Genomic DNA, 69654 nt, shown 5'->3' with positions numbered 1-69654 from the left:
CTGATTTATTTAACGTCTTTTTGATTTCTTCTCTGTTTTGCACACTTCCTTTTGGTCTTTGTAAAAAATAAACTATCAAAACCAAGAATTATAACACAGTTATAACAAACTACCACCAACCCTAAAAACAAAAAGAGTATTCGATCTTTAAATTGAGTTCAATTTGTATATTACCATACAGCTTTTGATAAATTGTCAATATATAATACATTAATTGATAGAATAACAAATTACAGAAGGTACTACACAAGTTACACTGCCATACAGATACTAAACAAAAAAAAAAAGAAATCTGAATTACAACTAAGATGGAGAAACAATTATAACTTTATTTCTTTTTACATTAAAATCAATAAAGCAGTCATTATTGTACAAATTCTTACCCCCAGAGGAATGCAGGCAAAGACCTCCTGTTAAGTAATAACATCCATGAATACTTAGTTGCTTGTGATTAACCTTATTTGTTATCTCGTGGGAAAAGCAATGAGAAACAAAGGTCCTTAAAACTAAGGCAAGTCAGTAGTTTAACAATCACATGTATCCATCAAAAGGAAAGAATTTGAGAAGATATCTGTGCATCTTACTGAAACTGTTCCATCTATTTCTACACTGTCTTGAGATACTCGTCAAGTTCAGCCTGAGGTTCCTAAAGGTCCAATTATTTCTGGGATCTGAAATAAACTCAAAGAAATATCCAGTTGCACAGCAGACTGCAGACCTAGGAACCGAGGTATGTTAGCATTTCTAAGCAGCCATAACAAATTTGTCAAACAATAAATATTAACACTTTTCTGGTTTTGGAATTACTGGATTTCCTCCAGAGTTTTTATGGGTAACAATTATGGAAAAATAACTAAGAAAATCCACTGTTCTGAAAGTAAGAAAAAAAAATCTCAAAATAAAACTGATGAGGGAGTACACAGCCAGTTTTTATTTATACATCTAACATTTGGAGTGTGGGCTAACAGGGAGGAACTGTTCCTTCTTAAAGAACACCTCAAAAGGGCATAGAAATTTTTTCCCCATTTGGACAGCATATCCATCTCCATTTATTTTAACAGGAGGAAGCATCCTGGATTTCCAGAGTAAGGGAGGGAAAAAATAAAACTCCTAGAACCCAACATAAAGTCACGACACATCTTGTTTGGGACAACAGCTACTATCACACTTCTCCTCACTGCAGCTGTGTCTACTCAATCCTCTTGTCTCAACCCTGTCCTGGTATGGCCACAGTCTCTCCCTGCCTCAGAGCAGAGGCAGTGACCCACTGGTGCTGTTACTCAGACAAGGGACAGAAAATACCCATAGTTTCTTTAGTTCCAGGTTTGGTGGGATTTTTTTAATTATCACATCTATTGTGTATTTTCCTGGCCTCATTTTTTCTGTGTCTCTTGATCAATACAAAACAAGGCAAAAATAAGCATTCAGATGCAGTTTGCTTGAATTCTAGCAGAATGCAGGGCCCTGCTAAGTAATTGTAACAAATAATTTTATCTGCATGCCCTGTCCACAATAAACCTAGGAACCCATAGTTCTGGGTGATTGTTTTTTGTAAAGTAGCAAGGAGCTCTGAAGGCTGAATTACTGTATTGTTACTAATTGCATCTTTATCTCTTAACTGTTGTCTAGTAGTCTCTAATATAACAATATTTTTAAAAGCCATTTTTAATTCTATATTGTGCTAGTTAGCAGGTCCTCTTTTTTTTTCTATTTTTTTTCCCTTTGTATTCTACTATACAGCATTTTCCAAGAATGTAATAATACAAAAAATTCCCAAATAACACTGAGTCAGACTCCCCAGATTATACTCTTTGGTAAATTTAAAAAGTCCAACAGTCTTAAAAGCCTCATTGTTTGTTTTCTGGACAGAAGCATCCCACCTGTGAGGCTGACAGTGGTAAAAGCATGGTTAGTGCTTCTTTCCAAGCAGCCTCTCCAAGAAACACACCTTAAAGAGTACCCAGCATATAACTACATAAAACTATCCTCAGCACAGTGAATAAATTTCTTGCACAGAGCTTATATTTTATAGGTTTTGCCTTACATGTACTCAGAAGTCCTGCTTTGAAGTCACATATTCTGTAATGTTTCTTACCTTAAGACTTTACCATACCAGTTCCTTGTACTTTTCAGTTATGGAAGGTTTATCAACAGCCAGAAATCAACCTCTCCTCCAAAAAAAAACCCATCTAGAATAGAGAAGGGAAAAAATCAGACTAAACTCTTGCCACTTTATTTCACATTTTTTCTGAGTTTAGCATTTCATCACATAGTTCCCACTTAGTAATGTCAACATGCTGCACTACTCACATTACTCACATGCATTACTGCTTTCTGTGTAGACAAAACTTTGTTGCATTCTTTGACAGTGGGAGGGAAAAGCAGAAGTAGCCAAACAACTGAGGAGCATAAATCTGGCAGGGAGGGAGGGAAGGGTTTTGTAACTAGCATAATACAGCCTTTTTTTCCATTTAAAATTTAAACAAAGTGATAACTTTCTTATTGTTATCTTCAGCAATTGCACTGAGAAAAAATTACTAATTTTCTAAATTTGATCATATCTTAAAAGCAGTTTTTTTCCATGATCTTTATCAGTACTGGACTCATATTCATACCTAGTAACATATGAGCTATTGATTTTCATAAACACTTGCATACTTGCTGGGGGGGGGCAGGGGGGAGGTTTGTCTTTTCTAATTTTGGTTAATTTTTTTACAAGTAGAAGAGGAGTCTTTTTTTTTTTTTTGTTTCCATGTATTATTGTGAAGCAAAGACTGCTACCAGTTAATTAATACAAAAGCTTCTTTGTAAGGTCACACAGTACAGAGAGGTATCAGGACATTCTTTTAGAATATCCAGACCTATCTGCAGCTACCAAACTAAAATACAGCATGTAGCACATGGGAAGGTGAAATCAGGGAATGAGTGGATGGGGTGGGAAGTTAGAAGTGTATGTTTACACAATAAACCAGCAGAACATCACATATCAAAAATGCCCTTGCCAGTTCTGCAGTATTCACAGGGAGGGATCTCTGGCAGTGGGCTCAGAGTGTAACTCTGAAACCTGGGTCATCTCTTTGGTTTTGTAGAACAATATGTGTCTAAGACACATGGACTTTATAACAGGCTCCCAGACTATAACATATTTCAAGTTTTAATTAGTTTAATTTATTGAGGACAAAAGCCACCTTCACTAAAAGGTACGTAATTTAGATGGAAGATAGTGAACTATGTAAAAGCAAGTAAAAATATGTCCAGCAATAAGAGAATTTAAAGCACTGGTTGAAAGTAAAGTTGAGTGGGTGTTTTTCTAAAAACTATGTGGAAACCAACAATAGCAAGGTCCTAGTGGTATCCAACATTTTCACCCTGAAGTTGTGTAGGCATGAGCTTTGTTTTTCCTCTCAGTTTAACAAACACGTCAGCAGAAATTTTGTGAACAGTTCATTCCTTCCAAGGACAATTTTGCTACTGTAGATTGACCCTTTATGTACTGATCTATAGCCTCAAATGCAAAATTGCAGATTTCAGATTTATATTTATGTAGTCATTATCTGCCTCAGACAGGAGAAGAGAGAACGTGTTCCTGGAAACACTGTACAATACAACTTGAAGAGCCAGATACAGCCATATTGATTTATTTGTTGTTGAGCTGCTGGGTTTTTTTAACAGGATACCTTTAAAGAACCATTTGTACTCCTAGAAAATTCCAGTGAAAGGTATTATAATAACAATTTCCATGTGGAAAAATAAATCTTACTTATATAAGAAAAAATTCATTAATGATTATATTTTTGTTGCTTGCAACTCCATCTTAGAGATATTCTCAAAATGGAACCTCTTGCTGGTCTTTCCTAAACTGTATATCTGAACTGTGGCTCATTACATGAGCCAAACAGTAGTTACAGCAGGAAAAGATATGACTCTTAAATAGCAGTAATGTTTTGAAATCTACACAGTCCAGCAACACTGACCTTCAAAATCCAGCACAGCTCCATAACACAGGGACTTCTAAGAAACAACAAAATATTTCTGTAGAAACAACAAAATAGAAAGCAGAAATACAAACTCTTGTAATACATCAGGGACCTTCTTTTGGTCCTACACAGTGTTACTTTCCACTTTCCACTTAAATCACAAGAAGCCAGGTAGAATAAGCTATGGAGGACAACATTTAGCAGAAGGTGCCAGTATGCTACAGCATAAAATGTTCTGAGAGCCCAAGCCTAAGGTATACAGCAAAAAAAGCTGACACTACTGGCTACTACAACACTCCTTACATCTTTTTTCCACTTGTAAAAATACATCATCTTCCTCAAGTGAAGTTCCTAACACTTGGTTCTTTCAGATCCCTCAAGATTACTCCTGCAATAACACTGTATCTTAAATGGATGGGCAGTAGAGGGTTACAGCTATTTCACATAATTTGTCCAACATATTACTGATGTTTCCTTTATTCTCCCTTCACTTTCCTTTCCCAATTGGAAATTCAATTTCCAATTACATACACTGGTTGGATCCCAAACAAACTGTAAGGTGTTTGGGGCAAAGTTCTCTCTTTTTCAGGATTAGGCACACAACAATGGTAACACAGCAGATGATTTTATTTCTTTATTCTAGAATGTTTTAAAGAACATTTTTCTCAACAAAATGAGTGCTTGGTATTATTAACTGCAAGGAGAAAATCTTGCACAGTTTATTCCTTTTGTGATGTTGCTTGATGGAAGGAAAAGGAGGAGAGATCCACAGGAGAGAGCATAAACATCATTAACTCACTGCAAATGGTCACCTCTTCAAGTTAGCACAGCAACAGGCAACCTGACAAGAGCAAAGCATAAGTTTAGCACAATTTCCCCAACCACATGGAATCAAAGATCTTGCTTTGCATTTAGAAAAACAAACAAAACCCCTCCCAAACCACAACAAACACACAGAAATGTAAACATCGTGCAGGAGAACCAAACTACATTTCTTACAGATGTTCAACAGCTTTAAGTATCAATTAAGGTGACCTCTGCTTTCTGCTGAACAGTCCTATGAAAAGTGGTTTAGGTAACCACTAAAAAAGTGAAAGAGGACAAAGTAAAAACACACTAGCTTACCAAAACAATTACAATATATTTTTTCCCTTTTGTGGGAAACAACTGGCTCTAAACCCAAATTATTTGTAAAGAGGTGCTACCATTTCAGCCACGTATACAACATCTTCATACACAGTCTGAGAATCTGCACTGACAATACTGAATGTCAATGCTCTGATTCAAAGATATACTGCCAGCTATTACCAAAATTTCCTTTAAAAAGGGTATGCAAAAATATAAGTGGTTAAATAATGTCTGTAGACTGACTTTCTGAAATGACCTGTTGTCCTGAGTTGCCTATGTAACACAAGATGAAGTCAGGTACACTCAGCTTTTCCCACAGTGTGTGCCATCATAACAAACTGGAACCTCTTTACTGTTTGCAAACTGTACAGCTCACCAGATATTTAGATAAACTGAAGAGAAATTAAACAATGATACTGAAAGGGCTGAGCAGGAACAGCTGTCCCTCCTGTCAAGAAAAAGAGAAAATTTCTTTTTAAGGAAAAAAATATAATTATACAGTGTCAGTAAAATTCACATGTAGGAAGTCACTGAAACAAATCTATGAATATGTAAAGGCAAAACAGAAGTTTTCGTAACACATCCATAGGAAGAAGAATTTTTTTTACCAAGCTTTACACTTCAGAGTAAAAATCTTTAGAAGACCAAGAATAGGCTTCTTGCCAACACAGAATGGAGACTATGGCACCCGCTCCAAAATGATTTCCTCTGTAGAACTGTCAGGATCAAAGTACTGGGCAAGATGGATGTTAGCACTAACCCATTATGCTCGTTCCTGAACAAGCCTTCCTACGGTGCAACAAATAATTTATCTCAAAATACTATTTTTAACAGAGTGCCAAGTCCTAACATTCCACACTCCATTCAAGGTATCTACCACTAACACTGTACAACACAATCTGAGTCTCAAATTTTGGCTATATGATAGGATACCTGGTAACAGGCCCTTTACACAGGAAAAAATGTCTACAACTGCTGAAGTCCTTAAGCTTCTCAAAGGAACTGCAACATGACTTTCTTCATCTCCCAAGAATAAGTTACCAACAGCTCTGATGCAGAAGAATTCCATTCAGATCTGGAAAGGAGATAACTCTTGAAACCTTTAACTGGAAGACAGCCCTACAAAAAGAAAGAAAACAAAGAAAAAAAATCTCAGTTGGGGGATATCAACAGTAGAAAGGCAGCAAATTCTTTGCTATTTCATTTTAATAGCCAGTTATAGAACAATTTTTTTACTAATTTCTGCCTTAAAACATTAAGACTAGAATTCAAAAGTACTAATAAGTGCTAGATTGAGACTGAAGACCTGATTTTCTAGAGCTGTAGAAAATCCACCATTCCACTGGTTCAACTAAAATGTGAAGTCCTTGAAAAATTCAAGAATGTTGAATGAAACACAGCAACAACCATCAGTGTAAAAGAACTAATAAATCTCATCCTGTCCACTCTAAGCCTCCCACTTACCACCCAGCAGGCCTAGTTGTGTTTAATATAAAAGAAACACAGGACTTGATGGATGACACCTATATATTTTCCAGCAGAGGCGTGAATAGACTCCAAGCAGTGCAATTTCTCTGAAATTACCTTGATCCTAGGCATGCTTTTCCTAATGTGTTTATGACGACAAAGAGCTTACTTTTCTTTATGGAACAATTATAGACCTTCACATTAAAGCACAAGTGTCCAGGCTGGATATTGCCAAAAGGTTTCCATGGTCATCCTATTTTCTTTCGGTTTCACACAACACACATCATTATCTAAAATTTTTCTGGAGAAGCATCACAAATCTGTTGACCTGTTTCTAAAAATATTTAAAGACACTGATTTTAAATGGTGTAAGGCAACATTCCCAAGACACTAAACTGTCAAAACGCTCTTTCCAAAAAAAGTGAAAGCATGAAACTGTCACCATAAGATAAAAAGGACAAACATGTGATCTGCAACACTTTCCCTGACCTAGAATTTAATGAGTTAGAAATTTATAGTTGAGATGGGCATAACATACAAGGGGTGATGAAGAGCATCCAAAGAGCAACAAAGCTGGTGGAAGGTCTGGAGCATGAATTTTATGAGGAGGAGCTGAGTGTGCTGGGGTTGTTAAGCCTGGAAAGAAGGAGGCTGAGAGGAATATTCATGGCTGTCTACAAGAGCCTGAAAGGAGGCTGTAGCCAGGTGGGGATTGGTCTCTTCTCACAGGTAACAGCAAAGGAAGCAGCCTCCAGTTGCATCAGGAGAGGTTTAGATTGGATATTTGGAAAACTTTCTTCACAGAGAGAGTTGTCAAGCATTGCAACAGGCTGCTCAAGAAAGCAGTGGACTCACCACCCCTGGCAGTATATAAAAGAAGCATGGACGTGGCACTTGGGGATGTGGTTTAGTGACAGACTTGGCAGTGCTGGGTTAATGGTTGGACTCAATTTTAGAGGTCATTTCCATCTTAAATTATTCTCTAGTAATATAGGCATGTTAAAACCTCGTTTTAAGAATTTAGTTTCTTCTGAATAAAGAGTCTTTACTTTCCCCTAGCTCACCACTCAACAATTAATACCATCATTTACCCTCACCATAAGATAACAATATGCAGGAGTCCACACTCCAATCAAAGTCTGGTTTGCAATGAATTCTAAGAACCCACACAAACAAAAATTGCAAGAGGCCTCAGGAGCATCCTCAGAAGCTGTGCAGGTTTCAATAAAAGTTAATTAATGGATAGGGAAAGCTGTTTCCTTTTGAGCTTCTGTTTCTACTTTTTAGCAATTTCACTAAAAGGGAAGAAGCAACTGTTTCACCTTGCCTTCAAATTGTCCATTCCCTAATTCCCTTCCTCTCTGTTGCAATCCACTTTGTATAACCAAATACAAACCCTCCCCCTGAAACTATGACTTGGGAAACAAGTTTTAAGAAGAAAGGCATAATCTCCAAGAATGAAAAACTGACAGGCTCATAAAGAGAATCTTTAGACTGGCTCAATGTGCACCTTCTGAAGGCATTGGTTACTTTGCTGCCCTCTAGGGAACATGTCCGGAAATAAAAATTACAAATAGGGACACAGTGAAGGAAGGATATAAAGAAGAAAGGAGACAACATAAAGCAAGGAGAGATTGTGGATACGCCATCCCTGTGCAAGGCCAGGCTGTATGGGGCTCTGAAAAACCTGATCTAGTGAGTGGCATCCTTGCCCTTGGCAAGAGTTTGGAACTAATGATCTTCAAGGTCCCTTCCAACCCAACCCATGCTGTGATCCTATATGCTAACATTAATCTAAGATAATTTCTTATGCATAGTTTCTATAACAAATGCAGGACCAATCTCACAAACAACTATTTGATTGTCATGTCACTTGTAATCCAGAAGCACCCGTATACTGAACCTGACAGAACAACTGTGGAGAGAGGGATAAAAAAACAACCAAAAAATTAAAACGGAAGACAAGACAAGGATGAGACGAGAATCCACAAGAAGAAAGAGCCCAAAGCAAGCCAACTTCCAGACTGCATGGGGGGGAAAAAATCATTATATGGATCTGCTAATATCTAAGTGCTTGACTAAGTAAACTTATGCCCCCTTTATTGTAACCTCCAAAATGCAGCTTCATCAGCAGCCATGCAAATAACAGAAACAGAAAAGGTCAAGCTCTTCTGACAATTCTCCTCCAAACCGTGCTACAAGGAATCCTTCTTCCTTTCAGGTGGTTACTTTCATGACACCTGTAAGAACTTAACATTCCTGAAAGCTGTAACAGCTTACTAAAACTTCCAGCAGCTTTTATCAGTAGTTAAGAACTGTCAGACAAATACAGTCGTAGTGCCACATGTATGCCCAAATTTCACATCCATAGAAAATAAAGATAAAAGCCTCAAATAGACTGCCTTAGGAGAACTAAAACAACAAATCCCAATTTCCTGCAATTTTCATAACGATTTTGTGCTTTTCGTAAATTTCATGCCTTAAAAATACAAACACTGGTTCAAGATTTTCCTGTGGCTCTGGCATATCAGTGGTTTCTCATTGTGAGTTCTTTTGTGTATGTTAAACTGTGAGACTGCAAATCCTCAATTGTTAAGGCACTTGCAGGCAGTGAACCATCGCTGCTCCTACCTTGTCCTTGCTAATCTTTCTCTGGAGCTCTTGAAAAACAGCAAGCATAAAGGAGTCACAGCTTGTTTACTTGCATTTTTGATAGCCAGAAAGCCAAAAGCTGGCACAAAAACAGTTCTTCAAAGACACAAAATTCCCAAAGAAGGAAAAGTCTTGACAATATCTTCCTGACACATTCTAGGAAGCATACATACACCAAAGGTATCTAACTTGATCATAATGGGATTCTTTCAAGGCAAGTCTCAAGAAACAGCAAACACGACTAACTACATCATGTTACAATCCCACTATAAGGCGCTATGAACACTCAGTAGCCATAAGCATGGACACAAGTAGGCATCTCCCCTTTATCTCACCCTAAGAAAGCAGCTGCACTATTTCCACTAGCACTCCTCAATCAAACAATCAATCAATCAATTAACCAGCTAGCTTGGGGTAGACAGCCACCAGGGCAGTTTGGGAAGAATTGCTGAGATATGACAAATGGTAATGGATCATGTCAGACACACTTATCTGGAACGTGAGACTTTAATTTAACATACAGCAATTTAAATGTATACTTTTTCCCTGCATCTGGAAATCAGACTGACAAACTATCACTGCATTACTAAAAATACCTATAACACATATTAAAACATAGCCACAAGAACATTAAATGTATTTGCACAGAACAAGCCAAACTAATAATGCATCTCCAGATTAAGCAGCAAGGCTGCTGTCACATCGTAACTGAGTGTCGGCCTGGAGCCTGTCTCAGCCCTTTTATACCTCATAAAACGTGAATATTTGAGATAAACTGGATGGTAACACCGCAGCACTTGGTAACGCATCAGAATTCACTTCACAGGTAAAGAAATAGATCACTTTTTGAATTTAGAAAGAAATACCAGCACGGGTTCACACATCTTGTGATTTCAGCGATGTGACAGCGCTGGCTTTCCCCGCCGGGACCCGGCCCTGGCCCTGGCCCCGGGCCGGGCCCCGCTCCTGCGCCTCCCGTCCCCGCTCGGTCCCCGCGCGGCCGCGGCTCCTCCCGCCCCTCGCCCCGGCACCACCGGAGCCGCCACATCTCCCGCCGGGATCCCTGCGCCGCCGCCGCCGGGAAATAGTCCCCTCTCTGCTCTGGGCCCGCTGGCCGGGTGAGCCCCGCGGCCCGGCGGCGTTCCGGGAGCGAGAGCAATTCTTCCTTCCTTCCTTGGGCCGCGCCGCCGGCGCTCCAGCGGCATCGCCCGCCCCTCGGCGAGATCCGGCCGGGCCGGCGCGGAGGGATTCCCGGAGCCGGGGGAGGGGGTGGCGGCTCCGTATTAACTTCCCCCCCTCGGCAGCCAGCGCTGCCGCCGCTCTCCCCCGCTCCCAGCCACGGCATGCCGGGCATGATGGAGAAGGGCGCGGAGCTCTTGGGGGGTAAGAGCCGGGCAGCCCCCAACGGCGCCAAGAGCAGCAGCCCCTCCAATGGGCACTACTCGGAGCCGGAGAGCGGCGGCGGCGACAGTGGCGACGAGCACGGTGCGAGCCTGGGGCCGCCCCGCCGGCGGCGGCAGGGGGGTGGCGGAGGCGGCGGGAGGGGCGGCAAACCGAGCCGAGCCGCCTCCCCCTTCCCGGTGCCGGGGCTCCGCCGCTCCGTCCGTGCCGCGGCCGAGCCGCGGCCGCGCGTGTGCGGGGCGGGGGGCGGGAGCGCGCAGCGCGGCCCCGCGGCTGCCCCCGCGGTACTTAACGATGGGGAGGGAGTGTCTCCCGGGAGCCGCCGCCGTCCCCATTGTTCCGCTGGAATAAACTCCCCCTTCCGCCTCCTCCTGCCCCCTCCTCGGCGGTCGTCGGGGCTTAATCCGCGGCGGCGGCGGTGGGCGGGGGGGGGCGGGGGGAGGAGGTGGCTTATTCCGCACGGCCGCGGCGGGGGCTCCGCCAGCCCGCCCGCCCGCCGCACGGCGGGAGCCTGGGACGGCGCCCGGGGACGCTCCAGCCCTTAATTTCTCTTCCCCCCTTTGCCTTGCAGATGTAGGAATGAGGGTCGGAGCGGAATACCAGGCGCGCATTCCTGACTTCGAGCCCGGTAAATCGCTTTTCGGCTGTAACCTGACATCTCCCGAGGCGGGAGGGGTGGGCTCGCCCGGCGCTCTCCGGCGGCGGCGGCGGCCACGGGGCTGTATTTACGGTGCTTTTGAGCCTTTGTGTCGGCGACCCGGTGCCGGCGGCGGGAGGCTTGGCCGGGGCAGCATCTGCGCTCCGGGGGCGGGGGGCTTCGCGGTGGGGGATTCTCGCTTCGTTATCGGCCGCATTATGTGCATCCGGCGGGAGGCGGTGAAGCAGAAAAAGCTTGATTTTTTTTTTTCCCTCCTTGTCCTTAAACCTATAACCATAAAAAATATTTGACGAGGGGTGATGGATATTGTCGGGCAAGGGTGGGAAGTGATGCGCCCTGCCGGAAGCGGAGCAGACCTGGCTTCTGGGTGGAAGATGCGCTCGGTGGGAAACTCCTGCTCCTGGTTTTGTGTGCTGTAGTAGCCTCGCTGGCCCCGCCGTGGCAGGCTGAGCTGCTCTCCTCCGCCTTCCTCGCCCCCCCCAGCCCCGCCCCGAGGAATATGGGTACGCTCGCATAGCCTGGTACTCGGCTTGTGCAAGTTAATGGCTAGAATGCTGCTGTGCCTTACTACACTGAGCAGGGGGACCACAGGAGCGTGCAGCAGTTTTGCTGTAGCGGTCAAATGAAGCCTGCCTACTTTCCTGCTCTCCAGGCAGGCTCCATGGGTGTCGGATGATTTCTTACCGGAAGAGGATTGCTCTCGGGGTGCCTCCCAAGGCTGGAGCGAGCCCCTCTGGATGGGCGCAAGTCCCCACCGGCCAAAGAAAAGGCTGGGGGAAGGAAAGCGCGAGGGTGGGATTAGATGAATGCGGGATCTTGGCTTAAGGGAATGCCTTTCCCCTAGGAGGGAGAACGCAGTCTGTGTCTTTGTTAATAAGGCTAATTGTTTGCACCCTCTATTTTTACATTACCTACCTAAAAATATACACAGATAAAAATGATGGTTTCTAACCTCCAGCCTGGATTTGCTTTTCCTATAGGCCACTTAAATTGGAAAAACACCTAGTGTTTGTTTTTCTTTTGATTAAAAGAACTTCAGCCCTTGTAGGACAATTGAGGTTCTGTGGTTTCAATTTTGTAAACTGTATATGCAATAGTACCATTACATTAGTAACTACAGAACTAATTTTATGCTCTCCTATAAGCAAACTTTTTGGAGCTCCTAAGTGTTTCTGGGGATGGTATTCAATTAATGCCTCTTTCTCCAATAACTGGGGTTAACATATACTCACCCTATCAGTTTCTTTAATAATGGAGATGTTTCTTTAATAACTTCTGAGTTAGAGGCATAATGTTTTATTATGAGGTATTGTCCTTCTTGGTGTGTGTATTTTGTTTATTAGGGCAAGAAGGTTAGTGATTTATTTTGGAACACCTAAGTCTTACAAAATAAATTTAAAATTCCATCAAGTTCAAAAGTACAGCATTTACCAAGTTAACAGATTGTTTATCTGAGGAGATATCAGCGAGACCTCATTCTTTCATCTCTTTGGTTTTTTGGTTGAATTTTTTTTCTGGTGAGTTTTGAGGTATAATTTCTTAAAAACAGAAGTAATGAGAGACAAAAATCTGTACCCTTACAGGTACATTTAGGTGACTTTTTTGTAGCAAGTAAGGTAATAAGCTCCCCTTTAGTTCCAGGTTTGCATATATGGACATGGCACTGTATTTGATTATCTTTGATTATGTTTCTTCTTGGAATTGTTCTAATACTTTTTTTTTTTAGAGTTTATCAGATACCTTGGAGTGTGTGTTTATTTGCAGTACTCTTGAGTGCTGTTTTTTAAGCCCCTTGAAATAAATAGGTGGGAGAAGGGAATCAATGATGGATAAAAGTAGACATAACTCTAAGACACAAAAGTCAGCCCTGATAAACCTACAGAATACTAAAATGAGTGGAATAATACCAATCTTTGGGTTTCACTTAGACTGTCTTGAAAAATAGCCATAAGCAATGCTCTACAACAATACAGTGAGGAACAAAATATTCATGATTAATGTTGTGATGGCAGCAAACTTTTTAAAAAAATTTAGTTTATGTATAAAACAAGATTTTTTTTAAAGAAAAAGTGCCACTGTTTCTCAGTGTCTTGTGGAAGAAGTGGATTGTGGTTGGAAGCAGCAATTAGGCAAAGTTCACTTAAATATACTCTCTTACCCCCTCCACACCATATTACTTTTACAAGCAAACTTTCAGATGGAGCTTAAGAGAAGTGGTGTTATTAATTGTCACCAATATTACAGCAATGAGAGAGACTTTGTCACTTCAAGAAACAATTTCAATAAGTAAACTGGTTTTTTTTTGTTTTTTTTTTTTTTACTTTATCTAATTTGCTGAGTTAACATACCATCTCCTGCACTCAGATTTTTGTCTCCTCCTCCTGGTTTTCCTATGGGATTTTATATTCTTGGTGAAAGTTTTTCTGCTTGTGGTTTCTGACCCACTTATAGATCCAGTGGGATGTTACAAAGGTGGTATCCTTATATTGTGGGTTGTTTGCATTCTTTTGGACATCACAATAGAGAATGCACCACTCTGTTGTGTCATCCACAGAGAACTGCTAGAGAAGTTTTATTGTACTCAGATTTAGACTTCAGAATGGTTTTAGTATGAATTTTGCCTACTTAATGCTGAAATACTTAATTTCCCACTTACCCTCTTTTCAGGGATGGACTTGGGGCTGTCAGGAAGAATGTTTTATACCATTTAAGGTCACTTAGGAAAGCATTTGTCTGTATGTCTTCATAACTTTTCTTGCTCTAGTCCTCTAACAGGAAAACAGGCTTTTTAAAATTGGCATTATCAAATGGTATGGGGAAGGCTTAGTCTTAAGCAGAGGAAGGTACATTTTCTGCTGGAAACCAACAAACTTTTAAATTGCCACACTGCCCTACAGTGCCCTCACTGTGTCTTGCATGCTTCTGGATGTATTCTCAGTACCTGGAATCCTGTATAGAGCTGCACCAGCTGTGCATACCTTACTTCTCATATGAAGCTGCAATTTAGAGAGGGTCAGTTTGCTGCTATGATTTCCCTGTTCTGGAAGTGGTGCATCTTCAGCTGGCTGCATTTCCTAACTGATACTGGCAGAGGGGTGCAGCAGCTGAACTGCAGAAGCCTCTTCCTCAGTGGCTTGGAGGTGTGTTTCGGGGAGAGGGAGACTTGTTATTCTTCAGATGTAGCTCTTGGTCCTTCTCTTCCTTACTGGCTTACAAGTCTTCTAACACACTTTGGTTAACCTGTTGCAGGGTATTTCCAGGCCCCCTCCCTTGTAAAAATGGTTATGTTGCCCTTGAGGGCTGCTTTCTTGAGTGCTTGGGGCACAAAGGACAGGCAGGAAGTTCCCAGGAAGGTAGGTCATGGCGTTGCATATGGAGATGATGTCTTAAGTTTTAGTTTTCATATTTTTCAGATTCTGTGCTGCCTTTGTGTGTAGCTCTGAGCTTTATATTAAGCGTTAGTAAGTTCTCTTCACAGGATAGTTAGACAAAACAATCCTTTTCCAGCTTGAGAAGCAAGGATACAAGGAACCAAGGTTACAAGCTTCAGGCCCAAAAAGCATAAACAGTGAATTGAAGAGAGCAAACAAGGAGGATGGGACTTCATAATTTGAAGCTGTAATTGGACAATTAACTCCAATATGTAAATGGACCAAAACTTATAAAAGAGTGAAACCTTGTGAGCGGTTGTCCATCTTGTGACCATTTTGGGTGCATCTTGAGTGTAGCTATGGCCAGACTCTTGTACTGCCCAAGGTGTATCCTTTTAAGACCTTTTAATAAATACCTACTTTATTCTTTTAGCTCTGTCTAGTCTCTGTTCCAGATCAGCCTCTCAAGGCATCAGAGGTGGAGGGATCCCTGTCCTACAGCTAGGGACATCTGGTGGTGAGGTCAGGGTGTCTTTCTTCAAGCTACCTCTATGCATCTCATTATTCCTTTGTCATCCTGGCTTTTCTTCTGGCAGTGTGAAGATGCCACCTGAATGGAAGCAGATGTCTGATTCCTGCTGGGGACACAGCACTGCTTTGAAAAAGGATGTTCTGGTGGTTGTTGTTTGTCATGTGAGGGTCACACCTCATTAGGGGAGTGTCACCACATTCATGATCTCCTGCAGGCACAAGAACTCTGAAACTATTTTTTTTTCTTTAGTACTTGAGTATTCAGTATCTGGTAATATCCATGATATCCAGTTGTATGCAGGTATCTTAAGTTTAGACATTTTTTCCTCATAACCTGAGACTCTAATACATTCTCTTGTGGTCCTGCCTTCTCCTCATCTTTAGTTAGAATGAAGTGTAGGATAGTAGTCATTTACTTATGGCAAGAAAAATGTTGTGCCTGTAACAGCTGCCCTGCTCTTCATGAAGTCTTGCATTCCTAATGACTAAAAATGTCATGCTTTTTTATTCTGAAGTGGAATGTTATATTAAGAAGTTTGTTCTTGTATACCAAAAACCTTTCAGAGTTTAGTAGTGCTTATGCCTTGAAACTGGTGCTTTATGAGTGTATGTACATTCTTAACTTCAATGCAGCATAAACTCCCTAACAGGTTATCTGCCTTACACATCTCATTTTGGAAAGGCGCAGGAGTTATTAACGGTTTCCAAGTTCACAGTTGTGATGGATCAAGATTGTGGAGATGATAGCAAATACAAAACACTGCCAAACTGAAGAGGGAAGAGCAACAAAACATAGCACATAAAGGGAAAGCACTACACTGTTCTTTTTTCCAAAGCACTGGGTTTGGTTTTTTGTTTGCTTCAAACAAGATGTAGAGCCTAAATATAAAGTGCATAAGCTTAAAATGGAGTGAAAAGTTACTTGTGTCACTGAATAAAAAAAGCTGTTGTTCTCCAAGAAGGATGCAAGGATATTTCCTCTGAGGGTGATTACTCAAGGAATTCGTACTGACATTAGATGTAAATCCAATTGTTGAGCAATTTCTTAGCGAGGTAAACTGTTGTAAACAAAAAGATTGTAAGGGGCTTTATGTTTTAGACTACATTTGTGCAATAGTAATGGAAAGTGACTCTGAATTAATGCTTTTACAGTACCAGGGAGTTTTCTTTTACAGCATGTTTTCAAAAGTCATATGCTCTGATTTAGTGCTTCAGTGCATTGCATTGGTATTCCTCTGTCCTGATGGTTTGGGTAATTTGTACTGCTTTCCTTGCTGTGTTGAGGTGGGGGTAAACAAACCAAAACCAAAAATTACTTTTACGTCTAACTGCTTTCTCCAGCTGTGCAATTTGGTTGGCTATGAATATTAAAATCAGAAAATTAGAAAAATCAAAACTAGAGAGAGATGAACAGAATTGTTTCTGGTATAGTTGTTAGTATAGTTTCTTCTTGAAAGGGATCAGGGATGGTGACTGAATTCCAGCTCTTACCTATTTTTGTTTGTTCTAAGGAAGCCTAACTGACCACAGTAGGTCCTAGTACTCCTATGATAGTGATAAATGTTATAGTACTAATGGACAATCAAACTTCAGGAGAACAAAGTTGCATCTTTGCCAACTTCACAGGGGGTAGATTTAGATATGAGGAAGAAATTCCTCACTATGGGGTGGTGAGGCACTGGCACAGGTTGCCCAGAGAAGCTGTGGATGCCCCCTCCCTGGAAGTGTTCAAGGCCAGGATGATGGGGCTTTGAGCAGCCTGGTCAAGTGGAAGGTGTCCCTGCCCATGGCAAGAGGTTTGGAACTAGATAAGATTCCTTCCAACTGAAGCAATGCACTTCAGTGGTTTAATTGTGGTAACCAGGATACTGTCTAATATTTAGTTGTACTTGAACATCCTAAGAGTAGTGTTCTGATTCAGCCATTTGATATCTTAAGGAATTAATTGTGAATTAATGTTTTTTCCCCCCTTAGTAAATGGACTTCTTACTGTGGTTGGCTTTTGCTTACTGTCACATAGTTGTTCTCTAGATCATAGTTATTAAATAAATACTGAGAGTTACTTGTTTTCTTACAGGTGCCACAAAATACACTGATAAAGATAATGGAGGGATGCTTGTATGGTCTCCATATCATAATATTCCTGATGCCAAGTGTAAGTCCTTGTCTGCTTAGGAATTTGGGTGCTTAAGTAAACTAAATAATTGTTTCTGGTGTGCCTGTTTGCTCTTTATTTTACGCACAGTGAAACTACAAATAATTAAACACAAAGCTGCTTTTTCTTTATTTAGAGAACTCCAGGTAAAGCAAAGATAATCTTCTTTTATGTTAGTAAAGTCTTTGTTTCAGATCATACTGCCTATTTTCTATTATCATCATCATTGTCTGTGAAACCTTTTGTTATTAATTAAAGAATGAAATATCTGAACATGAGGAACTTGCTGCTTTAAATTCCTAGGAGAAGGAGTTGCAGTGGATGAATTTGGAAAAGATTTGTGGAGGCCCACTTCAAGGGGAAATTATTACTGCTGTCACAGAAGGAAAAACCAAATATTTTTTGCCTTTAGGAGTGACCTGAAATACATAGTACATAAAGCTTTCCCTTTATGTACTGTGTCATCTGACTGAATGTGATCAGTTATCTGTTTAATCTAGTTCAAACCTGTCTCCTGTGCTGGAATTTCCCATATATAATATAGGGGAGTAAATTTTGAGGATGCAACCATGAGAACCTCATCCTCAGGACAGTTTCCATCTAATACCAGTAGTTAGAGATTTGTGTCCCTCTATGTTTGAGGGAATGCACCTTCAACTACTGCAGAACAGTTAGAAATAAAATACACCTGTGATTATTCAACACTTTTTTCAATCCTTTAAAGTATATTAACTCTTTGCAGAAACAGTGCATGGCAAGGATATCCCTTATCCATTTGAAGGAGGATATGATTATTTCCTTTTCTTGATCATACTTCCTTTCAACTATTTAGTTGCCTCTGAATTTTGAGCTCTAAAAGGTGAATAGGAAAAGGTTTTGTTTGAAAATAAAGTGGAACTTAATTTCAAAATTATGAAAAGTGTTCAACTCAAAGCTGGCTCTATTATTGCTAAATGTGATTTTTAAAATGTTATTCCTTAATGTTGTTATCTAATTATTGATTTTTCATACTTTCTATTGAAAACTGACTTTGTGTCATAGTTAAAATCGATAGTGGTCAGTGAAAGCTATAGTAATCTGGAGGATATACATAATCATTGATATAGTTGCTTTAGTTTTCAGCTTGTTTGGGAGTACAAGCAATAGAAGTAGTTCAATTTAAAACTAACCCAGGAGGGAGTTCCAAAAAGGCATAGCCTTTCAATAACCAGCTAGTCTCTGTTTTAAATAAATAAATTATAAGCCTCGCCCAGAGAAGCTGTGGATGCCCCCTTTGTCTTTGAGCAGCCTGGTCAAGTGGATTTTTTTTTTTGTTTTTTTTTGTTTTTTTTTTGTTTTTTTTTTTTTTGTAGTGAAAATGTGAAAGAAAGCAGAATTAGCTTGCATAAAAAGTTTATAAAATTAAATGTTCAATAATGGTCAGTGGGTTTATTTATTATTAATAAAGCTGTGAGTATATTTAACATTTTGGGGGATCTGGGCCAATGCAGTGTGTTAAAGATGGGGAAACTGTTTCCCCATGTTAGATGGCTAATTCTGTTATAGAGCAGAGCTAAAAGTATTAAAGAGTAATTCTGACATTGCTTTGTTACAGTGGATGAATATATAGCAATAGCAAAGGAAAAACATGGATACAATGTGGAACAGGTAAGTGCTGTGGAATGAGAGTGCTCATTTAAGGATTTTTTTAATATAAAACTATAACACAACTCTTATTTTTCCCCTTGGTTACCATTAATTAACGCTGTTTCTCTTCAGGCACGGCAGCAAACACTGCAGTTAAATGGATCTGCATACAGTTGTGGTCTGGATTCTCTGCAAAAGATTGAGCTCTTTGTTTTCATGACATGCTCAGCTTGTAATGTGCACTTTTGAAAGGTTTGGTATGTTTCTTGATACACTGGGCATGTCATGCAATTGTGTGTGTATATTTAGCTAAAGAGTTTCTTAGGGAAGCAGCTTACAAATTTAAAGTTTAACATTAGAATGCAAATATGATACAATTTTGAACCATTAAATGATAGGGATTGCACTGAAAAGGTTTCTTTCATGTTGAAAAAAACCTGCAAGCCAACCTCACTTGAGTGGGTTTTTTCAGAGGCAGGAGAACAGACTCAAGTTTTAGCTCCAAAAGTAACAAACAAGTTCACTTTTTAGTTAACAGCCTTTGGTCACCATTCCTTAAAGTAAGGATAAACTTTGCTGGTCTGCATGTAATTCTAGTGCAAAATTCTTCATAATTTAACCAATCTGTGTAAAATTGAGATTACCTATTGCATACAAATATTTGCTGTACAATTGAAAAGAAATTGTATGATCAAGTTTTGGAGGATGGAAACTTGCTCATCAACTGCTGTCTGACAAAGAGGCTGCCAGTGTTACAATGCCCAGAATATACCTGTGGTTTGGTGTTACTTCTTTATGCCTTGACTTCTGTTAGGCAGGAGGAGGAAATGATGGATCTCAAGTCTCCAAGAGATGGCTTTCCAAAATAACTTCTGGTACAAAACACTTACAGACTCCTCACAATGGAATAGAAGTTCTCTTTGCAAGAGATGCTTGTCACTTCCCATTTTAACAAGAGCAGAGGTTTGCTGTGTCCAGGTTGTTAGAAGATGTGAAATCAGGGGGTTGGAGAGACACCTGGTGATTGTGTCTGTGCTGTGTGATTGAAACTGAATGGATTACATTGCCCAGTTCCGATGCCCAAATCTTGGCATCAAATCTGCCTGTGATTCTCTGGCAGATAGTCCAATGAGCATAAAATCCTTTTAGACTATTGAGAAATGAAATTGTATAAGAATGTATGTTTAAATTTCCATTCCTTATTAGGTGCACGTGACAAAGTGGCCATGCTGTTATTTGTGGATTGGAGAATTGTAGAAAGACCACTCTCACTTTGAACTTTCAGACTTGCAATTTGTATGATTATCTGGCAACTGAAAAGTATTTTTATTTAAAAGTATTAATACTTAAAAGTATTTTTATTTGCTTTCTTGAGTGGGCTGGTAATAAAAGGCCTGTGAGGAGCTGTGTAGGTGATCTATGCCTGTAAAGTAAGAAAGCAGGTCAGATTTGAGCCTCTCAGCCTAGTTCAAGCTGCTCTAGAATTACTGCTGCCATGCCAACCTTAAATTGTCTGGCTTTCATACCATTAGTAAAGTATAGATGTGTCCACTGTCTCCAAGAGAATTTTGTAACCTATAGTAAATAGCCAGCAAAATTGTAAATGCATTTTGAGAAGGGATTCTGCTAGTCAAATTTTATTTCAAACAAATAAATTGCCTGTTTTTATTTAACTTGTCTCAATGTTTTAGAAAATTGACTAAATCCAAAGAGGGACTATTTCTTTTCAAAGGCTCTCGGCATGCTGTTCTGGCACAAACATAATATTGAGAAGTCCCTTGCGGATCTCCCTAACTTCACTCCTTTCCCTGATGAATGGACAGTTGAAGATAAAGTCCTATTTGAACAAGCATTTAGCTTCCATGGAAAGAGCTTTCACAGGATCCAGCAAATGGTAAAGTAATATTTTAATCAGAAGCATTAAACAGATTAGATGCACTAAGAACAAAGGCTCCTAGTGGGCTAAAATTTCATGTTGATTTCTGTGTAAAAGCTTCAGGAAGAACATTGAATATAAGATATAATTTAATTTTAGCTTTTTCACTTTAATGAAAAGAAGCCTTCTTACCTTTTTAAAAAAGTGTATGAAATACATCCCTCCTTTCAATCTTACCAATGCATTTAAAATATTGTGTAAGGATGGTTATAAACAGAGCAGAATTATAATTCTGGGTGGAATTTTAAATTTTAAGTGTTAATCTGTTGATGAATTCTTCTAGCTCCCAGACAAGACCATCGCAAGCCTTGTAAAATATTACTATTCTTGGAAAAAAACTCGCTCTAGGACAAGTTTGATGGATCGTCAGGCTCGTAAACTAGCTAACAGAAATAATCAGGGTGACAGGTGAGTTTTAATGTTCTTAAGTAACTAACCAGAGACTGAAATCTTCCCAAGTAGAGATGTGGAGTAATTTCTAACCATTGTTTCTGTGTGAGCCATGTGTTTTAGGTTTGAAATTGTGCTATTTCTGATTTTAGCAAGGGTTTTGGTACCTGTGCTTTAAAAACTTCATCACTCCAGTCTGTGTGAGTTGTAATAGGAGACGGGAGTGTTTTAATGGATAACTGTAAAAACAAGGATTTAAACCCTAAAGTCTATTACTGCCTGTGCAGGAGAGTGTTTTAGTGTGTGTGGGGGCGGGGGGGGGCTGTGTGGAATTGTTTGTGTTTGGATTTTTGAGCTAATATGGAACTACAACTGAAAGCACAACCACTGTAAAGAGCTGACGCAGTTACAATGCCTATGCATTGTTTTGTAACAAAAATTTATATAAAGTTGTTTTTTAGAAGACTTAAAACTGCTGTCAGAGAGAATTAGAGCTCAGAGTAGTTTTGTTGTCTTGCATAAAAGGGAATAACATTTCTCACAGTTATTATAAAATTAAAATTTTATTGTGCTCAGTATGCGTAATAATTAACTTACACTTCTTAAAAGGTGATATGTGTTGCATGTATAAGTAACATAACCTATGTTTATATGGGAAGCTGTGATTTTATATCCATAGAAAATTGCTTAACTGGAGCAAAAGGCGTCTTTTTAATTATATGTTATTTTCAATAACTTCTGAAATCTAAACTTCATATGCTTATTTAGTGATCCTATTTCTGAAAAATAGCGAGCTAAAATTAGTTTGCTTTTAAAATATCAGTTTGGAGGATTTTGGTAATAACTAGAAATTCTAGTTCGTTTATGCATTAATTAATTCAGAAATTACATTGTCAGAATGACTGGATTCGGCTCCAAATTGACTGTTCTCTTTTTAACCTTTTCATTGATTTAATTCAGTAAATTTCATTTCCCTCCCCTAAATTGCTAGATTTTAAGCACGTTGGTGAAAAAGCAGTCCCATGTTTTCCCATCATATGCTCTGTGCTCCCCACAGACTTCAGCAAGGGTTTATTCACCTGGTGCAGTGGTTTGAAAATTGGTCTATTAAAACTAACGGGGCAAATTAAAGGTTATTTCTACCCTTGGTATATAGTCGGCCACGTAAGTGTTCATGCTGGTACAAGTGGTTGAATTGAAGAAAGGTGACACCAAAATTCTTGGCAGCAGTACCAGCACTGCTTAAAGTGACTTTGAAGCTGTGGTTTAGGATTGCTTGTTTATCATAATAATTACTAGAATTTAATGCAGAAAATCATGTTTGTAACAGCTGTCTTTTGAAAACTACAGATAATTTTGAGATGCCATATACTCAGAGTAGATAAATTCAAGTAGATAACTCTTGCCCTGGTGCATACTTAGGTTTGGGTTTAAAAAGCAATAAAGTGACCACCTTTTTTATAATCTGACTTTAGTGATGATGACGTAGAAGAATCTCATCCAATGGATGGAAATGATAGTGATTATGATCCCAAAAAAGAAGCCAAAAAGGAGGTAACAGATAACTTAATGGTGAATGTCAGTTTGTTTGTTTTCAGTGAATGTGTTACTGTGAAGAGTGAATTGTAGTACAGAGGTTTAGGTTTTAGCCTGCCAAACTCCAAGGGTCTTCAAGTAGTCAAGATCTTGATGACTTCTCATTGAAACATAATTGTATCATATGTTTTTGCCATTTTGTGGCTGTAAATGCATCTGTCATTGCCTCCACTGTGTCCTGAGAGATCTTCAAGTTTTGTAAGAAATGTATCCTCTCACAACCTAGTAAAACAGGTTGTTGTATTTGCCCTCCTTCAGTCTTGTTACTATGTTTACAGTTTTACTGGTTGTGAATTATTTGAATGAAAATGTTCTTTGAATTTTAAAATTAAATTACATTTTTCAAAGAACAGCTTTTGTTGTTTGTTCAAAGCCACAATGAGGTGATGCATTTCAACTAATATGTGGTTTTACTGAGATGCTTTCTACTATTAGATGCAGAGGAAAAACACTTTTGTCCTGATGAGCACTTACTGTTAGCTTTACAGATGATTGCTGTGTTCAGGGCATGTTCAGGTTTTAGGAGTTTTTTGAGTTCTTTTTCTAAACATTAAGCTATCTATGAACAAGACTAGAGAAACCCATTTAAGTGTGTGTTTAGTTGTTTCTTTGATCAACTTTAAGCATTTGTGATCTTCTTAAATCAGCCAGTTCATGTCTCTCAAGAGTGAGAGGAGAGGTTATGCAAAACTTCAGCACTCCCATGAAGTGGTATCTAGGATTATGAATAAAACTTTGCACTTTTCACGAAAATAATATTGAGTAAGAGACTGATAAGTTTAACTTCTGTTCTGAACTTTGCAGTGACCTTCAATGTACCCCTTTATCTACTGGCCTTGGGGAAAAAAGGACAATTATCTCTTTCAGTGAAAGAGTTTGAGATTACTTTTTTAATATGAGGATGTTTTATAGTACTTGCAATGTCACATGATCTGATAATGTACCTTTTTACTTTTTGCTGTTCTAACAATGTCCTTGCAATATAATGATTGGAGTTCCTGCCTTAGCCATGTCTATAATAAGGGCTATTTTGCTCAATTTTCTTGGTTATAGTTTGATCATGACATGCAGTCCAGAATGCAAGTGGTGTGTTGATAGACTTCTAGGAAAAGGACAGATAGGTTTTTAGTTTCTGATATGCTATTTGGATCTGCACAAGATAATTTTGTGATCTAATAGTTCTGGTAGGATTTGCATACTTTCACTTCCTAAGCAGAATATAAACTGAGTAGGCTGCTTGAGCACACAGAGTAATGGAAACTCTCTGTTACCAGATAAAACAAATATAACCTTACCTCTCTATCTTGGCAAGACAAAATTATGAGAGAATATTTTCACTTTAAATCCAGATTGAACACACAGAAACTGCAATTTCATACTGAAAGAGCAATGCAGAACCAAAACCCAACAGGGCAGAAGTAAACTTGAATTTTTTACATGTCAAAGGTGTAATGCTCTACATCAATTTTCTGGGGAAGAGCACATACCTTAAGTGCTTTTAAGGTGGCCTCTATGAAGGCTGTGGGCTGGATTAAGATGTTATCTTCTGGGGAAGAGAATGTGGCACAAGGTCAAGTGTAGTAAAACAAGACTCTGTTTGCTGCTCTGCACGACTACTGCAGAAAATAATAATAATGCTAATAATAATGGCTGCTGCACTTGGTTTTGCAGTCACTGTGATCAGATGGCCATCTCCTCTTAACATGCATGGATGCTAGCAGGGAGGAGCAGTAGGGAGCTGCTTGAAGTAGGGAAAAGCCTGAATTCTCTTTCTGTTCTGGTACTAAGCGTTCCTTTGAATTAGAATATCCTTGCAGAGAAAGTAATTTTTGTGTCTCTGCTTCTGAGCTATAAAGAAACTACTCAGTTGCTCTGAGGGAGTCACATGCATGCAGAGAATGTTTAGGTGCCCATACATACCAAAACAAAGACTTAATTTCCTCTTTGCCATTCCTTTCCTTTCCAAAGAAGCAAATAATTAAGGCCCAGGTTTTCTAAATTACATAGATTTTTATAATGACTGCAGGGGTATGTCCAGTCTCTCTCTTCCAAATCTCAAATCAGCTCCTCCCCATGCCCCCAAACCAAACAGTACAGTCTTTTTCTGGAGAGTGCTTACAGCAGGGAGAAATGTAATTTTGCATTCTTGCCTGGCCTAGTTGACTTTGTCATTCTTCTCCTGTAGTACTTGCCCAAATTCTTCACATCTGATCAGAAATAAATGCGTAAAGTCACTGATTATTTGTTTTAAAACCAAGATACGTTCATGTATATTACTTACCTTCTGTATATGTAAGAGGTCCATAATGTCTGCCCTCTGTCACAGTACTAAGATTTCTATAACATTTACTGTATTTGTGGCCATATTGAAAAAAAGTTTTGAAAACTGACCTTTCTTAGAGTAATGCAGGCTTATCCAGCAGATGACTGGTATGCTCCATCAACTCATCTGCAAGACATAGTTGGATACTACATGCAAAGGAGGATGTTAGCTTAAGTTTTATTTGTCATAAATATGACATTACAATGCTATCTGATACTTCATTCTTTTTAGTAAAGTTGTATACAAGATACTGTTATTCTTTAATGATTTATTTCTTGTAAATTAAAGGGCAATAATGAGCAGCCTGTTCAGACCAGCAAAATAGGTCTGGGTAGAAGAGAGTATCAGAGCTTGCAGCATCGCCACCATTCCCAGCGTTCCAAATGCCGTCCACCAAAAGGCATGTACCTGACCCAGGAAGATGTGATAGCTGTTTCCTGTAGTCCCAATGCAGCCAACACAATTCTTAGACAGCTGGATATGGAACTAATCTCATTAAAGCGACAGGTACCATGGGTTATTGGTCTTGGTTTTGTTTTTTTTTTTTTTTTTTTTTTTTTTTTTTATCTCAGATTGTTCTGATTGTAATGGTTTTGAAGATTATCTGTGAAGATTCTGAAACTTCTTTAATGTGAGTCTTCCACGTTTTGTTCCACAGTTATCACCACAAATGCTGGATAGTAGCTGCTTTTCAGTTTTGTTTTTTACGTTCATCTGCTCTTTTGGATAAAATGAAGCATGGTTACTTTTAAATAAAAAGGGTAGCATTAAAACAGTGCTACAGATTTGGGGACAGGAAAAATCAAAAGTCACATTTGATTTGATTTTTTTTTTTTTTACTTTGTTAGAAGTATTTGTTTGAAAAGTGAAAATGAGACCAATAGAGCAGAGGAAGTTACATTTGTTATGCTTTAAATTGTAGCTGTTTTTCTGGATGTCCTTTCCCACATATTATGAAAGTATGAGAGGTGTGTGGAAGTCATGGACCTAGTTATTTCTCTGTTTGAATTGATAAGTTTTCTACTTCTTATTAAATTTAGAAGAGCTTTTAGTCTTCACCTTTAAGAGGAAAATTGCTGCGTCCTTTGCATGAAGAAATTAAATTTTGGCATTTAAAGTTGAAACATGCAATTATTCATCTCCTAAGGGTACAGTAGTTATGTGCATGCTTGCTTTCTAGGAGCGATGGGGCTACAGAGTCAAGGCTTATCTTCTGGAATTTTTGCTTCCTTGTAGAGCTGCCATGTTGCAAAATCATGGAGTGAATAAAAGGGTTTTTTTCATGGGGTTTTTGCTCCCTTATGTTCTTTTACAGGAGAAATAAGCTTCTTTCTGTCACAGCAGGACTCTGGGGCTAAATAGCATAGGTGGGTTTCACTCTTTAGCCTAAGTGTAGGTGAGTTTCAGCCTTGAGGTTGTGTTTCTCTTTTTTTTTTTTTTTCTTTTTTTTTTCTTTTCTTGCAGTGATCTCAGAGATGCAGCCTTTGGAATCTCCCACTGAGTTGTCTGCTTTTGTGTCCGTACTTAAGAACCCTTGTAATAGCTGTGCACCATAGTATGCAAAACTATTTTCTTACCTATATTATGTGCATCAATGTCAGATTTAAATGGTTCATAGATGTGTATATGTACAATTTGGAAGGTCCATCCTTTTTATAAACTAAGAAATAGTTAAAATAGTTTCAAGAATCCCCCTAATTAAATTAGAGTGATCTCAGCTCAGTAAAAGCATCTCTCAGAAGGAACTAACTGGAAACATCTCGTTAATTTTTTTTTTTAGAATGAAGAAGTTAATATATGCAATACATCTCACATGTCTAAGAATGAAGTTTTGTATCTAGAGTATTCTTAATTCTTCAAGAATCTATGCATCCTTATCAAAAATTACTTGTTATGAACAGCTTTTAATATTCTTGCAAACAAATTGTTCTTTTGAAAGACTGGCTTAATTTTTTTTCTCCATAGTAAACTGATGTATTTTGTTTTGGATTTTTAAAGTTTTCTTTTGAAACAGTTAAAAGTAGTGAAGCCTTAAACCATAATATTTCTCTTTTTAACTTAGGAGGTACACTTGTGGCAATCCTAGTGAAGATAAATGTGTAAAGTGACCAACTTTCTTTGTGGAGCTGATTAACTTTGTTGTTTTTGACCAAGGTTCAAAATGCTAAGCAAGTAAACAGTGCACTTAAACAGAAAATGGAAGGCGGGATTGAAGAATTCAAACCTCCTGAGGTAAATCAGAATAAACACTGAAACCTGTGGCCTTGCACTTACATTAGTGGGAAGCTGCAGAAATGTGTTTTGCTACAGCCTGGTGTCTGCAGCTTAAACAGGATCCATTAAATTACATGCAGGGGGGAGTCTGGCTTCTTTACAAGAAATTGGTGGTAGGCACTTTTTTATGGCAACTGGTTGAAAAAAGAAGCAGAAAAAACTGAAATGTCATGTCTGTTCACAATAACAGGTAGCTGAAATTGAGCCCTGATACTTGGGGGCTTTTTGGATTAAAAATAGGTAATGTAGATTGCCAGTAATAAATAGTGTTTTGTGTGAAAACATGACTATGTATACATTTTGTCATCTAAAATGAATGATCTATTACTACTGAAGTTCTGGTTTTGCTTGTTTTAAAGGCTTGGATATGAAACATAACATGAATGCAAAATGCTCTAAACAGCAAGTCCAAATAGTTTAGATAAATATTACTATAAATTCAAATTCTGTCTGCATAAAGATCATTAGCTTGTGCATAAGTTATTATATAGCTGATACTAAGAATTACAATAAAAGAGGAAAAACTGCTGGCATAGTTTTAAGCTGAAATCCATCACTATTTCCTCTGCATGAAAACAGTCTTTAACTATAAATTTATGGCTTATAAGCAAGAGGTTTTTACCTATTTTGCCAACTGTAGTGCAAGTAAAACACATTGACTCAGATATTTTGCAGCTGTTGAAACAATTTAATGATCTTTGTGCCATTTTTCTAATTTTAATAGTCTAATCAGAAAATCAATGCCCGTTGGACCACAGAAGAGCAGCTTCTTGCAGTACAAGGTATGTTAATAGTAGTAGCAAGTTGAAATCTGATGCAAAGGATTTGAAGAGGTGATTAGGCTTATATTTGTATTTCCCTCTAATGCAAAGCTAAACTTTATCTGGTCCCCAGGAAAACAGCAAAACTATTGAGAATGTTTAGGACATTTATTCAAGCAACGTGACATTGGGCTTTCTGTTGCCCATGTTAAATTTCAAAGAGAAAAGCTAAGCAGGATTTAACAACTGTATTCGTACCAGAAAGTCCCTTCAATTATCTTCTAAAGCACTTTACATGAATTTCTCTAATGTGGAAGACTAAAGCAATAGTTAAAGTAATAAAATTGGAAGCATTTAAGACATCTCCAGTATCCTAAAATAGGAGAAAAAGTAGAAGTAAATCTGCTTTACTGTTGCTTTTCTCTGTTCATGAGGGAAGTAATGGGCAGGTATCTACCCATCAGGCCTTTTAAGAGTCTAAGGCTGGATATGGATGCTTGACTAACAGTCTTACTGGGCTAAAACCCCAGCATTTTCTGGTAAGCTGTTGATACAGCTAATTTGCATTTATTTCATTTATATGAAGGAAAACTGTCTCTTGTATTAGCGTGCAGTGCCAAATCAAGGAACATGTAAGGGAAATATCTGGAAATGCTGTCTTGAAGGCATATATTGACTCACTTATGCGGATCATCTTCTATAAGGATAACATCTCAGTTATATCTGAGCTGTTATCTTTATTCTGTATTCTTCACCTTGAAAATGAGAGACTCAATTTTAGTATAAAATACTCATGGATCAGGATGTCAGTGTAAAGTTGTCAGGTATGCCATACCTGGTACTTACTTATTAACCTAAGTTAGGTTATGAACCTAAAGTTGGGTTATTTTGAAGTGTGAATGGAAATGCAGAAAGACATGGAGAGTCTTAAATCATGCCTTTCAACTTACATGCTTCAGGCTTGGATTTGCATTTCCAAAGTGTCCCCTGTCCTAAGTTCATTCTCTCACTAAATTGCTAAATACTTCAGTATTTTGTTCCCAGATGCAACTGAAGGAGATGTCTCTAGTATGATAGACTAGTAAGTAAAAGCCTTGCTGGAAGAGGGGGGAAAATTCAGGGTCATTGTGCCTGCCTTAGAATGAAAGGAATCAAACCATCTTGCCTTTTCATAGTTTAGTTATTGGAGCTCTTTCTAAGCAACAGTTTGGGAAGTGATAAGAATACAGTCAGTTTTTGTTAAGCTATGACACTCTGTGACCAACAAGACAAATAAACTAGAGCCTGGGCAAAAGAGAGTGAGGGTTGGTGGTGACTCCTTGGAGAGGAGATCCAGTCTTCTGGTCTCTAGTGATGGTTCTGTGTTTTATAAAGGTAGTCAGCCTTAAGGAGGGGTTAGCAATCTGGCTTTCTGGAAGAAATCTGTTTTCATTGACATGTGCTTTTTATATGTATTGTTTCCTCTGTGGACCCTTTCCCTTGTCACTATATAAAATGGAGATGAGAGAGAATCTTAATGACAAGAATAAAGTGTTCTAATTATCCCTCCCTTACTTACTGCTTGCTCTCTCTCCTGGAATGAGAGTGCTGTCTCCCATCCCTCAGGCTAAGGACCCTGATTTCTTGCTTCAAAGCATTTGCTTGAGGTAGTAGACTCGAGGCATGAGGGAGCCATGCTGTGTTTTTCCCTGGCTTTGTTTTTAGAAGGTAGCCACAACTGCTCTACTAAAAGCTTCCATAATGTGCATTAGGCTTGGACTTGAAAGTTGACTTGAACATGGGGACATTTAGTTCATACACTTTAAAATAGATTTATTTCATTACATGTATTGGTATATTTTGGCATATGCTTTTAATAATTTTACAGAAATCACAAGCATTAAGCAGGTAGGTGGCACTTACATGATTTGTTCACTTGAATTTGGACAATAACTCTAACCAAGGAAATTGTAAATATAATCTGCAGTAATAAAATTTTGGTACTGTTTTTTGTAAACATGAAAAAACTCGTTATCTGCAGGCTAATCTCAAGGGATTGCCAGTAACTAAGGAAGAGGTAATGAGAACCTATCTTAAAATAGGGCTGTGTGTAATCTTAAAAGCAGTGTGGGTGCCTACAATGGGGTTGTGGACTCAGATTTATGATTTCTGAGCCAATATATTCACAGTATAATTTATCAGCTAACAGTTCAGCTTTGACTAGTTGTTGGATGTAATGGGCTAGTTCATCAGTTAGTGTTCTTAAATTACAAACTTTTAATGTAGAGAAATGTATAAGCACACTCATATTTTCAAACTAAGATCTTGGCCATGAAAATGCAATTGCAAAAATATATTAAAACTTGTTCAAGACAACAAATTTGCCTTGAAAAGCTGTGCATGACTTTCATGGCATTGCAGGGAAAAACAGTTGGGACAATCAGGATCTAACTCTACATAAGGTAGTTGCCAAGAGCAGTGTAATCCCATCACAGTGGAACTGCAGCTCCCATTAACTATTTCTGCCTTGTTGTGGTGCTGTATCATATTGCTTTGCACCCTGATTAATATTGTGTTTGCTGTGCTGTACAACATGAAGCAGTGTAAACAGCATCAAACTTGGATTTGAGTTTCTCCAAGAGAGATATTCAAGATGAAATGCTGTAATCAAGAGCATGCACGTGTTCCAGTGTACCTTTGCAGCTGGATGAAGTTCTGAAGAGCTTGAAAGGATTCCTGTGAGCTGGGCTGCTTTCAAACGAGCTGAGAGAAAACCATTCATACCTGGGAAGTGAGGCTGTGCAGTCATCCTTTTTGAGCTTCACTTTCATCAGCCTAATAAAATTATTGAATAACGGTTTGGGCATGTGAGAAATAATTTGGGGGTATTTAGCACTGAATTTGTATAAGGATCCATAAGAAATGTGCACCAGTTTGACAGGGATGGTGACTTGGCAACAATTCTTAGATATGCCATCACCTTATACATTAAAGTTTTATGAACACACAGTGAAAGTTCTCCATTTCTTACGTGGCTTGAAAGGCTTTTAATACATCATTGTGGTAGAGCAGTAGTAACAGCATTGAAAATAATCCAAAATGAGTAGTGCTCTGTGTAGCTAAACTAAGGAAATGTTATTTTATTTAGATTCTTTTTTAAGAGTTGGGTTCTCAGTGAGGGCAAGAACACCTTGTTTTCAAGCTGTTTGCTTGGAAACAGGCTTTAAGACCTTATTTTTTGACAACTTGAGTTGAAGATAACCAACAGGCTCAGTTGTTGTGCAGATTAAAGGAGGAAAGAAGTGTAGCCACCATAGTAACAGAAAAGGCTGAAATCACTAAAAGTCTGTATTTGTTTTCTAACAGAAATGTGCTTTGTTCTTCTGGGCACCTTGTTCACTTGATCAGTTGTACAGTATGTTAGATATATGGCAGTGGACATTTCATGTTCATTATAAATCAGTAATGGTAATGGTAGGGCAGACAAAGAATATTAAAATACGGGAGGCAATGTTCTGTGGGCACACACAGCTTTTAAGGAGTACAGCTGATACCTTGTACAGCTGATAAAGCACAGAGCCAAATCCCTGTCTTTGCTTCGCCTGGATCCGTGCCCTCCCACATGGCTCGGAAATCTTTCCAAGGTTCCTGCAATCAGGAGGGTTGTATTCTTTTGTAGGCCCCAGAAAAAGATAATAAATAATGTAGCTGGGCTCTTGACAGCTGAAACATCAGCTTCAGCTACACAATTTGTTACTATCCTGGAGGTGAACTTTTCTTTTAAATTGCACAGAGTGTATATTACCACATCAGAAGTGCCTAATAACAAGGAAAGTAGAAAGGAGCAGAACAAACTGAAGGTCACACTCTTCACAATTAAGTTGAAAAGGAACATAACTTTCAGATTTGAAACAACTCTCACTTTCTGAACGCTTTGTTCATTTTCTGAAGTGAGGCATGAAATCAGGCATAAATTTCTTTTCCTGTAATGAGAAAGAGTGCCTGTCCTCTAAGAACTGTAATATGTTCTGAATGAGTTTAGCTATCATAAGCTTCACAGGAGAAGTCAAATTGTAATTCACTCATGCATAACTGACAGGAAAAAAAGTCTTCTGTTTACTCACACTGGAACAAAATAGGTTTATTTCTTCAAGTCTCCAAACTTTTTGATCCTTGTCATTAAAAATTTACTTTGTGCTGCTAAAGGCTGTGTTCTAGGAGGTGGGAGAGGTTGAGGATTTTTTTTTTTTCTTAAGCAGGAGAGGAGAGGAACTAGACACATAGTGTAAATATAACAAAATATATATAATTTTTATTATAATTCAAATTTTAAGTTAAAAACTATGGAATTTTGCATTCAATTTTTTTAATTGTATGCAAATGTAGTTTTAGAAGTATTTAAAATATATATTGGGATTTTCTTTTGAAGTGCTCATAAACAAAAGTGACTACTGATGTCAGTACAAAAATTAATGAAAAGAACAGCGCAAAGCTCACCTGTCATGCTGCTTACCAGTAGGGGATTTAATCCTGGAGGCTTTTGTTGGGCCATCTTATAAGCAGACACTTGTAGCTTGAATTTATTTACATTCTCCAAGGTGGAGAATGTAAATGTAAACACCCAGATTTTTCTACCCAGTTTGAATGGTGAATGAAAGCTTCAAACAGGCTTTGTGAGGTGAACACTTGGCAGTTGCTCTGTGTAGCCTGAGTAGAGCATGTCACAAGTGCAGAAGTGAGCAGGATATTGTGATTACAGAGCTATGCCCCCCTGTTCTGCCCTGTGCCACTCCTGCCCCACTGGCCGTGGGAAAGAGCCATCTGCATGCAGCTGGTGTGGAGGGAGCCTGTAGGAGCTGTCAGTGTTTGCCACTTGATATTTCTAGCATTTTATTCTGTTTACAACCATTCACACATGCTCAGTCACCCCTCCTCCCCTCTTGAGCTTCTGCCCTTACTGTGAGCACAGTGAAAGATTCACTCTGTTTGTCAGAGGCCAGATCTCTGTGGTTTTAGGTTGAGAGGCTTGGTGAGTAAGCCAGGATCTTTTAAGAAGAATGGGTAATGACTTATTAATAAGTTCTTGATTTGTATGTTGATAGCTGTGCTATTAAAAATTATTTTGTTTTAATGGAAATTGAGGCCTTCTCCTAATTGAGAAGTTCTCCTAATTAGCGAGTCCTCGGTTTGCAGGTCCCATAGGTTCTCTCTATAAATACATCACACGTAGCTGTGTCTGACTGATTCTTCACAGCTATGTTATTTACTTTGCTTTCCAGGTGTCCGAAAATATGGTAAAGATTTTCAAGCTATTGCAGATGTAATTGGCAACAAGACTGTTGGCCAAGTGAAGAACTTCTTTGTAAACTACAGGCGTCGGTTTAACTTAGAGGAGGTATTGCAGGAATGGGAAGCGGAACAAGGAACCCTGGCTTCTAATGGTGATGCTTCTGCTTTAGGGGAGGACACAAAAAATACTTCTAATGTGCCATCAGGAAAGAGCACTGATGAAGAAGATGAGGTGTGTTTTGTGTACCAGAAATAAGTAAGCATGGGTTGAGGAACAGCATTTTATTTAGTGATAAAACATAAGGTTAACTGGTGTGGAGTGGCAAACTGCATTCTAAAGAATGATGATGAGCTTGCATAGAACTTCAGCCAATGTCATTAACCATCTGGGAGCAGGACTGCACCTTTGATAGTGGCGATCACGTTACTGTTTTACTGTTAAAATACACTTCTTGTTCTAGAAGAAGACTTGCTTTGTAAATATTTTTAGTTCTGCTGTCTATAATGTTTTGGTTGGTGATTTCTTTTCAGTAACTTCTCAGTTCTTTGGTTTTATTTTTTTAAATGCTGTTTCCTGTGTAGTGGCCAGTGGCAGCCCAACTGCGTGACGTCCTGGCCAGAACGGCCGTTCACACAGTCTTGTCTTTGTCCTTTGTGCAGGCACAAAGCACTCCGGCCACTCAGTGTTTAGGCCCTTCACCTCCAGCACACGCATCTGCTCCAGCACCTGCCGCTCCCATGGCAACTCTAAATCAGCCGCCCCCGTTACTTCGTCCAGCACTTCCCGCTGCTCCTGCTCTGCACCGCCAGCCCCCGCCGCTCCAGCAGCAGGCGCGCTTCATCCAGCCGCGGCCCACCCCAAACCAGCCTCCCCCCCCGCTCATCCGCCCAGCTAATTCCATGCCTCCTCGCCTCAACCCCCGGCCCGTGCTGACCACGGGCAGCGGCCAGCAGCCACCCTCGCTCATCGGAATTCAGACAGAATCCCAGTCCACTCTGCACTGAAGGAATAAAAGCAGAATTATGCTAACTCCCACATTTGAAAAATTGTATCAATGTACTTTTTTTTTTTTCCAAATAATGAAGGGGAGAAAAGAGCAAGCCTTCACAGGGCAAGCCTTCACAGGTATCAGACCAGTTTTCCAGAGGAGCGAGCTAAGAACTAGAAAAGGAACGACGTCAATGACCACCTGTATAAAAATATTTTTATGCCGAAGACTTGTACAGCAGAACAATGCCTACACTCCAGCCCTCCTCTTTATGAATAACTGTTGAAGGAAGCTAACTACTTAAATGAATAAATGTTCAACACACCAAGATTTTGTTTAACTGATTTTTACTCTATTTATTTTATTACAGTTCTTTATAGTCAAGCATCTAACTACAGGAAAGTAGTCTGGCAAATCTAGAAATAGATAATATTGTAGGAGACTTAAATGTAGTGTTGGGGTTTTTTGTGTGTGTGAATTTTTAAATTTTTTTTTACCTTTTAGTGAAAGAAAATAATGGCTTTAGGTTCAGAATGTTTGGCCCTGTTTAGATAACAGTAGAAGCATTTCACATACTTGTAAAATGTAGGTCTTCTCTCCATGTTCTCAGAACATCTTAGCTTGTTTTAAAAGGTACTGGCTTATTAAATACTCCTCTTTCAGAATATTCTGAAGACTCAGTGAGCTATTGTACCAAATTTATTAAATCTCTTGTGTGTTCTACTCATAGAATTTAACTGGAAGCAGGAGTCCAGTTTCTTGATGAAGTCTTGTCTTGTGGGCTGGGCAGGATAGAGTGGCAGCAGCTTCCGCCACCCAGAGGGATGACAGGACAGGAACCATCTAGCAAGAAGTATTAATTTAATTTGTTATTCCACTAATTTTTCTAATGGAAGTACAGTAGAATTCCATTCCTCTGAGAATGACTGCCTGCAGTTTGTGTGTGTTAGATCACTGATATCTTGCTTGAGCATTAATGAGGGAAGTGTAGAGGCTGGTGGTGCTGGTAGAATGTCATGAGAGTAGTTACCTGCTACCAACCCTGTCTTACTTGTAAGTGATTATCTCTTGACTCCTGCTATATTTCTGGATTACATGAGGTGAGGGTATTGGGAGAAGTACAAGGGTGTTTGTTTATTTTATTGACTCAGTAAAACCTGCATATAGATATTAATATTGCTTCCAAATTATAGGAGTTTGAAAGAAACTCGTTTCACTGCATTCCCATCTGAAACCTTGATTGATGCCTAGTAGTCTTTCAGGGTGTGGGGCTTTTTGTTTTTTGTTTTTTTGGTTTTTTTTTGGTTTTTTTTTTTTTTTTGGTTTTTTTTTGTAAAAGCAGATGCCTCTAACCTCCAAGTAAACCAGGCTCCAAATATGAGTAGCACTGTTTGAAACCATGTGATCTGAATTAAGCTATTGAAAAATAATGCATTCTTGATTATGTAATAATCATGTTGACTGTCGTACTATTACAAAAGGTTTTTTTGTAATATATATTATATCTGAAATGGTGTCTAAAAGTCTTTTTAACTCCATTTTGTTTTTAACTAGATTTGCCCTTGACTAAAATGAGACTTTTTATGCAAATGGGATGTGCTCTCCCTAGGTTTTTTTTTTTTCACAGATAATGATCAGTTTAGCCACTAAATGAGGTCTTTCTTTTATGTGCAAAGGGAAGTTCTTGTGCTATCAGATTCTATTTCATTTGAAAATCTAGTATTGAAGTTTGATACTTGTAACCTGAATTGCAGTTGAAGTGTTGACCTTTATGTTTTAGTTCTTCATTTTAAAATACTCTCAGATCAAACTTGAGAGATTTTTCTTTCTGAAGAGCTTTCACTGGTGTGCTGAGGTGTTGTACAAAAGGTCTTTCTTTTGCATCAGAGTAGGTGCTTAGCCACTATGTAAGTATCAGATGATCCCATGTCTAAGTAAAGCAGAACTTTAAAACAAGCACCAAGGAATTAGTGGTCATAGAAACCTGTGTTCTGGGACTCATGAGTCTTTAGCATGCCCTCATCAGCTGCACACAAATCTGGCTGCTCTCTGGTCTTTAAAACCAATAAAAAACCAAGATGGTACATTTTTACAGTTTAGTTGTTAACGGTGGTAAGATTCATCTTCAGGATTTTTTTATTTTCTTTTTTTTTTCTTTTTCTTTTCTTTTTTTTTTTTTTTGACTTAAGCATTGAGTGTCCCAGGTGTGTGTATTGTACATCTGCTAATTTTTGTCTTGTCTCTTGTCAATAGACTTCAGTGTGCAGAATGTTGGGTGTTACAGTACAGTTGGCCACCACCAACTGCTACGAAACTGTTCAGTACATTGTAATTCCGTTTAATCTTGTTTGAATATTCTATAACTGGGCAAAGGTGCTGTATTTGAAGGGGGGAGGGAGGGTCAGAGATAGGTAGGGTAGTATTTCTTAATTTACCTACACTGTAGCACACAGTAGGGAACTCCTAGCATTTGTAGTACTAAATAAGTATGTACATAGCAAAATGTCTTTATTGTGTGCTTTGCAGAATATGTGCATACGGTTTGCACGTCCTGTTTTGGGGGGTAGGGTTTGTTTTAAGCAGTGTTTGCCTGGAGAGTGATATGCTTGCTGCTTAATCAAAGGATTAAAGTTTCAAAGAAATCTGTGTCTTCTATTTTTATGTACCTTGTAATGGTCTAATATGTTAGGGCCCTTATACTGTGATTCTCTTCTAAATTCATTTATATTTTTTTAAGAATTAGAAATAAAATTATACAATGGTGTTGATTTCAGTGGGAAATTTCTTTTGCCATATCTAGTCTCCTGTTTTGTAATGTAGTAATGAACTCTTGACTTCAAGGTTGGCTTAATTTTGTCACTTTAAAAAATGTACAATGTTTGCACACTAACGTTTGGAAGAGAACGTGTATCCTACATTGTTCAAAGCTAATGTAACTCTACAGCTTTTTGTACAGTTTATTTTAGTTAATAAAGCAAAATGGTACTAAAAAATTACATCTTACAAAGGCAAGGCATAATCGGAAAAACATGTATTCAAGAAACGGCACTTGCAAAATATGGATGTACAAGAACTATCAGATTTAATTGTTGCACTTTAAGTCAGAATGGGTACGAAGATGAGCAGGTATTTCTGCATTTAATAAAACAATCACTAAACACTGCACATCATAGTAAAGCAGTTTAATTTGTTGCTTCTGAGCAAAAGGAAATAGGTACTTTTGTCCTTAGGGTTTTTTTCATCCTTAGAGTGTTGGGATTTTTCTTTACTCTGGAAACCTCACAATGCATCAAGAACAGATCTGCAAGCCAGTTGCTTACAGATATGGGAGTTTGTGTATGGACACAAATTGCAGAGTTTAGGGAATAATTTGGGATGAAGGTTACTGGGACTGTGTTGTGCCTCTTTTGAGCAAAAGAAAGGGATAGACTGAACTTACAGCTGGGGCCAGGCAGAAATGTCGTTGTCAGGCAGAAAAGCAAAGCCTAACATAATGAAACAGTATGCTTGGAGATGTTTCATATTGCAAGGGAAGTTGTAGAGAAGTCAGCAATATTGCACTGTAAACAGCACTGAATACAGCCCAGTCATCCTGCTAAACGTGGTGAACCTCCAGCTTTTCCTGAGGCTGACGTAGCCAAACCTCAAGAGTTTGCCTTTCTCAGAGTGAGTTAAAAACCAGACACTGATGGAATAGACATCTGCTTTAAGATCCTAAGCAGTTGTATATGAGATATAAAGGCAAATATGAACTCTTCAACACTACTCGTAGTCCATTGATGATGAATTAGGTGTCAAAAATGTACAGTCAGGGAGGAGAAGTAGAATATACAGACAACAGTATCTGGACTATTTAATTAGCAGGTGCCCCCTTTTATAGAAGAGACATCCTCCAAATTAATTCTGAAATACAACTGTGGAAAACAATTACTTCATTTTCACCACTAGTGAAGGCTTCTACTTTTTAGTTCTGTCTAATTCTTTAATCTTAAAGCTCTTTTTCAGTGCAGTTTTGTACACTGAAAGAATTTTAGCAGCACAATAAATCCTCATTGCTGTTACTGACTTGGCAGTTTTCCATTGGATTGGCTCAAAAGGAAGCACTGAGATTCAGGGATTGTGATCTCTACTGCAGTTTCAAGGATGCAACTTTGTCTTAAGGCAGACCAGGCATCCTGTTATGCTCACTGAGCCTTAAGTGAAGAGGGATTTTTAAACTAATGCCTGCACCCTGATAGCTGATGATTTTATTGATGGATCTTCAACCCCACAAAGCACTGTTCTGGGGAATAATGTTCTGCACCGGGAGGATAGTGCAGCTTGGGAACCTGATCCCATCTTTAAGCTATTCATTTAAACTTATAAATACTTAATTACAGTAACATAATGCCTATTGTTCTTACAGAACTTCCTGTGAGCTTCCAGCAAGTAGTACCAGGACTAATCAGGATATTCCTAAAAGCTAATAAAAATTTAAAACCAACCTAATTTTTGCAAGGAATGTTTTTAAAAAGTGTCTGTCACAGTAATGCCTTTGCTGGGCTTCCAGACTCAATGCACTATGGACTGACTCCCTCGGGAGTGACAATTCTGAGTCATTTTAGCAAAAGAATATTTCTGAAACCATTTCATTAGTATTGGTTTTAGAGCTCCTTTGAAGACAATCCAGATAACGCGACCCAAATGTTTCTTTTTTTGTTAGCCTTAGTGCTTTTGTGCGGGTGCTAGGATGGAATGTTCCTTAGAGACTGGTTTTCCTAGAAGTGGTTTAATGTGAAAGACAGAACAAAGTGCAGCAGCAGGTGATTTGGAACAGGCAGCAAAGCCCTCACATCAGTACTGTTGGCTGGAGGAGGGCGGCGTTGCCTGCCTTTGTAAGGAGCCCTTCGGCATGTCTCGGGTCATTAGCCAGTAGTCCTGGCACGTAACAGTAACACAATAATAGCAAATAACAGGCACGTGGCATGTCCGTGTCCTTTGCCTGTTTAGCATGGGCTTTGTTTCGCTCTTTCATTCCCGCAGGTGTAAATAATGAAAGAGCAACTACCTGCCCTCCCTGCAGACAGCGAGTGCTGTGTCCGAGCCCCGCCGCCGCTGCTCGTTACTCGCTCCTGGAAAACTCCCTGGCTTGCGGGGCACGGCTCTGCCGACCTTGCCGCACCTCGCCGGGCGTTCGGGAGGCTGCGGGGCGGTGTGCTGAGCCCGGGGCCGGCGGCGGGTGCGGATGGGCTGCCGGGGAGCCTTCCCTAGCTGCGGGTCCCGCCGCTGCCGTCCCTAACGAGGCGGGGGGACGCCGCTGCTCCCTCCCCCAGCCCGGGAGCGCCGGCGCTGCCCGGAGCGGGGCGGTGCCGCCGCCGGGGTCTCCCCGCCCGGGGGTTGCCATGAAACCGAAAGCGGCTCCCGCCCGCGGGGGCGGTGGCAGCAGAAAAATCCTCTATGCTGCTTTTTAACACTAGTTCCTCTGGCGGGCGGGCCGCGGGCGAGGGACGGGCCGGGGCCGGGACAGGGGACGGGGCGCGTCAGGGAGCAGGGCCGGGCCCGCGGGCGGCAGCGGTGGGTGCTGGCGGGGGCGACAGCTCCCTGACGTGGCTGTGCCAGCCCCGCGGGGCAGAGAAGTGTGCGCGGGGCTGCTCCTCTCCGCTCAGAGAGGAGGCCCGGCTCGCAATGCCGAAGTTGGCGCCCCGGGAGTTGTGCGAGGTGCGGCGGAGCCCTCGCCGCTGCCCGGAGGTTCCCCCGTGGAGCCGGGCTCAGCCCAGCCCTGCCAGGGATGCGCCGCGACCGCCGCCCCCAGGGATGCCGGGGGGAAAGGCAGGCCCGGTGCCCGCCCCAGAGGTTGACGCAGGGCCGAAATTTTGGGGGCTGGCAGGGAGACGAAGCCGGGACTGCTCGGATGAATGAAGAATGGCTTTGCAGCTCTGATCTTTTCAGCCTGCAGGGACCTGTAACAAGCATCCCCGCTGGTCTCAGCTGAATGCTGCTGGAGGGAGGGAATCTCCCCTCTGTGCTTGTGCAGGGGGTCTTCTGATTTTCCTTGATTAACAGCACTCTGGGAGCATCTTGAGGCAGCAGGCTTTAACCAAACATTTTCAACACTCTTCATATTTAGAAGGAAAAATGAAGAGCTCCTATTGTTGGCACTTCTTGAATTGCTTTGCCTATTGTTAGCTTGGCTGTGCCTTCCCGGTGCCAGCCAAGAACAACTTTCCTCATAACTTCCGTTTTATAAATACGGGATGGCTGAAGGGAGTGCAGTGATGCGCTAAAAATAGCCGGGTGTATTCAGGTCAGGCACATCTCCAGGCTGGCAGCAGAAGCAGTTGTATTTTTAAACTCCCCTGCTGATTGCACACAGAGCATGCAGGTTTAGTGATGAAGGTAAAATTGGGGTGGTCTGGAATGCCGTTGTGCATGAGCCTGGGCCTGGCTGGTTTTTCACATCATCTTTTTTCTGAGGACTGTGTTGTATTACTGCTTTTGAGCTAAGCGTGAGGCTTGGTGGTGATGTGTTGCACTCAGCCTAAAACCACCCAGGACAACTTCCTTTGCTGTTAGCTTTGATTATCTTATTTTATTTCTGTTGTGCACAGAAGTGTTTGCTGTGGTTGAGGACCCCTCTGTGTGAGCAGAAGGCAGAACTTCAGCAGAACTTCCCTTGGCTGAAGGGAATTCATAGTTTCAAGTCAGGAGGGAGGGACCTGCCTTGCATGCAGCAGCAATAGGAGACAGTGGGACCCTCTGGATGACCTTGGTAGTCAGAAGCCAGTTGTTCCCAGCTGTTGCCCTCCCAGCACACACTCGCTCAAATATTGCTCAAATACATGACAAGAAGGGAGTGGAGCCTGTTATCTTTGCTTAAACAGAGAAGAAACCTTTATATCATTGGAGGCAATGCAGAGGCAAGTGGAGGGAGACCAGAACAGGCTTTGAAAGTGAAGAGGTTTTGGTGCAGTGGAAAAGTGGAGGGATGGTGAGAAGTGATGTAGTTGTAGCTGTGGCTTAGAAAAATTATCCCTGTGGCAGCACACAGGGTGGATAAATGAGTAAAATATTACATTTCAAGAGAAATAAGTGTTTGGAAATGAGTGTTTTCCTCACTCCTTGAAGTGTTTTCCCCATTCCTGCAAGTGTTCAAGGCCAGGCTGGATAGGGCTTTGAACAACCTGGTTTAGTGGAAGGTGTCCCTGCCCATGGCCAGGTGGTTGGAATGAGATGATCTCTAAGGTCCCTTCCAACCCAAACCCTTGAATTGATGAAAACCAGAGGATGATGGTGATGGATGAAGTTCTATTTGTGTTAGCAGACAAGAAATACTGTGTCACACAGAGACATGAAGCAGGAGAAGTTGGTGAGGTATTGTGAAGATCTAACGCTTAAAGTCTGAGAGGGAGATGAAGGTTATGGAGCTGAATGGAACAGGGTCTGGTTGTGCCAGGTTGGAACATGGGCTGTGCAGAAGAAGGGCTGCAGGGGAAGCTTGGGGTCATTGTGCTGCCTCTGGGCTAGTCATCATCCACAGCCCAGGTATCAGAGGAGAAGCTGAGAGTTCAGCCTGTGCAGGAAGATGGTCTGCAGTGACAGGGCAGATCTGTGAGTACCTCCCAGGAAACTTTAGGGTTAGAACTGAAGAGCTGTAAGCTGCTGAAAGATAAGATTCAGAGTAACACCATGAAGGAAGAAAGAAAAGCTTGTGGCGCTCACAGGGTATTTATGGAATTTTGAGAGGGTAAGGAATCACAGCCAGGAGGGGACAAGATTTTTAAGCTAGAAACCTGCTCTTGTAGACTTGGAAAAAAGGAATTCAGGTAAGTGCAGAGGGCAGAAACTAGACAGTTCTTTATTTCACCACACAGGCTCTTTAAGTCGGGAGCACTTCTCACACAGCTGTCAAAGCTGTGGGACAGGCCAGGAGCTCTTCATTCTGTGCCTCATACTGCTTGGGTCACTTTGCAAAATCCCTTCAGTGGGCAGGTGCAGACTTGTAGGGTGCTTCATCTCCTGGACTTTATTTGTGCCCATCTTTAAGTTACCCTATAGCCCTCTGTCTTCTTCAGCTCTTTGTCTGACCCTTTGATTTTGCACAGATAGACATAATTCATCATCAGGAATCATCTGGCTAGGGAGAAGTATTCCTTTCTCTGGTTTTTCAGGGAGTCTGTGTGAGTTGTAGTTTTCTTGGTCTCCTGGTCCTGTGGAGGCAGTTGCTGGTGGCTGCAGGGATTCAGGTAGTGTCTGTTGTCTCGCAGACATTCCGTTCTTGGGAGCATTCCCTGCCCAGAGCAGTGTGGCAGCCTGAGGGTGCTGTGCAGGACCCAGCCAGCTGGCTGGGACACCTTACAGCCTGTGTGCCCTTGGGTCTGTGGCCCGAGGTGAGGATTTCAGAACCTCTTCTTTTGCTTTCTGGGGCTTTTCTGTCTAAGTTTCTCGGCAATAACTGTGAAGGGTTAATGATCACACTGTTAGTCATCAGTCCCTTATCAGTAGCAGTTTGGGCTGCAAGTGTGTAGTTGTTCCACTGTCTTCCCTTAGCCCAGGAAAGAAATTAACCTCTTTACCCTGGTGTGTGGCTGGGCTCGGGAAAGTGAGGAAACTTGAGTCATGCTGTATTGTTAATAAAAATGTTGCAAAAATTTCCAGTTCCCCCTGCTCGATATTGCCACAAATACACAAGTGTGTGAGGTACTGTTTGTACCTAAACCACAGTGATTTTGAGATGGGATTGGCCAGAGTGCTCTGTAGTTAAGCATGTTTGTCTCTGGGAGTGGGACTGATAAAGCAAGATTTTGTGTGTAATATACTGATGTTTGCATACCCATAGAGGGATTCTGTATGGGTGAGTATGTTGCTGTGAACTTACTTTGCAGAAGGTTATATAAAAATATAAAAGTTACTTACTATTATTTGTGCAAAGCCATCTAGTGACTAACCAAACCTCAGGGTTAGGAACCATCTGCAAAGCATGTTTTCCCAAAGTAGATGCTGTGAGACATGAAATGGTCTGACCTGTTCTAAGATCATAGGGGTTCACAGTCTTGTCTGCTATATCCAGGTGCTTGAAAGTGGAATGTGGCCCTATGAAAGAAACAAAAAAATGCTGTGGCTGCCTAGCTGTGGCAGCATGCTCAGGCAGAGAAGCACAGCTCTCCACTGCCCACTGCATTTGGAGAAGGGACCATGGGAAAGCACTGCTCCTGGTTCTTACCTCTGTGCATCTCCAGCTTGTCCTCATGGGAAAGACTTTTTAAGAACACATCCTTTTTCCTGTCGTTATTTTTTTCTTTTTAAGAAAAGAAAATGGTGACAATCTTTGCTGTCACCACTTTCCCAACAGCAAGTTCATGGGGTCCCTGAGAGCTCTGGGTTTTTACATTAGCAGTTGCATTTTCAGTGACAGCTGTGGCTAGAAAAACGTGTGTCTACATGTCATCAGACACATGTAAGTGTTTAAAAAAATTTGAGCTCATCCTAGTAATTCAGATGAATAAGCATTGAGTTGATTTATAGATTTCTGTGTAGATGCTGGTAAAGTTCTTTATTAAGACTGAGTCAAAGGGTATGGGCGTGGAAAATTAAAGCAAGGATCTCTTGTGCCTTAAACAGATATTCATGGCCAAACCAACATACTGGTCAAATCAGCTGAAGTCCTGAATAGTGTGTCCCTGTAGGGCAGAGAAAGAAATGTGAATTTGGAAGCCCCAAAGACCTAGTTCTGCAAAATTTGTAATGGCCAATTATTTGTTAGGAAAAGTGATGACTCATTTTGGCTTCAGTATACTAAAAGATAAAAAAAATAAAGCCTGTTAGCTGTCTTCAGTAACTTTCGTGTCTTTATTTTGCTTTTCTGTGTCTTCCTTCATTCTGTTTTCTAAATGCTGTTGCTGTCTGTCTTTTCACTCAAGTTCATCCCCTTGAATTTGCTTGAAACTTGGTCAGGGTTTCAGCATTGTGCTTGGCGCTGGAGGAGGTCAGGGGCTGCTCACAAGCAGTAACACCGGCCTGCTGCTCTCTACTCATCTGCAGAGTCAAACTGTTTAAAATTAAGATCCTGCTCCCACTCAACTTCTCCATTTGGGGTTTTCCCCAAAGCTTCCCAGAAGCAGATGGTGCTTCCTGGAGCTGTGCTTGCAGAGCACTACAACTTCTGCAGCGCTGCCTCCTCCCGAAGAATCCAGCTGGATGTGCCCTTCCCTCAGAGCTGGCAGGCTCAAGGGAAGTCTGTGTACAAGCTGTTGTGCTATTCTGGTGTCAGCCTGTGTGTCAGCCTGGTGTCGCCTGTGAAGCACCCTGAGGACAGGTGCTGGTGGCAGGGATGAAAGAACACCTTCTGGGTTAAAAAGCTTGACTGTAGAAGGGAGCTTAGGCTGTGCTGAGAAATGCAACTCAAATCAATTTAATTGATCCCATAAAGAAGCAGAATGCCTGCAAATTGGTGCCTTTCTCTTGGCCACTGACTTCATGATGCAATGATTTGTCTGTTCCAGAGTTTCATGGAAGGTTCAGGAAAACATACCATAGGTTGAGGCACCTCCTGGGAGGGGAAATGGAAATTGAAATAGATTAGAAATGCTTTGGGAGAAAGCTCAGTTAAAGGGAAAAGACAAAAGAGGCTATATGTTGCATTAAGTACAAAAGAGAATAGACACTTTCTTTGGAAAATTATTATTTTAAATAACAGAAGACTTAAAAATTACTGCTTTCAGAGAAAATATAATAGGTTACTTTAGGAAAGGAAGAAAAAAGTGAAAACAAGTGACCAGAAACCAAAGGAAGAGGGCAGAGGAAGATAAAGAAAGAGTGGGGGTAGAGATGGAGCCTAAGGCACTGCTTTTTGGACTGGGGAAGGAGGCTGATGCAGAAAGTGATGGAGGCCGCCAAGAATCCTGCGTGCACAATTAAGTTGAGACTACAAAACCATTTGGGTTTTGTAATAACTTAAGTGGCCACTTAAGTTATTACAAAACCAAATAAAATGTTTATTTTCTTAAAATGGATTTTATTTCCATTTGAGAGTTCTGTTTGAATGTCTCATGCCTGTGCAGCCTGTGGCATGAGCTGATGTGACCGAGCCGGTGCTGTTTCCTCTGAGCTGCCACTTCACTTCCTGCAATGGGTGGGTTCACCTGGCTTTGCCGAGGCTACTGTGAAGGGCTTCACAGGATTGGACCTGGGTGTTTCTTATGTCCTTGTGTGTTTCCTGCTGCCCTTGTACTTTTTCTTTGATGACATCACTCACCAGTTTTGTGGAAGGTGAAATCTACTCTGTATCTTGGATTCCAACTGTGAGAAACGTCCTTGGTAACCATGGTCCTTGGTAACCTTTACCAGGTGGTAAATTTGCAGTCCCTACATCATTGCAATAAGGCAAAATGCTTTTCAGTGGCTTGCTTTGTATCCTAACACTTCTAAAACATTTTTATGCATGATCTTTTCAAAGCTACTCTGGGGGATTTCCACTCCCTTGCTGTTTTAAAACACTTGTACTGCTGTGCTAACCACAAAGCTCACTCTGTCTCTCCGTTTCTGTCTCTCTCTCATTTTCTCCCCATTGAGGACCAGCTACAGCTTCCAGGTATGGCTTTACCAAAATGTGTCTTGTTAATGCTGGCAGGAGCTTAACTTTGCCAGAATTATTTCTCATTTCTGAAGGGCTATTCAGGGGCTTGGCACACAGGGGTTGGGGGAACGCTGCGGACCTAAAAACATCTCACGGAACAAGGTTACACCCCCGTGAACCAGCAAAGTGGTGTCGTGATGTTGTAAGGGTGAGAGGCAGAGCCTTCTTACTGAGATTTCTGTTGGTGCTTGGGAAGGTGATAAAACATTCAGGGATCGCCACAGAAGTGATGGAAACAAGTTTATTTTCCAGCTGTGAATGAGATTATTTTAAGGTATTACAATATTGTGTTGATTAGAAATAGATTTCTTGATAATGCAAAATTAATCAATTAATTATTTTTAGAACATCCAGGGATGTTCTAAAAATAATTGATTAATTAATTATTTTTAATAATTAATTAATCAATTAATTATTGATTAATTGACAGCAGATGTAGCAAATAAGTAAACTGGCTGTAAAATCAAAGCTGCTTTAGCACCAGACACTCTTCATTAATTGTAAGAGTGTATTTAAAAATTTTTTTAAACGCTGTGTTGTAACCTGTGTCTTAAAACCATGATGCAGTCTAGTCTTATGGGAATTTATTGTAATGCTTGACTGTACCTCTATGCAAAGGAAACCCTCCTGTCTTACTCTGCTTAGTGAAAATTTGCCTACGGAGATGAGCAAACTGATGCTTGCTTACTAAGGTTTTACTGCCTTGAGGATGAGGCAATATTACAGTTGGAACTTCAATAGCAAAGTGGTGTCTGTATACAAAAGAAAATGTTTATTCTGCTGTCCTCTGCAGCAACATCCCCAGGGGAGGCTCAGGCACATATCCAATAGGAAGTTGTTGCTGTTAGAAATACTCTCTCCTGGGTACCAGCTGGTCACTGCCCTGCAGCTTTTAAGTGATTAGGACAACAGCAGAGCAGTTCCTGAGGTTCACTTGCTGCCAGGTGAAGTGGAAATGAGCCCTGAGTGCTAGCAGTGGGTCTGTGTTGGTGCAACAGGGGATCCTTTCCCTCCTCTAGCCTCTGTGCTGCAGGGACAAACATGATGCAGCCAGGGTCCTTCTCCCATATGGGAACTCTGCAAGTGCATTTTGTTGTCAGCAGTCAAAATGTTCTAACTCTTCCTGGGAGATGTCATCATCTCCTGTTTCCACATGACTCTATATAACTTGCTGTATCTTAAATATGTATCTCAAACTGTATAGATACTTTTAGTCATTCTTTAGCAAACTGTTAGCTCTTCCACTCTGTGTGTTGAGTTGGGGCATATATTTTTTTGTAGCCAAAATAGTGGAGTTTTGGAGGACCTTAGAGTAGTAAATCATGCAACTTTGTTATTTTAATTCAAAAGTACTGGAGGCAGCTAATCTGTTCATAAATTTAGTAATTTATAAGGCAGCTTGGAAAGGGTTGTTTTAATGCAAGATGTGTTCCCCTCTATCCTGTTTCTGCCTGTTACCTCCCAATGAAGTGACTTGATCTTAGACCTCCAAATCTGACAAAACTTTTCCCACTGTGCCTAAGACAGTTCTGATCTACCATAAAAGGTAGATGATTTTAGGGGGAGGGACAGGGCATCTTTGAAGACTTGTCCCTACCAAGTGTCTTCATGAAAAGCAACAGAGGTGGACTAGATCTACAGAAAGGTAGGTGCATAACCTTTTTTCTGTGCCCTTTGAATGTACGACATGGAAGCTGATTAGTGAGGACGGTGCTTTTTACTGGGAATACCCCAGTCCTGGAGGGTGGCTGAGCATCATGCAGTGAACCTGGCAGAAGCTGGGCTCTCAGCCCCATTTGCTGAGCAGCAGGACTAGGGATCCTGTCTTCTTGTCCATGTCTGATGATCAAATCTGTGATACCAACTTGGATATTTTCCCTTCTCAGTCTGACATGGTGGCACCCAGTGCCTGTGCCTGATTCTGCTGTCCTGGAAGTTTTGGCTGTAGTGATGCACTCACAGCTCATGGGGTAATGATTGGCTTCACATGAGAAAAAACAGGAAAAACATGTTCTCTTTAAAAAAAGCAACCACATCATAAGGAATGGTTTTTCCTGTGTGCAGAAAGTATGTCTTTGTGGCTAGAAGAAGTTAATCTGTCCACAGTAGTTCTGTGTGATCAAGGTTCCACACAGCCTCTGTCATTCTGGCTGCTGGTGCTGTAGATAGAGAGCAGCAATGCTGGAGGGGAGCTGTTTGAACATGGCTTTTAAATGTTGATGCAATTTTATATTTTAGTAAGTCATGCCCATGCTGATTTTTGTCCTTATTATTATGTTCTGCTCTGTTTCTGAACAAGAAGCAATTCTAAGCATGGAGCATTTCACTGGAAAATATTTAGGCTCAGTTTGGTGTGGTGGTAGTTAAAACAGGATAGCTCCCAATTTATAAAGTTTCTTTTTATTATGAAAATTCTCCCACTTGGATTATTTCCAGTGAGGTTAAGGAATCTGCATAAAAAGAGTTGTCCCAGAAGCATTTTGCTTGTGCAGCTTGTGGTGCAGGTAGGGCTGGGATGCTGAAGTGGTGAGAATGTGGAGCTGGGAGCTCTTTGTACTGCACTGCCATTGAGCTCCCACTCATTGGTACTGTTTATAGGACTTGGGCTTATCTTCTAGTGATTCATACCACCTTTTTATGTGTGGGCAGAATTAATTCTATTTATTTCAGTATAGGGAAATCCTTTTTTTTTTTTAAACATGTAGATTTTCGGTCTCTATAGATTGGAGGGTTTTGTGTGTGTGCTGTTGCAGTGCAGTTGCAGTGAAAATCCCTTTACAGCGTGCACTATGTCTGCCACAGGAGCATAATTATGCAGCACGAGCCTGCCACTCTCTGCTATTTTAAACCAGCGTTACAGTTCACATGTGAGCTGAAAGATTGCAGCATACACAAAGGCAGGACAGCTTCCCCTTGCTGGAAGCTGTGAGCAGACAGAAGTGAAAGCTACTTCAGCCCCTACCTACGCTGGCCAGGCATCAGCGTAAGCAGGAAATTGATTCAGATAACCCTGGGCTGCTCTCACTGTCACCTAACAGCACTTTTTCCCCTGACGGTTTCCCTTTGGTTTCAGTTCACAGAGCCCATGCGCTGGAAGGCAGGAGTGGGAGCAGAGCTGCTGCAAGCCGCCCTGAGTCTCTGGTGAGTGCTGGGATGGGAATTACACGCTGCTGGGCTGGTTTGGATCTCATCCCACCGACTGCTGGCTGGCACAGGGCTGCTGTTTCCCATATCCTCTGAGTCTCCCCAGCTGATTCACACGGGCACCTCTCCAGCTTGGGCAAAGCACTGCCATCCACAAGCCTGCTCCTGGAGCAGCCCATTTCTTCCAGCAGAACAGCTGCAAGCCCTGCAGCAAAGCTCCTGCAAGGCTGGCAGCAGCGGTGAACTCCCTCATCTTCTGAGGTTTCCGCTCTGCCCTCTGAGCCTGCAGCCTCCCCTTTCACCTGGGGGGCTCTTTCCTGTGAGCTGAGGTGCCCTCAGCTGTGCAATGCTGTCCTGAGCAAGGCTGAGCTGGAGGAGGTGCTTTCATGGAGATGCCAAGCATCTCCATTTTTAGGAGTGGGATCTGGGTTGGGTGCATTATGAAGGTGTTTAAAGAGATACAGGCTCTCATTTCAGCAAGAGAGTTGGAAGGTGTTATACCACAACAGAGTAGCTCCTAGCAGAAAGAAAGGGGAGTGATTTTGGTTGATTTAATGAGCAGTGAGAGCTCTGGAGGAGTTTCTTGATGGGATTTTGGGCTGCTGACTGTTTCTTTTTAATGTGTTCCATAAATTTTTTGCCTAAAACGTGTCACTCCAGCTGGAGTTTTTGGAGTTAAGGAAGATCCCTAAAGGCAAAATGGGTAAAACATATAATTTTTTTTTGTTGTTGGGGTTTTTTTATTGTGTTTTTACACAGTGTGGCATTAGCTTGCTAAACCATACCATCAGATGAGGTAAGTGCTGGAGCATAATACGACTGGGGAAATTGTATGCCAAAAAAACGGGAAAGAGAGCAGCAATAAGAGAGAGGAAGGAAACTTGTTTCAGGGTTGTCACTGATCCACAGCAGAGTGAGTTCTTAGGCAGCTTATCCTGTGGGTGGTCCATGCTCTGGAAGTTAATGGTGACAGCTCTCCATCTGCCTTAGAAGCAGCAGGAACACTTTGCTGCTGGCATCGGCTACTGAGGCAGCCCAGACAGGAGACTGGTGATCCCTCAGGCTGCATTTTGTCATCTCTGGTTGACATGAGGAAAAGAGAATTGCTCCTTATTAGGTGTCAGGGAACCAGGAACTGCATTTTCAGAGGAGGAAAGATCAACTGTTTAAAAATGAAAGAAGCAAATGGACAACCCTGTCTGGTTTGAAGCAGGAGGCTGTTCACTTGGAGGGACCAAACAGGGTAATTTGCAAACTCCTGTTGGAATAATAAGTCTTTAATGGCTGAAATATGATTACAGTTCATATTCCTGAGGGCTACCAACGTTAGATGCTCAGTTGTGCTGGAGTATGTCAGACATTCAGCCTGGTGAAAGGCAGGGAGATTCTCACAAGCTGGGGAGGTGAATACTGTGTACAGCCACTAACAAGGGTGCTGAGTTACAGGAGCACTTAAATGTTGGCTGTGGAATACATTTTAATTGGTTAAGTGCTTTGGTGTGTTTTTGAATCAGGCACATTATCTGTCTGGAAGATTTCCTCGCCCAGTATGGATTGTTAAAGTAGAAAGGAAAATGGATGTTGTTTTCTGAAGCCCAAGGTGCTCTGTGGCAGCTCATTAATTGCTGCTTGTGTGGGCCAGGAGGCCACTGCAGCAGGGAGGAAGGGCAGAGTGTCAGCACTGGGCACACTGTTTCATGCCAGACACAAGGTTGTTAATGGTGATGTGCTGACCCTGCTTCCCTTCAAAAGCAGCAAATGGCCTCAGTGACCTTACAGGAGATGAGTAAGAGCTCTCAGACAGGTGCTGATGCCAGTAAGAGTGACTGCAGTGACTGACAGGGTGGGTGGTGCACACAGAGAAGAAATAGCATCCCACAATGCAGCTGTAAAACTGAGCACTTACCTCATGAAATCAGGATCTGGCAGCTCAGGTGTGTTGTGCTTTTGTACAGTCCTGTAAGGAAAACGTCTTGAGTGCAAAGCTGCTAGAAATGCCAATCAGAGTGGCTCTAGGGCTTGAGCTACTTGCAAAAAAAATAAAAACTGCAAGGTTGAGGGGCTGGTGGCAAATCTCGAGGTTTGTGGCTTAAGACTTGGAACAAATGTTGATGGTTTTTCCTATTGGAAGATTAACGTTGCATTCCTGTGCTGTGTATGAGTTGTGGTAGGTTGAAAGAAAAACTTATGTCACACTTCTGATTGCAACCCTGCTTCCTTTATTTTCTTCTCACCACTTCTTTCAGACAGAATTAATATAGCCAAAAACTTGCACATAATTCAGTAAAATAAGAGTTTACTGCTAGAAATGAATGATCAACAGGAAAACGAAAGATGTCAAGTTAAGAGGCTTCAACTCCTGTAACACCTAAACTGAAGGTAAAATCCCCCTGCTGGCTTCTTTTTTGCATGCTCCTTGCTTTGAACCACAAAGCCATCTCCTGCTTGAACCAGTGCAATGAACTTGTAAATTCATGTGGGTGGGCTCTACTTTAAGTGGAGACTTTCCTGGTGAACATTAAGGCCAAGACTTGGCCTCTGCTTTCCTCAGCTGTGTCTGAGACTCTTGTCGTTTTTTAAGGCTAAGAACTGCTGCAAGAAAACAAACAAACAAACAAAAAAAAAAACCACAAAAAAAACCCAAAACAAAACAAAAAAAAACTCCAACCAAACCATAAAAATCTCAATTCTGTGGAATAATTTTCAGATTGTGAAGCTCTTTTCCAAAGAAGTGTGCTTTGATGCTTGTAGCGTGATCTTTGTTTCGTGGTTCTGTGAGTGTTTTATTGTTCCTCCATAGCTGGCACCATGTTTCCCTCTGAAACCTGTGTCCCCCCTGCAGATGAGAGCCCTCCTGCCAGCAGCAGCCTGCTTCAAGCGGTAGCCGAGGCAGAGTGGCTGCCAGGGAGTGTTTGAAGAGCTTCTCCCTGCGTCTGCTTCGCTTCCCAGTGCAGCTCCCATGGCCTGTAATGAACCCGCTGCTCTCTCAGACATCTTCACGTGCCAGAACTCCTCCAGCACCAGCTCCCTGGACTTCGAGCCCGACACTGACTACAAGTTTGTGGAAAGCCTGGAGGAGCGGTACAAGTGCGCCTACTGCCACCTGGTCCTGCGCAACCCCCACCAGACGGGATGCGGGCACCGCTTCTGCCAGCAGTGCATTCTCGCTCTGAGGTGAGAGCAGTCTCCTCCCGTGTCCACAGGCTCCCCTTGTTCCCTTTCCTAAGAAAAGCAGCCCATGTCTTCTGTAAATCAGCAGTGAGTGCCATAATATTACCGACCCAGTGAAAGGCTGAAGGAGTCAATGGCAGGGCTCTGTTGAAGCCAGTGACTGCGTGCTCAGTGTTTGAAAGGTGTCTCTAAAGACCTTACCCGTGCTGGTGAGCCGCAGGGAAGTCAGCATAAAGAAACTGTTGATGTAAGCTGATAGTGCTGTGTGAGATGCTGCTGTGGTCTGTCTGTCTGCCGTGGTGCTCTTCAGAGGAATTTGCTGCATTGATGTCTCACGGTGTTGGTGGTTAAATTAGGCTGTGTTCATTTGCTTCTGTATAATTCCTCTGAATTTAGCAGAATTATAAACTGATGTTAATATTACCTGATCCTGCAGTCAGATCACAAGGCTGCTGGCATCCCTCTTGCTTGGTACAAAAGAGTTTACCCCCCAGACCTGTCTGGGAATACATAATGGACTCTTTGGTGTACCTGAGGACAGGATTTCATTTGGAAAGGTTGCAGAGGAGCCTCTTTATGTGGATGGATGTCACTAATTACCTTTTGTGAACTTTAGATGCTTCATGTTTGCTGCTTTGTCTCTGGGTTGACTCCTTCTGCACTGCCTCTATGACTGTTTTCCTGGATTTTACACAATTTCTATGCCTTTTAAGAAAGAAGCCATTAGATCTTTTAGTGCCATATCAAGGAGGGCACTGCTTTTACTAGACAAAGGCTGGGTTTAAAGCACACAATGAGATTTTTAGAGATATGACGTTTGTGATCTGCAGATGGTCAGACAGTGACAACGTTCTCTTAATTAAAAAACATCTTGTGGTTTTTACCATTGAACACTCTTAGGGCAAACTCTGCTTTCTGTTACGTATTCACAGTTACTGCTTTATGCCCTTTTTAAGCTGTTGGCAGAATTTGGCTGTGTAGTTGCCAGATGAAAGTGTTTTTAAAGGACTTTTTTTAGTTGTTTGTTTTTATGCTATCTACTGCTGACTTCTGTCAGAGTCAGATTATAGCATAGCCCAATTTCATAAAATAAATTGAATTTCCTGTGGGTTAACACGACTCTTCTTTTGATCTAGGGAGTTAAATGCAGTACCTACCTGTCCTGTCGACAAAGAAACAATAAAAATGCATGAGGTAAGTAGCTATAGTTTTATTTCTGCAGTCAGCATTTACATGGGAAAGGCAAGACAGCTGAGAACAAGGTGGCTTTTAGTCCTCAGGGCAGAGCAGGTTTTTTTGTCTCTGAAATAATGCTAAAGGAAGCAGTCTACTCAGTGATGCTCTCCCAGAAAGGGATTATGGCTGTCTAGCTTAAGCTTCATTTTATACCTCACGTTCTAAAGTTATTTCCTCTTTGTCCTGTGTATTTCCAGTGAAGTGTTGAAGAATTTCACAAAGTTTTGAATCCTCCCAAGTCACCAGATGTCTGGTTTTTTAATGGAGATTTTACTAACTTTCTTTTTAAATGCCCCACCTTGCTGGGATATCTTGTTTATCTGATTGTTTTCGTTTTAACTTGGCTATAATTTACTTTCTTGATTATCTCCATTAGATCTCATTAACCCTGAAGACCTAGTTTACTTTTGGGCAACTTTTAGAGGAAAAGAGAGATAATCCTTTTTATTTTGCAAGCTATTGTTGCTTTTGGTTGTTTTGTTTTATAATGGATTAATTTGTCCTTATTTATCTTCTGAAGCTTAAAAGTATACTATATACTGGTCCTGCCAGAAATTTTCCAGGGAAATAAAATGTCTCCTTCCTCTCTCTCCGAATCCTGATAGGAAATTATAATCAGACCGTCCCCAGGATTTTTGTTTTTCATTTGTCATCTTCCACTTCTTGCAAATTTTGATGACAGCAATGCGGGAAGATCTCGAAATAAGGCTGAGAGTTTGCTCTGGGGGCTTCATTTGTTTACAGCTGAGAATGGTGCTGCTTCTCAGAGGTGACAGAAAGGATATCTCAGCATTGCCTCCATCTCAAAGGCACTGCTTGAACATGGTGGAGCATGCACAAAGCTGGTTTGGCTTTTGGAGCCTGTTAGCTCCAGCTGCTTTCTTCTTGATACAGGCAGGCTCTGGCAGTGGTTATACAGCTCCTGTGCTACTAGTCCTGCTGGTTGTGGGATGGATCAGCATCTCTGGAATAACTATGTGGGGGAAAAAAAACCTGTGCTTACTAGAAATGTTATAAATGGGTGAATTTATAGTTTCAATACAAATTTTCAATATGAATTATCAATAGCCATACTCACAATTGTGGTTGTCTACGCATGAACACCTAGAAGATCTGCAGTGATGTTTTGTTCTTTTATATTATTTATAACATCTCATGTGACTGCATATTAAGGCTGGTTTGCTTCCTTTACAGGTATTCAAAGATAACTGCTGTAAAAGAGAAGTACTCAACTTGCATGTGTTCTGCAAAAACTTTCCTGATTGCAATTCAAAAGTAATTCTGGGGCGATATCAGGTTGGTTTGCTTGATCAAATTTTGAAGCCTTTGATTTTCATGACAGCTCTGTGTATTTATGATCAGCTAAATTCCCATGATTGTCTTCAGAGTTATTGTAGCAGCGTGGTTCAAGTACAAAGATTATGACAGCTATACGCTGTAAGTAGCATATATTACAGCTTTTAGCTTGTTCCAGCTTTGCCTTAGGGTTGTTTTTTAATAAGAACTATTTGCTTTATGTAGCCTTTGTAAATCGCAGTGTTCGTTTGTATTCTGAATGCTTAGGTGATTGTTGATTCGAGGAAACCTGCCAGGTCACTCTGGCCATTTGTCATTTAACCTGCTGCTGTGTGTTGCAGGAGCATCTGCAGCAGTGTTTGTTTGAAAGTATGCAGTGCACTAATGATGGATGTCAGGATCGAATTCTTCGCAAGGACCTGAAGGAGCACTTGAGCCAGCACTGTAAATTCCGAGAAGAGAGGTGCCAGTACTGTAATACATATGTGGTGTTAATTAACATAAAGGTAAGATTATGAAGCATTCCTGGGAATCCATCACCTGTTTCCCCTTGATATTGCTGAGTAAAAAGTTTCCAGCATTGCAATGGCACTTAACTCCTGAAACAAAATTTGGCTGAATAGCTGAAGAAGAAAGTATAATAAACATGCTTTAAATCATACCAATTATTGATGCTCTCTTATGAACAACAAAGTGATATGTTACTTGCATTTGTATGTTTGGGATAACTTTTTGCATAGCTTCCTCTGTATATACTACTTTACAAAAATTAAAGCCGTTGCCTTGTTCTGTTTTCTTCTTCAGAATCATGAGAAAAATGACTGTCCTGATTATCCTGTGCCTTGTCTCCAAAACTGTTCGCAAATAATTCTGAAAAAAGAGGTACTATTATTTTTTTTCTGATACTGCAATTCAGCAGATCACATAAATTTATGAAAACTGAAAGCTGCAGACCACATTGGCCCGTGCCAATAAAATTTGCTCTAAGAGTTTCCTTTGTTCAATCCTAAAAGGGCTATATCTCCCATCTTGTAAGTGGATTATTCTGTCACTGCAAGCCATTGCTTGCAGCATGGAAAAATATCTGGCTTGCTTATTGATTCTGAATATTCGTTTTCCTGGAAAAGTGATTGGTGGTGTCATGACAATGGCCTTTATTCACCCTTTTTGCAGGCATTTAGATTTTATTAGTGCTTCGAATTACTAAGTATTTATTTAATCACAAACTGCTTCTTTAATACATGCAGATTGAAAAGCACCATGCTGTGTGTCCTGAGGCAGAAGTGGACTGTCCATATAAGCAGTACGGCTGTCATATAAAGGTACTGTTTTACAAATCTTTGTACCAGGACTGGACTTTGTCTCCCAAACCATCAGAACAATTAAAATAACCAATTTATGTCCTTTCACAATCATTTCTGCTGGCTAGGCTGAAATGCTAGAGAATCAGGATTGCCCTTCCCTCCCTTTCGAGGCATAAAGGAGACATTTTGAATGTTTGCATCAATAATTTTTTTACCAACAGCTTCAAAAATCTGCTTATCTTATTATTTTATTCTTTCACTTTCCTCCTCTGCCTCACTAAGGTTAAAAGAGGGAAACTTGCTGAACATGAAAACAGCGCCCTGAGGGAACACATGCTGCAGATTTTAGACAAGAACTCCCAGTTGGAAGAGAGGGTAAGTCATTTTAATGAGCACTCTTCAGCAGTTCTTGACTGGTTAGAGGATGATACGAGATTCTACATTTGTTGCCTGGTTTAGATCAGGTGCATTTTAAAAGACTGTTTTTTATGGTTTTTCACACCTCAGAAGACAGAATAACTCTTCTAGTGAAGCCAGAAAATTGCAGGGAAACCTCTCTGTACTCAGGCACATATATTCTCCACCAGGCACAGTGGGAGGCTCCTTGCTATTGCTCACCTCATTTGCTTTCAGTCTCTGCTTCACACTGGATATGAGGTTTAGAGATAAAGTATTTTAAAGTTTAACTGACTGGCCATGTTGCTCCAAAAAGCAGCCTTTAGGTGCCCAGGTCACCCGCTCTGTGTGGAGGCAGCACAGAGGACAGCAGAGCCCGTTGCAAGCACCTCTCTGCTCAAGACCACTTCTTTGGCTCCCAGCAGGAGACACTTGCTGTAGGCCCAGTCCTGTTACTGAATGGATCCAAGCTGACAGAGGACTTAGTCTTTGCTTGTTTATGCAAGAAATGAGTCCCAAACTGCTAAGACTTGGTTTTGAAGTGTGTATCCCTCACTGACTCATCTCTTCTGCTGGTTAGACCTCAGCAGAGATAAAAAATGCATATACATACACATGCACCTGTGCATGTAAATATATATTATCCCACTATAGAGCTGAATGGATCATCACAATGGAAATGAGAGCTAGGAGCCTCTTTGCACCTGGAGCCACACAGATCTGCTCAAAAGTCTGATTACCTTATGTGCAGTTCTTGCCAGTGCTTATTCACAAATAGTGAATTAAGGAGTGCTCTATCTAGCTCACTTAGAGGATTTGCATTGTAAACTTTACCACTGTCTCTTATATAGTCAGATACATTATAATGTCTTCATTGTATGTTTTGGTGTTCCTTGGCATTTATACTCTGATTTTTCCATCCGTAGATATCTGACTTGTATAAGAGCCTGGAATGTAAAGAGATTAAAATCCAGCAGCTAGCAGATGCCATTAAGAAGTGTGAGAAAGAATTCAGACAGTATACACAACTGTTTGGTAACAATAGCAACTTGATGGTAAGCACTCAGGTGAGACATTGATTTTACTTTTTTTACCGATTGCTTTTTTGCTTCCTGAAATATATTTCTCCAGTAATAGTTGTTATTAATAGCACAGCAATAACAAATCTCTCCAAGACATTTTTTTTTACAATATGGTATTGTCTTTTCATTTTAATCGATACAGAAGTTTGGATACATGACCTGGGCAAAAAGCACAGTATAAATCCTCATGGTCAGATGCCCAGGGCAAATGTGCAGGTGTAAATTTGAATAATGAGTTGAACGAAGTGGTGCAGTGTGAATGGGTTCTGAAAGAGGAATGGCTTCTCAGTCTGTAAATGTGCTGAATTAATCATGAAGGAGCACTGGGATAAGTTCCTAAGCCAGCAGAGCACTTTGAATGCATCATATTGTTGCTACTGCTGACACGTTAAAGACTTCACTATCTAATTCAAAGCAAATATCTGGTTTTATGGATATCTCTTGTCTCTACGTCCCACCCTCTTCCAATGGCATGAACTGGGAAGGCTCTGGCCAGTCACCTGGATAAGTCTGCACGCCTGGAATCACAAGTGAAACAGCTAATACAGATGGCAAACCAGCAGCAAAGTAAATTAGACCTGCAGCCCCTGTTTGACACAATTGAAACGGTGAAACAGAAGATTGCCCTGATGGAGACGTACGACCAGCGCTTGGGTATGTTGGCACTTCCCTGCACAGGTAGGGGGGTTGCTGATTTACTGGTGGCTAAGTAGAGGCTTTGGTGCTACACTCAGGCAGTTGGAGCTCTTCACTAGAAAGGGCTTTCTTCTTGCATTCTGAGACCAAACTCTGATGGTGTGCGCAGTGTTCTCCCACCTTTCTCTACTGCACAGTGTCTCCTGAACTCCAGTGACACTGCAGGGCCACAGAGACAGAGCCTTGGTTTGGCTCCTGCACTGTGATGGAGGCCATGGTGCTATTCAGGCATTCACGATTTATAGTTGACAGCTTTTCTTATTCAACTACCAGCTGCAATTACATTTTTAAAAAGTTAGCAGCTGTAGTTCATAGCCTGTACTCAGGCTCGGGTAGATCAGTTTTGCCAGCTTGAGTTTGGGAGTCTGGGTGCTTGTTTTATCCAGGGCTCTGAAAGTTTTATTTTACCAAATGTCTCTCTCTTTTTTTTTTTTTCCTATTTCTTTTTATTTCCCTCTTCTCTCAGTTGTTTTGGAAGATCAGTCCAGCAAACATGATCTCCAGATCAATATACACAAAGCACAGCTCAATAAAAATGAAGAACGATTTAAGCTTTTGGAAGGCACGTGCTACAATGGGAAATTAATCTGGAAAATCACGGACTACAAGAAGAAGAAAAGAGAGGCAGTGGAAGGCCGTGTGCTGTCCATAGCCAGCCAGCCCTTCTACACCAGCCGCTGTGGGTACAGGTTGTGTGCCAGGGCCTACCTGAACGGGGACGGCTCGGGAAAGGGAACGCACATCTCCCTCTACTTTGTGGTCATGAGGGGCGAGTTTGACTCGCTGCTGCTGTGGCCTTTCAAGCAGAAGGTTACGCTTATGCTTTTGGACCAAAGTGGGAAAAAAAATCACATTGTGGAAGTCTTTAGAGCTGACCCCAACAGCAGCAGTTTCAAAAGGCCGGATGGAGAAATGAATATTGCCTCCGGCTGTCCGCGCTTTGTGCCGCACACCGTCCTGGAGAACACAAAGAACACCTACATCAGAGATGACACGCTCTTTTTGAAAGTGGTCGTGGATCTAACTGATCTGGAGGAATTGTGAAAAGCGTGTCCTGTAAATGTGATTGCTGTAAGCATGAAGAACTGCTTTTGTGGTGAGCACCAGCCATGCAATAGCAAATTGTCACCAGTTAAGCTACTGAGAATGTTTCATGGCTTTGGACTACAGGACAGATAATGAATTGCCAAAGCATCAGCCTTTCTTTTCTACCCTTTTTTCCAAGACTGCATTTTTAAGGCAGCTAGAAGTCCAGGTTGGTGCAAACATGCATTCAATCCAGATTGGTTCAGTCCAGGCTGGGGGGAATGCTTGGCTCCCATCACCAGACTGGTATTTGGAGATTAACCTCCTCCAGTAAATTCCCAGGAGCCCAGGCAGGCCTGTGGGCTCCTCTCCCTCACACAGAAGTGAAGCCATGCCCAAACACACAAGTGCATTTCATCTGTCTGCAATGGAAACATTTCAAATGTTAGCAAATTTGAATCGATGTGTCTTGATCCCTCCATCTCCTAGATTTTTGAAGCAGGAAGAATGGCTTCAGTTAGGCAGGGAAAACATTTGCCAAGTATCTTGCTTCTTTTTTATTAATTATGTTTTTCCAGAAAGCCCAGAGGAAGGAGCCAATGCCTCTTACCTTTTTAGCCTGTTTTTTCAGCTGCGCAGAGTACCCCAGGTCACAACAGCTTTCTTGTGTCCCTTCCACTCCTGCCTAGTGCCTTGGGACTGGTTTCCATTGGTGGTAAACATCCACAGTCCCCATCTGAAGCCAAAAGCTGCAGGTGCTTCTCACCTCTCAGGACATGGCCAGAGGCAGGGCACTCAGCCAGCTGCCAGCTCCTGGCTGCACTGCTGGAAGAGGGGCAAAATTCCTGTTCTTTTGCATCCACATCTGTGCAAAAGAGATATTTTCTAGCCTTACCAGCTCTACAAAAGGCAGGAAGAGCTTGGGGAATAGCTCACTTATATAACATGCACTTTTCCTCTCTCCTAGAAGTTTGGGGAAGAAGGGGGAAAATAGATTAGGGAGTGAGGTTGCTGTAAGAACCCAGTTTTGACAATCAGTGCAGCTTTAGTGTTTGTCAAAGGATGACACAGCTACTGACTGTGATGTCTGAAGATCTTAATTTGTATTTCAAGTTCCTTCCATATTGCAAAGGAATGTGTGCATTGTACAGGGTTTATTGGAGACACACTAAAACCACCAAGGTCAGGCACTGAGGAACAAATGACTCAGAACACATGTGCCTTTTTAAAGCCCTTTGGGTGCCTGTAAGAGGGATGTAATTTTGCATGCTCAGTGATTTTGTTATTACAAATGGAAGAATTTTGCATCTCTCATCTCTTACAGGTCAGGTAGGGAAACACCACAGCATTATCCATTGCTCCACAGCTTATCAAGAGACAGCAAGAAACTAAGCTGGTTTTAGAGTAAGAGTAAACTAGGCAGGATAAAAATCAAAACAGGGCACAGACTGAAAGGCGTAAGATAGAAAATTCAGGAGGGCGAATGTGGTAAAATGAAAAATGTTCTTCCTGTGAGGGATGTTGATAACAATCTAAATAATTCAAGGATTAATACCAAGATGAAGGCAAAATACTTTATTTTTTATCTGCAATCTTATTGCTAGACATTCACTTTCTCAGATGGTTTTCAGACAATAATTCAGACACATGTATTTTCTAACTCAGGGGTGGAGGGGAAGAGACCTTAGTAATCTGTACCTCATGGTGGGTTAGCACATGCAAAATCTTTGTTTTGATCTCGGAGTCCTTTTTGTTTTATAATGTCAAGATGTACTGAGCCACCACAGGGGCTTTCCATGTTCCCGGGACAGATTGTGAGGAACAAATTTTTTTCTTGTGTACCACCACCATTGACCACAAGAGTCATTTCAGCTGTAAAACAGAAATGGATGAATTGGGCGTAACACTTGGTTACAGAAAGAGCAGGCTTGTTTTGACAGTGGTGTGCCATTCTGTGACATCAGCCCTGAGTCTGGATTTCATGTCGTTTATTACTTTAATATTTGTCATGTAACCCTCAAAGTGACACAACTTCCATAATAACCACTAATAACTGATGGGAATGTACCCTCCGTGTGTCCTGGGGCTCTCCAGTACACAGAGTGCTAAATACAGAAAGTGATAAAGAACTCAGACAAACAGGGGAGGCAAGATAAAAAGGATGTGTCTGGTCTGTATCCTGGCAAATTCCCAGCTCTCTCTGCCTCCACCACCCCAAATGTAAAATGGGGATAATAATACTTGCAGAAGTGTTAGGGCTATTTAAATGTTTATGAAGAAGTTTGAGCATGAAAAGAGCTAAGTATTGTTAAAACTCCATTTCCAATTGTTAGAATAGGTGATGGCATAGTGATGTGGATAAGTGTTTAGTGTTTTCCTAGACAGATTTTGGAAGCATGTTTGGATTTAGGCAGTTCCTACTGCAGTCTCTCCTCTACCTACTGGTTGGGTTAGGTTTTTGCCATGAATATTCCTTTTAAAATTCTGAAGCACAAATTCATCCTGGGTGATGGAAACATCCCTTTTGAAATACTGCCTGTTTTATAAAGAATTAGTTGAGAAAATTTTTTTAAGACAACTTTCTTTAAATTTGTTCTTTTTGGTACAGAAATTAAGAGATTTATGTTAAAATTTTCAGTGATTTTTTTACTGCTTGTAAACAGGGTTTTAAACTTCATCCCATTCCTAATAAAGAAAAAATGTTGAATAGCATGAACTGTCAGGAAGAATTTTGATGTTGCATGAAGAATACCAAAAAACTTTTCAATAATATTGTACTGGGTAAGTAACCAAAAGAGCATAGGGTATTTCTACATCAGTGCACCATATGTTTCTAATGTATTTATTGATAGTTTGTAGTTGTTTGAATATCTCTTACTACAACAGAGGCATTTTTCTTGCCGAATGTCTTTACTGTGTACATAAACTAATGTAACAATAAATAATTTTATCATCCTTCTGGAGGGACTGTGGCCTATATTCCTTTTGGCTGGACTGAAGCAGACTTTTAAGGATGTGGAGTACTGGGCATTTGCTTACACTAATTAAAAAAAAACAACAAAAACAAACCAACACTGCTTGGAATCAATGTGCTTCATGGCTATTTAGGTTTGCACTTAGATATGTTCAGATATGAACTAAGATAGATCAGATTAATATCCTCGCGGTCTGAGGATGCACTGCGATGATAATTTGTGGTTGGGCCGGCTTTGGGCTCAGCGGGGCTTGGATTTGTTTCGGTTCGGAGCAGGAGCTGTTCCAGTATCCCACGACCAGGGCGTGCTTGGGAACGCGGGGCCTTGCAGAGCCGGCAGGGCCAAGCCCGGCGTGCCGCCAGGCGCTGCGGGGGCCGCGATCCCCGCTGCCCGCGGCTGCCGTGAGGGAGGGAGGGCAGGAAGCGGCGGCGGGCGGCCCCAGCCCTTCCGGGTCGCGGGCGGAGCCGGGACGGCCGCGGCCGCAGCGCGGGTGGGTCGGGAGCCCTGGGCGGCCGGGGAAGGGTGGGCATGGCCGGGCTGGAGCGCGGGGCCCTCCGGCCGCTGGGGGCCCAGGGCGGGATCCGTGATGCGGCGACGGCCCGACACGTAGGTGTGGGTGAAACCCCCCTGGCGTCTGCGCCAGCGACACCCGGTCGTGGGTCTGGCCTCCGGTTCCTGGTGCAAGGGGATGAGCCTGAACGTGCTTTCCCCCGCAGTAAGGCGCAGTGTCATGGGAGGGGAATGTGCTCCTGTGCCGTGTGCCCCGGGATGAGCCTGCTGGAGCGGGAAGGTGGGACTGGGTGACCCCTCTGTGGTCCCTTCCAACCTGTCCCACCCACCTTGTGCTTCATGGCGCTGCCCTCAGGCGTGCTGGCTCGATTCCTCTGTTTCTGAACTTCCCGCCCCCTCACCGCCACAATCTTTTGGAAATGATGTTATTGAATGTCCTTTTGCCTCTGACTAGATATGGATAACAGGAAGGATGAAAAAAGCAGGACGCTGTGTGCAACCTCAGAAGAAGGGCTGAAGGCCCGAGGTGGGTGCTGTGATCTGTTGCTGTTCTCTGGTGTTTATGTGGTTTTGTTTGTGTGTTGCCCGTTGGGTCATTTACCGGTTTGCTTGCTTGCTGATGCCAGTAGACCATGGCATACTGGAAGAGCGGGGAAAAAAACACAACCAACCTCTCAAAGCAGGGGTTTATTGTGTTTAAATTCTACTAAGAGTCATTTCTGTAGGCCACAGTTACTAGTTGCCTTGTGTTGCCCTAAGGAAAGGAAAAAAGGAAGCGAAAGCGCAGCAGAAGCAGATCCTCATCTGTTTCGTCCACATCGTCTTCTAGCAGTACATCCACTTCTTCCTCCTCATCACGCTCATCATCAAGATCATCTTCTTCAAGTAGTAGTAGAGGTAAGCTGTCTCCACATGCACATGATGTTTTCCAGTTTTGACAGCACTCCTGAGAGCATTTAAAGCTTGTTTTAGAAGAGGTGAAACCACCACAAAGTGACAATGCAGAATACCAGTGCTGCTTATTCAGGGTGTTTCTCTCATAATCCTTTCCTGTTGTGTGTAGAGGTGCCACTGCACACACAGTTTGCAATGTACTTAGGTTAATTTGAATTCCTTCTAAAGAGAAACTGCATTCAGATAAATGTTACTTGGTAACAATATGCTGTATATATTTAAGCCCCTCAATTTGTTGCATTTTCAAAACACCGATGTTTTTTACTTCACCAGTCTATCTAGACCAGAGTTGTGGGTTTGATTTAGCCCTGCTTTGGTCTTAACATTTCAAGCATTTAACTTTGAGGACTCAGGTGAAGCTGGCACATCTGCAGAATCAGTAAATCAGGTATTTTCAGTTTCCATGTTAGTCCAGTAAGTGGCAGTAACCCAATGTGTTCTCTTTCTCAGGATTAGTTCAACCTGTGTCTATATATATATATATATATATATATATCTATATATCTGAACTATAGCACAGGATTAGTTCAACCTGTGTCTATATATATATATATATATATCTGAACTGTAGCTCTCTCTTTGTATGTTTCACATTTCTCTGTCTTATCTGTAAAACTAATGCCTTTTTCAGAATGCTAAACTTACAGGGTTTGATTTTGTTGTTTATTTTTTCCTTCATTTTAGATTCTCCTAAGTCTAAGTCAAAGAAAAAGAAAAAAGAAAAACATAACAAAAAGGTAAAAGTTTACAAAGATAAGTAAGTAGTTAACAAACAAAACTGTTCTTTATATTTCAATAACCTTAAATGTCATGTAAGACAATGCTTTTTTCTGTGGCTTTGTACACCTAAATTATACTTTAAGGGTTGTGAACTGATAAATGGGCACTTGACTTTATCCAAAAGAGAAAACATTTACAAGGTACTTTTGCCAGTCATTACTGGTCCAGCTGGAGTTTAGAGTAGTCTCTGAAGAAAAGAGAAGTGGGGAATCTTGATAACTTTATAGAATTTGCCAGAAGAAATTATTTATAGTTGGTGAGAGAAGTGAATGGTAGATTCTTGCTGTTGTAATTTTTCTGTTCCATGTTCAGTGATTTATAGTGCAGTTACTTTAAAAGAGAGAGAATGGGGAATCAGACCTTTTCTGTTGCTCAGAGCCCCAAGGTGTGCTAACTCTGGTGTGTTACTTTCTGCTACTTGTCCAGTAGTGGTAAGGGCAAGCAGACGTGGCTGTCTTGACCGGAGTGACCTTGAAAGATCTTGTGGGTTTGGGGGTTTTGCCCTTGTTAGTCTGTAAGCATAAGAGTGTATATCTTATTCTTGTAGAAAAGGAAAAAGGAGAACAAAATGAAGAAAAAGAAGGAAAAGAAGAAAAGGAAAGAGAAAACAGGACCTGTCCAGCTTTCCAAGGTATGCTGGTCTGAGTGTGAAGCCCTGTTTTCTTTCTCACCTACATACTTAATCCATCCTGTCATAAAAATGTTTATAGGATCACCAGTTTGGTCATCAACCAGTAGAAACCTCTCTCTGTTGTTGTGGACAGTAAGGAAGTATAAAAGATTATTGTCTGTAATTTTACATAAGATTTGTAATGGTACTCATCAAAGCTTATGTCTTTTTAACATGTGATCTCATTTCAGTTCTTCAAAAACAAAAAGAAGAACGAAAACTACAGCATGATAACCGGAAAGAAAATTAAGATGAAAATAAAGAAGACTAAGGAAGATATAGAGGTAAGAGTTAATTAGTCTAAATGTTCCTAAGAAAAAATGCTGTATCTTTTAATATTTTTCTAATAGTAGTTTTTGTAGAAGAGTAGGTCTTGCAGTTAAGAGTTGTAAACTGAGTGTAACTTTTAGTGTGGCTGTGAAGCCCTCTGAAAAATACTAATTCATTCTTTTGGCAGGTTTTATATTATGAAGGGACTTGTAATACTCAGTCATGAGCAGATAAACCAAAGGATGCTTGTGTAGGTTCTTTGAATTTCAGCCTATAATCATTAGCCATTTTGTAGGTTTCTCTTACACTGGTGTTAATTGTACTCATCTTCTTTCAGTCCCTTGTGATCTGTTGTGATAATTGCTACTTCACTGTTCTTTTCTAATACTTGCAAGACTAGCCTTGATTTAGAGAAGAATTTAAAAAAACCCAGGTGTATTATTAGGACCACATGCTCCTGCATTTTCTCAGAGCAGTCAAATGTTTTTGCTGAGATACCCTGGGAAATAAATACCATGAATAATAGTGTGTGCTATAGCTATGGATGTTTGGACTCAGCACTTAAAATAATACCGTCACTCTTCAACACCCTAGATGACCTGCAGAGGGCTCTGGAGCTGGTCGGGAAGTGTTACTTCCTTGAGGTATCCAGCTTGGCAGATTCAAGTTCAGCCCTAGTAGTTCATTCTACAGCTGGCAAAGCAGTCTGAGCATTCTTGAGTTAAATTTGACTGAAAACACATTATCTTCACTCTGTGACACCAAAGTGTGTGTTAAATTATGTTGAATGTTCGCTAGTTCTGTTCCAGTAGCCTGCTTGTTACAATATCTGATGTCAAATACTTGATGTTGGTCCTTTTTTTGATTGAGGCCTGTGGTCTTACTGAATTGAACAACATCCATCAATATTTAAAGATCCAATAATTTTTTATGAAAAACTCTGGAATTGACCAGTTGGGCCGTCTCTTTTGTGAAGAGAGAACCCAAATTCAGGGTTCTGTTATCCGGCATAAGCTGCTGTATATGCACACGGTGGAAAAAAGGTATTCCCCAAAGCTCAGGACTTTCTGTGAATACAGTGAAAGTTGCCTCAGCCACCAGAGAGGAGCATCTGTTGTGCTTGTGAGTTCTCTCCTGGGCAGGCTGTGAGCTGCAGGATGACAGCCCAGTGGAGCCTCCTTAGGGAGCCACTTAGGAAATGTCTCCTGGAATAGTGAGACATTTGTCTCCCCAGAAGCCATGCCTGGCACTTCCCTGGGCACCCAGGCCTCACTGGTCGCTGGTTAGACCCAGCTCTGTCAATGGCACTTGCTTTGGGATGTGGAAACCCCACAGAAAACAGGGATCTGTGGCTTTGCTCCTGAGTACAGGTCTGCTCAACCACTGCCTCTGCTTTTCTGCTCTACAGAGAGACCGGAACCGTGCCCAGCTACTGGAATTTCTGAACTCTGCCTTGTAACGGGAAGAGTCCTCACCAGGGACAGGTAGATGTACCAAGCCAACCATCATCCTAGCAGAACACTAAAGAGAAACTCAGGGAAAAGGACACCAAGTTGGACAAGACCAGACCCTCCTACTGAGAAGAAAATTGGCATGTCCTTTTTTAATGGCAAAACACAGAGTAGCTAATAACTTGTTAAGGGAGATCCATGTCCTCCTTTTGAGATCCTACGGTAATAGCCAGGCTGTGGTGTTTTAGAAAAGCCCAAGTGTGTGTTGTTCACAATGATAAGAAATGACACACTGAAGTCCAGCAATGTAATTTCTATCTTAACTGCATGCAGAATGCACTCTTAATTTCAAATGTCTTAATTTTTCTAGTAGTTTAAGCAGAGTATTTGTAAATGTTTATTTTAAAGATGAGATGTTTCTTTTATGTATTTTTTTTCTGGTAGTGGTTATGTGTATCATAAAGAGCAAACTGACCTTTGTAAATAGAACATCCTTTTACATAAATGATTTTTTTTTTTGAAAGTTCATTCACTAATATATTGTTTTCTTTCAGAACTCAATATGTGGTATTTCTCTGGACAGTTTATTGTTCTCTCTCATTAGAAAGTGTAACAGCAAAATACTCTAGAGCAACAATGGTAGCAAATTATTTTTATCCTAAAATAGAAGCAGGAGAAAGGTCTCTGGTTTTGTTTGTTTATCTGAATCAGTTGTTCAGTTCATAATAGATAGTTTACCCCCCACATCTGGAGTTGCAGTCCCTGGACTGAAAGCTCTAGAGTTGTGGCCTGCTTTTCTGATCCTGTGAGCCGTGTATCAAATCTTTCTCTTTGAAGTGCAGCAAGGCACATACCTTAGTCTGATGGAGAAAGAGCTGTGGAACGGTGTTGAGGCAGGCAGTGACAGTGACTTTACGGGTCTGCTGACAGTCCCTTGTGAGATGAGACAGGGCTGGACAGGCTGCAGGAGCCCAGCACAGCTTGTGGGTGTGCCAGCTGTGGTAATTTGCTCAGAGCCTGCACTCTTCCTTCCACATCCACTTGACTCTTGGTTACCCAGCAGGCCCCTCTGTAATAACCCTGCTGTGGGAGTTCACTTGAATCACTCGTGAAGCTGGTGCTCCTCAGGAGCTACGGTTTAGAAATGCCTGAAGGAAGGACTCAAGGGGAGTTCACTTTGAAAAAAACATTAAGTGTAGAGCAGTGAGAGTGAGGGGAGTTCATTAAAGAGCAAATGGAAAACTGTGTCTGTGTCTGCTACAGTGTTTTGAAGTAAACCTGAAGATTTGTACCATTGCTCAAGGGATAATTTTATTACTGTTTTAATGTGTGAAACCTTCTGAAGATGCTAGAATCCTCTCCTTTCCTTAGTTTTCTTTTGTTGTGAAGCATTTTGTAGTTGTTTCAGAGATGTAACTCTTTAGAGACTAAAGCCCTGATCCAGCAGAGAAACTCCATACATTCTTATGAACATAAGACTTACAAAAACATAGGTAAGAAATGGAGTTTCCTTGACTTTTAATCCAATAATCAAAAGGATTTTTTGAAAGCACTGTACTGAAATGTCACTGGGGGAAAAAAAACCAACCAAACAAGAAAACCCCTTTTATTTATCATGGGGATTATGCTTTGATTTATGCTACTCTGGTATTTTCTAGCTAGTGATGTCAAAGCATCTTGCCCAGATAAGCAGCTTTTGTCTCTGGACTTTGCATAACAGGCTTAATCACAAACACACTCCTAGAAGACAGCATCCTTCCCATTCCCTAGGTTATATTCTGTGTAAAGATAGTGTAATTTTGGAAGACTTGGTGTGGGGTAGGGAGTAGAAATTCGGAAGATGGAAAGAAAATAGCAACGGGAAACCCAGAGATCACAGTTGTAAACAACTACATTGGTTGGAATGTTCATACTTACTTTAAATTGCTTTTTGTTTCAAGATCATAAAATCTCCTGCCCTGTTGTGCATTAGTAGGGAAAAGGCAAAGGGCCTTTAGTAATATGATGTGGACTCTTCTTCCTTTAGGGTTTTGGTAGTTGTCTCTCATGGTACAAAAATGAGTCAAACTATTTCTTCTTAAAAAACAAACCCTTTTTTTTTTGGTATGTGTTCAGGACAGAGACCTTTATTTTCTCTTTATTTTTCTTGACATGCTGGGTATGCTTTGGTGATGCTTTAAAATATTTGTGTGGCAGCATTTACTTCTAAGCTATCATTTCTTCCACGAAGCCGAGCTGCTTAAACTTTGTGGCAGTGATTCTGCTTTATTCTCTCCTTCCCAGTCAGTTACAAGTGCTCTCTGAAACTTCCCAGCAGGTGCTGCTTTTGTAAGCCTCCTTTTCTGTTCTACCCATCTCCGTTTGGGTTCTCAGGTTTCTGAAGAGGCTTGAGTCATGTTGCATCCTTCCCTTCTCCATCTTTGCTGACAAGCACTGACACCCTGTGCATCTTCTTGGGACTGAGTATCTTTGAGGCTGCTGTTGGGAAACGGCCAACAGATTGCAGTCCTCCCTAGTGAGCACAGGCCCTTACATCCATAATAATTTTCCATGCCTTGCACCCTCAGGGAAGATGTTCA

At 41.0% G+C, this 69654-nt stretch overlaps 4 protein-coding genes across 10 annotated transcripts; 3 read left to right on the top strand and 1 right to left on the bottom strand.

The window, feature by feature from the left end:
* Positions 1 to 4598: 4598 nt before the first annotated feature.
* LOC121340656 (transcription initiation factor TFIID subunit 4-like) lies at positions 4599 to 10569 on the bottom strand. The gene is made up of 4 exons (XM_041413553.1): positions 10091 to 10569; positions 6147 to 6224; positions 5482 to 5553; positions 4599 to 4818 (listed from the first exon to the last, which is right to left on the bottom strand). Exons 1-4 carry the CDS (start codon positions 10567 to 10569, stop codon positions 4794 to 4796), a joined length of 654 nt encoding a protein of 217 aa, XP_041269487.1. The 3' UTR covers positions 4599 to 4793.
* On the top strand, positions 10491 to 37510 carry RCOR3 (REST corepressor 3). 5 transcript variants are annotated; one of them, XM_041413524.1, is made up of 12 exons: positions 10491 to 10709; positions 11197 to 11253; positions 17263 to 17340; positions 18935 to 18987; positions 20699 to 20860; positions 21186 to 21310; positions 22768 to 22846; positions 25500 to 25718; positions 27366 to 27443; positions 28210 to 28267; positions 33505 to 33746; positions 34175 to 37510. In XM_041413524.1, the coding sequence occupies exons 1-12, from the start codon at positions 10568 to 10570 to the stop codon at positions 34517 to 34519; spliced, it is 1638 nt and encodes a 545-aa protein (XP_041269458.1). In that variant the 5' UTR covers positions 10491 to 10567; the 3' UTR covers positions 34520 to 37510. The 5 variants fall into 5 exon arrangements, with proteins under 5 accessions (XP_041269458.1, XP_041269456.1, XP_041269461.1 ...); XM_041413522.1 differs by having other exon boundaries at positions 22768 to 22864; XM_041413527.1 differs by lacking the exon at positions 33505 to 33746.
* Positions 37511 to 51520: 14010 nt separating this feature from the next.
* TRAF5 (TNF receptor associated factor 5) lies at positions 51521 to 62420 on the top strand. Of its 3 annotated transcripts, none has more exons than XM_041413520.1 (11): positions 51521 to 51637; positions 52101 to 52432; positions 53566 to 53623; positions 54860 to 54961; positions 55303 to 55467; positions 55766 to 55843; positions 56209 to 56283; positions 56548 to 56640; positions 57588 to 57728; positions 58229 to 58397; positions 58906 to 62420. In XM_041413520.1, exons 2-11 carry the CDS (start codon positions 52218 to 52220, stop codon positions 59481 to 59483), a joined length of 1674 nt encoding a protein of 557 aa, XP_041269454.1. In that variant the 5' UTR covers positions 51521 to 51637; positions 52101 to 52217; the 3' UTR covers positions 59484 to 62420. The 3 variants fall into 3 exon arrangements, with proteins under 3 accessions (XP_041269454.1, XP_041269455.1, XP_041269453.1); XM_041413521.1 differs by having other exon boundaries at positions 51524 to 51637; positions 52059 to 52432; positions 57588 to 57716; XM_041413519.1 differs by having other exon boundaries at positions 51524 to 51637; positions 52059 to 52432.
* A 521-nt stretch (positions 62421 to 62941) lies between these two features.
* Positions 62942 to 67580, top strand: LOC121340711 (pre-mRNA-splicing factor CWC22 homolog). Its single transcript, XM_041413645.1, has 7 exons — positions 62942 to 63230; positions 63405 to 63476; positions 63710 to 63847; positions 64589 to 64641; positions 65232 to 65315; positions 65546 to 65638; positions 67033 to 67580. Exons 1-7 carry the CDS (start codon positions 62969 to 62971, stop codon positions 67081 to 67083), a joined length of 753 nt encoding a protein of 250 aa, XP_041269579.1. The 5' UTR covers positions 62942 to 62968; the 3' UTR covers positions 67084 to 67580.
* The last annotated feature ends 2074 nt before the right edge of the window (positions 67581 to 69654 follow it).

Source organism: Onychostruthus taczanowskii, unplaced genomic scaffold (genome assembly GCF_017590055.1).
Source record: "Onychostruthus taczanowskii isolate IOZ18803 unplaced genomic scaffold, ASM1759005v1 scaffold42, whole genome shotgun sequence".
In the NCBI taxonomy this organism is placed as follows: domain Eukaryota; kingdom Metazoa; phylum Chordata; class Aves; order Passeriformes; family Passeridae; genus Onychostruthus; species Onychostruthus taczanowskii.
Note: the sequence above shows the minus strand (reverse complement) of the source record. Positions and strands in the feature narration are given on the sequence as shown.

What these genes read in the sequence shown, in the direction of transcription:
- LOC121340656 (XM_041413553.1), bottom strand. Translation starts at nt 10,569, where the DNA reads ATGCCGTGGCTGGGAGCGGGGGAGAGCGGCGGCAGCGCTGGCTGCCGA. An exon ending in AGATGTGTGAACCCGTGCTG is followed by an intron (nt 6,225 to 10,090) that starts GTATTTCTTTCT and finishes TTCTTTTTGTAG; the next exon opens with GGCTGTCTTCCAGTTAAAGG. An exon ending in CTTCTGCATCAGAGCTGTTG is followed by an intron (nt 5,554 to 6,146) that starts GTAACTTATTCT and finishes TTTTCTTGACAG; the next exon opens with GAGGGACAGCTGTTCCTGCT.
- LOC121340711 (XM_041413645.1), top strand. Translation starts at nt 62,969, where the DNA reads ATGGCCGGGCTGGAGCGCGGGGCCCTCCGGCCGCTGGGGGCCCAGGGC. An exon ending in TTCTTCAAGTAGTAGTAGAG is followed by an intron (nt 63,848 to 64,588) that starts GTAAGCTGTCTC and finishes CCTTCATTTTAG; the next exon opens with ATTCTCCTAAGTCTAAGTCA. An exon ending in AAGAAAAACATAACAAAAAG is followed by an intron (nt 64,642 to 65,231) that starts GTAAAAGTTTAC and finishes TTATTCTTGTAG; the next exon opens with AAAAGGAAAAAGGAGAACAA.
- RCOR3 (XM_041413522.1), top strand. Translation starts at nt 10,568, where the DNA reads ATGCCGGGCATGATGGAGAAGGGCGCGGAGCTCTTGGGGGGTAAGAGC. An exon ending in CGACAGTGGCGACGAGCACG is followed by an intron (nt 10,710 to 11,196) that starts GTGCGAGCCTGG and finishes TTTGCCTTGCAG; the next exon opens with ATGTAGGAATGAGGGTCGGA. An exon ending in TAATCTCATTAAAGCGACAG is followed by an intron (nt 25,719 to 27,365) that starts GTACCATGGGTT and finishes TTTTTGACCAAG; the next exon opens with GTTCAAAATGCTAAGCAAGT.
- TRAF5 (XM_041413520.1), top strand. Translation starts at nt 52,218, where the DNA reads ATGGCCTGTAATGAACCCGCTGCTCTCTCAGACATCTTCACGTGCCAG. An exon ending in CAGTGCATTCTCGCTCTGAG is followed by an intron (nt 52,433 to 53,565) that starts GTGAGAGCAGTC and finishes CTTTTGATCTAG; the next exon opens with GGAGTTAAATGCAGTACCTA. An exon ending in AAACAATAAAAATGCATGAG is followed by an intron (nt 53,624 to 54,859) that starts GTAAGTAGCTAT and finishes CTTCCTTTACAG; the next exon opens with GTATTCAAAGATAACTGCTG.